The sequence below is a fragment of the Sorex fumeus genome, unplaced genomic scaffold (assembly GCF_029834395.1).
Source record: "Sorex fumeus unplaced genomic scaffold, SorFum_2.1 ptg000232l, whole genome shotgun sequence".
Taxonomy (NCBI): domain Eukaryota; kingdom Metazoa; phylum Chordata; class Mammalia; order Eulipotyphla; family Soricidae; genus Sorex; species Sorex fumeus.
Window position 1 is genome coordinate 1,008,339 of NW_026606289.1, and position 72,089 is coordinate 1,080,427.

Below are 72,089 nucleotides of genomic sequence, written 5' to 3' on the forward strand. Positions count from 1 at the left end.
GCTGGTTTGTGGGAGGGCATCTAACCTAGGTTTATCCGGGGCCCTAACCTAGTCCTGGGCCCTCACTCCGAGTCTTCTGAGCCCCGGGCCTTCACTGCGAGTTCAGGGCTCTCAGCCCCAGTCTCGCAAGTCTCTAACCCAAGTCCCCACCGCGAGTCTCGGGGGCACTCAGCCCCGGGTCTCGCGAGTCTCGGGGGCCCTCCGCCCCCAGTCTCGCGACTCTCTAACCCGAGTCTCCACCGTGAGTCTCGGGGCCCACCGCCCCGAGTCTCGCAAGTCTTTAACCCGAGTCCGCAAGTCTCGGGGCGGACCCCACCGCGAGTCTCGGGGCCCTCCGCCCCAGTCTCGCGAGTCTCTAACCCGAGTCCCCACCGCGAGTCTCGGGGCCCTCCGCCCCGAGTCTCGCGAGTCTCTAACCCGAGTCCGCAAGTCTCGGGGCGGACCCCACCGCGAGTCTCGGGGCCCTCTGCCCCAGTCTCGCGAGTCTCGGGGCCCTCCGCCCCGAGTCTCGCGAGTCTCTAACCCGAGTCCCCACCGCAAGTCTCGGGGCCCTCCGCCCCGAGTCTCGCGAGTCTCTAACCCGAGTCCGCAAGTCTCGGGGCGGACCCCACCGCGAGTCTCGGGGCCCTCTGCCCCAGTCTCGCAAGTCTCGGGGCCCTCCGCCCCGAGTCTCGCGAGTCTCTAACCCGAGTCCCCACCGCAAGTCTCGGGGCCCTCCGCCCCAGTCTCGCGAGTCTCTAACCTGAGTCCCCACCGCGAGTCTCGGGGCCCTCCGCCCCGAGTCTCGCGAGTCTCTAACCCGAGTCCGCAAGTCTCGGGGCAAGTCCGCAAGTCTCGGGGCAGACCCCACCGCGAGTCTCGGGGCCCTCCGCCCCAGTCTCGCGAGTCTCTAACCCGAGTCCCCACCGCGAGTCTCGGGGCCCTCAGCCCCAGTCTCGCGAGTCTCTAACCCGAGTCCCCACTGCCAGTCTCTTGAGCCCTAGTCTGTAGCTCCGGGCCGGGCCTTTACCCGATCTTGCGAGTCTCTAACCGCGAGTCCCCAACCGTGAGTCTCACAAGCCCAGGGCCCTCACCGGAGTCTCCTGAGTCTCTAACCATGAGTCCTGCGAGTCACCAACTGCGAGTTCCCTCAAGCACCGGGTCCCAACCCTAATCCCGCAAGTCCCTGAGTCCCGTGAGAGCCCTGGGCCCTAACCTGACTCTCGTGAGTCCTGGACCCTAACCCAACTCCCGTGAGTCCTGGACCCCAACCCAAGCCCTGCAAGTCTCAGGCCCTAACATGAGGAAGGGACCCGTCAGCTGGTTGTTATCTGCTTTGTGGGAGGGCATCTGCTTGCCAGTCCCAGACACTACTGTGAGGAAGGAGTCCCCAATATTCCAGACCATGCCTAGGCTACATCTGGGAATCCTGCGACTTTGTGGGGAAGGAATCTGCCTCCTATGATTGGATAAGGCTGATTGCGGGGCCCTTGTGCTGCCAGGTCATCCCACTCCCACTCCCAAATGGAACATCCTGTGTTCCATTCTGCCCCGGTAATCCCTGCAACTTGGGCCCTACTGGGCCGTTGGTCCTCAAGTCTAGTGCAGGGGGCTTCTGGTGTGGAGTCCCTGGGGAAGATATGGGGGTCCCCCAAGGAAATGAGCAGGTTTAGTGAGTCAGTGGCTTGCTGTGTGGTCGGCCCATCCCGATTCCTGGCAGAGCCTAACCCTGTTCTGTCATCTTTGGGCTGGGTACCATGTTTGTGTGGCAGGAGGTGGCTGAAAGTGCTGGACCTATGCAAAGATACCATTCAGGGAAGAAAGTGTCAGAGACAGCCCCAAGTAACCTGAGGAGAGCTCTTAAGACTAGGGCTCACTCACTTGGGGCTCTGCTGCTCCCACCTTGAGCCCAGACTTCCACATAACTGACTGTGGTGTCCCTGTGCATAGACTGTCATGTAGCATAGGTTGAATCTTGCTGACGTATATGGAAAGTGGGTGCCAGGCATGTCCAGGCTTATTTGGCCATATTACCTGCAGAGGAGAAAATGAAGCCACAGTCAGCCAAAGATTGCAGGAATGAAATTGGGCTGATCGCTTTTTTATTTTGTTTTGAGGCCACAGCTAGAGGCTGGTGCACAGAGATGACTCCTGGCAGGCTTGGGGTGGGCTCTGTGCAAGACAAGTGCCCTAGCTGTTGTGGTGTCTCTCGCCCAAGGCATGCCACCAAGCAGAACTACATTGACGGAAAGCTTCACCCAGCTTGGCCCAGACTGACCTCAGCAGCTCAGATTCTTGGTCATTTCCACCGGCTGCAGTGTTAAGGTTGCAGGGCCATTACAGCCACCTAATGACCTTGAGTCAACACATAACTATTCCCAGTGAGGTGATATTTTGAGGTTCACAGAGATAACGTGGCTTAGGAAGCCAAGGGGGAGGTTCATGTTGGAGATAAAGATTTGGGGACTCAGGAAGAAACGTAGCTCAAAGGCTGAGTTCATAAAGCCCAAGTCCCTATACCACGTGGTCTCAAAACACCACTGGAACCAATCCCCAAGCACTGCCATGTATGACTCCAATCCCATGCTGCCAACCCTGGTTTGATTTTCAACACTGCAAAAGGTTCCCTGAGCACCAACACAAGTTATTCCTGAGCTCAGAGCTAGGAGTAAGCTCTGCTGAGCCAGGTGTTGCCTCCAAACCAAGAAAATCCCCATAACAATGTTAAAGATTAAGTTTTTAGGATCCAGGGATGAGGGCTGTGTGGCCTATTGGATAGACACCTCCTTGCATACAGTGCTACAAGTTTGATGCCTTAAAACCTCATGTCACTGCCAGGTGCAGTCTCTAGCTCTGCTTGCGGTCCTTGATGCCACAGCAGTGCATACACTCCCCAGTTCGACACAACGGCAACAAAGGGAAGAGAAGGGCCCAAGAGATTGTTATTCTGACACCATATTAACGTTTGTAGGACAATAAACCCATTTTCATAAAATTTCAGTAATCCTTGGGGTCAACAGCAGTACTTCAGGTTGATACATGTTCACTAAAGGCCAACTAAAGGCCAAGTATTGCTACTTTTAAAAAAATGATAAGGGGGGTGGAGCGATAGCACAGCGGGTAGGGCATTTATCTTGCACGCGGCCAACCCGGGTTCGATTCCCAGCATCCCATATGGTCCCCCGACCACTGCCAGGAGTAATTCCTGAGTGCAAACCCAGGAGTAAGCCATGAGCATCGCTGGGTGTGACCCCAAAAGAAAAAAAAATGATAAGGTAAAGGTACACTGAATCTGTTCACTGACATCAGAATTTCTGAGAAAATTCTAGGGTATTAATCTATGAATTAACCAAGGCTACAGAATATGGATCAGTACACAAAAATTAATTGCATTTCTATATACTAGTCCCCCAAAATTCCAAAATAAAATTTACAAAAGAAACAATTCCATACAACATGTACAAATCTTTGTGAAGGGAATTTGACAGCACAACCAAATGTTAATATAGCATTGATCCTTCTACACAGAAACCCCACTTCCAGACATTTCTCTATTTATTTTGAATAATATGAATTTAGACATAAACTATTAATTGCATTTTTACTTTTAATGACAAAGACTGACCTCTCGGAAACTCCCTGTCTAAACCGGGGAGGGGGGGGTTGGGCCCCCCTATGGTGCATACACAGAATTGGGTGCTCTGCAGCCAGCCATCTAAAAGGAGGAAGAAGCATTTGGCGCCACTGCAGAGTTCTAAGAGATGCTGGAGGCCAAGTGCAGAGAGGATGCGTAATGTGTGTGCCTTCTGTGTACCAACAAGGGACAATAAGGAAATCCATACACTAACCATGGCAAAAAGCAGCACAGGAGCCATCACCCAAGGAGCAAGTGGGTGAGGGGGTTGGCTCAGAAACACTGCATGGGGGAAGTCGTTAGTGAAGTTTGACTTCGCAAAACATGTTTGTGTGTATGTTTGAAAATGAAATCAATAATAATGGAAAGCGGGGGAAGCCCCAAACGGAAAGCAGATAACCCAATTATATGGCAAACCATACCATCAACACAGAAAGAAAATGAATCGCTCATCTCAGTAACTCTGAAACGCTTAAAAAATTTCTTTTAGGAAGTAGAGACACACTACAAGGCTTAAAGCATTTACCTTGCATATGGCCACTTCGGCTTTCAACCCCAGTACCACAAATGGTCCTCTGAGTCCCTCCAAGAGCGATCCCTGAGTACAGAGCTAAGAGTAAGACATTGAGAGATGTCTGAGCACAGCAGAGTGTGTTCCCCCCTCCCCAATTATTTTCAAATTTCTCGGACCACCCTCAGTAATGGGTAAGGTTGCAGGGCAAAGGTGACTATCTGGAGACCCCATGCTCTTCTTAGGCTTGCCGTTGGCAGGGGTGGTGGTGAAGCAGTTTTGAAATGATTTTTTGAAGTGTTATAGGATTGAGCAAGTAAGTCAGTGTGTCATTGTTAAGAGCCTGTTCCCACTGTGGAAAAGGGGAGAGACAAATATGGAACGGAGAAGACAAGAAAGAGTCCTATTAGGAATGGGTATGTAATGAAAGGAGAGCAGTAAACTCAGGATTTCTAAAATATGAGAATGTATGCAGATGTGAACATGTCTATGAGTGTATATACATATGGACAGACAATCACATGAGTGTGCTTCTTAGCTCCTTCCTCTGGAACAGCTCGGTAGCAATAAGTGTAGCTAGCATTTAGATCTTAGTTCCCTAATGCCAGTCCTAATGAAAATAAACCAGGGCTCTTCAAAGAAAGGCTGATCTCGTAACTGGGATGGGCAGAAATCGCTCAAAAAAATTAAGGCATGTTCAAAGGACACCGGAACTAGTCTGAATGATTTTACATTGACCAAGTATGGGATAATTAGAGTATCAAATATGTAAGGACAGTGATGAATTGTGAACCATTGGAAAATGTGAGCTCAACCCAACAATAAATAGAAAAAAATGGCGAGGGGAGGAAAGGACAGGATTCCTGCTTTCAGGCAAGAGATTTTATTTGACTGATGGGGGCAAAATGTTAACAGGGTGAATATGATTAAAGTGTATATACAGGTGTTTGGTGTCTATTCTTGCTACTATTCTGTGAGTTAAAAGTCTTTTCATAGATTGCATTCATCTGGGGGACATAAAGTAACAAAATAGGAGATTAATACCCAAGAATAGCCAAGATCAGTACCAGGAGGATTACTCCATGGCTTAGAGGCCAGCCAGGCATTCTAGGGGAAAGGGCAGCTCAGATAGAGAAGGGAGCACCAAATAAGGGATGTTTGGAGGATCCTCCCAGGGTGGGAGATGCATGTTGAAAGTAGACTATGGACCAAACATGATTGCTACTCAATGCTTCTTTTGCACACCACAACACCCAAAAGGAGAGAGAACAAAAGGGAATGCCCTGCCACAGAGGCAGGGTGGGATGAGGGGGATGGGGGTGGGAGGGATACTGGGATCAATGGTGGTGGAAAATGGGCACTGGTGGAGGGATGGGTACTCGATCATTGTATAACTGAAACCCAAGCACAAAAAATTGTAAATCTACAACTGTACCTCATGGTGTTTGACTAATAAAAATTAAAAACAGTCTTTTCATGGATGAGGAATTTTTCTGGGGCCCAAATATCAAAATATTTCCAGGTTCCCAAAGTGCTGGGGGACATGCCTCACATGTGGAGGACCGTGGTTCTCTCCCCAGCACTGCAAGGTTTCTCCAGAACTGCTGGATCTAGCCCAAAGCACCACTGGGAGTGGCCCCGGGCCTTCCAAAATAAAAGTTTCGAGCTTTTATTTTATTGGAATTCCCCAAATAAAAGTATTTACAAATGAAAATTAGAGAACAGTTCATTCATAATAGCATCAAATAGCATTTTTTTTAAAACTTAACATAAAATATACAAGACATACAAATATTGATGAGAGAACTTAAAGACTTAAGTGAAGGGTTAATAAGAAAATTCAATATCATAAAGAGGGTAGTTTCATGAAATTGAGTCATAGAGTTATTGAAGTTCAATAAAAATTTCATTGGGCTTTTTGGTTTTTGGTGAAAGCTGACAAACTGACTATAAATCCTACACTGAAAAGCAAAGGATCGATAATATACAAATATTCCTTAGAAAGAAAAAAATTGGAAATCATAATACTTGATTTCAATAATTATTGTAAAACTTAAGTAGTTGAAACAGTATGATATTGGCACAAAAATAAACATATTCCTCAGTGGAATAGAATGGAATCCAGAAACACATTGGAGAGAGAGAGTGGAAGAGAGAGAGAAGGAGAGGGAGAGAGAGGGAGAGAGAAAGAGAGTACACTCAACTGAGTTTTGTGAAGGAACCAAGAAAACAGGATCAGACTTTTCAGCAAATGGTTATTGGATAACTGAGCAAATATATGGAGAGAACTCATTTTCATTAAGAGGGCAGTTTCATGACATTGATGTATAGAATCACTGCAGTCCACTGAAAACTCTCAGACCACACATAAGTTCCTTCAAGAGATATAGGATGAGTGCATTCCTCACATGTACAAGGCCCTATGCTCGATCCTGACACCAGATGTCCTCTGAAGCCCTATTGGCAGTCCTTATAAAAAGAAGGCTAGCTCCAGAAGGAAGTTAAGGCTATAAAGCATCAAGGGTCCTGGAATGTGGCTCAGTAGTAGAGCACTTGCCTTGGATATGTGAAGTCATTAGTTCAAGCCCCAGCAACACAATCCACAACAAAACTACAAATCATCTAGAAGAAAATATTTCTTATGGATGATATGAAAGCACTAAATATAAAATATTGATAAAGTAAAACATTTAATAAAACAAAAAATTATGTTCTCTGAAGGGAGGTAAATTTTATTTTATTATTTTTTTTGTTTTGGGGCCACACCTGGCGGTACTCAGGGTTTGCTCCTGGTTCTGAGCTCAGGGATCACTCCTGGTGGGGATCAGGGGATCATATGGGCTGCTAGGGATAGAACCTGGGTCAGCCACATGTAAGGCCAGTGAGTAAGGTCAGTGTCCTATCTGCTGTACTATCACGCATGTCCCAGAAGGGAGGTAAACTTTAAGTAGCTCATGGTCCCCCTGACCTCAGTCTTGAACTTAAGTTGTTAACTGGTATTAGAGACGCCACCAGACTGAGGGTCCGTTCATTGGATGGGAGCGGCCTGCTCCAGGTGGCGTGCTTCTCCATCAGGAGGGACATCACACAGCTATCTTTACTTTATTGTTGATAGCTGTTGATGCTCAAAGACTCACTGAGTCAATAATTGGTAGAATTTTGATGTTTTCAATTCCTTTTTTTTATTGATTAAGAGCAAGTTACCTTTTTGGTGGGAGAGATGCAACCTAGGCCCTCATGCATGCAAAGCATGCACTTTACCACTTGGCTTCATCCCTAGTCCCAACAGTGGTCTTTCAAAAAGGTCACTACCCTCATTTGGTCACCCAGTGGTTAAAGATGAATGTTTGATTCTTTCCCTTAATTGATTAGTCATTAACACAGCGGTAGGGTGTTTGCCTTGCACGCGGCCGACATGGCTGACCCGAGTTTGATTCCTCCGCCCCTCTCGGAGAGCCCGGCAAGCTACTGAGAGTATCTCGCCCACACAGCAGAGCCTGGCAAGCTCCCCATGACGTATTCGATATGCCAAACACAGTAACAACAAAGTCTCCAATGGAGACGTTACTGGGCCCGCTCGAGCAAATTGATGATCAACGGGAGGGCCTTTACCTTTACCTTACCTTTATTATGAATAGGTTTCCTACACCTCTGAAGGCAATAAATTAGCTTGAAAATATTGCAAGCTTATAGATTTAAGCTTATTTGATGGGTTTGAATTTATTGTAATAAGCTCATGAATGGGCTGGAGTGATGGCACAGCGGTAGGGCGTTTGCCTTGCATGCAGCCAACATGGCCGAGTCGAGTTCGATTCCTCCGCCCCTCTCGGATAGCCCGGCAAGCTACTGAGAGTATCTTGCCCGCATGGCAGAGCCTGGCAAGCTACCCATGATGTATTCAATATGCCAAACAAGTGTCACACTGGAGACGTTACTGGGCCCGCTTGAGCAAATTGATGAACAACGGGAGGACCGTGACCGTGATACTCATGAATGTCTAAATTGGTTCTTTTTGACATGACTCCAATGGTTTTGTTTATTGATTTCTGATACAATACAATGCCACTTGAAAGTTAGTTTGGCTAGATGAAAAAATCCTTAGTTAATATTTCCCCTTGATATTATGAATTAAATCATGTATTCCTAATTTCTATGTTAAAATCTTAACTTCCAAGCATTTCAAAATAAACGTTTAGAAATCGGGCCATGTCATAATGGGCAGGGTAGCCTTAGTATAATATAACAGGTACTCTTATAAATGGGTATTTGGAGAGAAAGAGACAGAGAGAGAATCAGAGAGAGAGAGAGAGAGAGAGACTGAGAACCTTGAGAAGATAGAGGCAGAGACTGAGACGATGATTCTATAAGTCAAGAAATAACAAATTGTTCTCAGAAAACAGAGACAGAGATTGAGATGATGAGTCTCCAAGCCAAGGAATAAACACTCCTCAGATTCACTTGCCATGGAAGACCACTTCCCTATTCTGGGATCCTTTGTTTTCAGGTCAACCAGTATCCTGTACTTTGTTTTCTTGTGATTTCTTCTGTCCATATGAGGGTACCATGCTGGGCCTGCAGTTGTTGATGGTTTGTGCTCCAGCTTTGGAGCTCCTTTTGAAATATCTTGCTACCAAGTGTAACATCTACAGGGTTTTTAGATTTTGTGATCATCTTCTCTGCTTTATGTGAGAATTTAGGACATATATTGTCACTCCACTCATAAATATGTACCTCTAAAAGAGTCTAATTAGGAACAAAACGACAACACCATTATGGCACTAAAATTAATAATTTTTAATATCATTGTAGCACTATCCTCCTGTTGTTCATTGATTTGCTCGAGCGGGCCCAGTAACATCTCCATTGTGAGACTTGTTGTTACTGTGTTTGGCATATCGAATATGTCACCGGTAGCTTGCCAGGCTTTGCCTTGCGGGTGAGATACTCTCAATAGCTTGCCGGGCTCTCCAAGAGGGGAATCAAACCTGGCTTGACTGGGCCAGCCGCACGCAAAGCAAACGCCCTACCACTGTGCTATCACTCCAGCCCGATATCATTGTATATCAAGTTAATGTCCACAGTTTCATTGTTATAATTTTTTCTTTCTAGTTAGAATCCAGAGTCCAGTGAGGGCTCATTCATTGTAAAATACTTTTATCAATCAATTTTTATTGGTTTCCTGTTGTATTACAATATTGTGTAATTTGTGGACTATAGTTTCACACCTTAAGAAGTGTAGGTGCTTTGGAGCTAGAGGGTTAGTACTTTGGATAGGGCATTTGCCTTGCACACGACTAACCTAGGTTCAGTATCCGGCACCCCATATGGTTTTCTTGCCCTAAGCCCTCCAGGAGTGATCCCTGAGTGCAGAGCCAGGAGTAAGCCCTGCTCACTGCTGGGTGTGACCCCAAAACAAACAAAAAACAGACAATATGATGTGTAGATGCTTCATCTATCCATCACCAAAATTCTAGTGCCATCTTGATGGCGTGATGAGATTCTTTTGGGGAGGCCACACTGGTGGTGCTCAGGGGTAACTCTCACACCTCTGTGCTTGTGAGTCGCTCCTGGCAGCACTCAGGTGGACCATGTGATGCTAGAGATTGAACCTGGGCCTCCTACATCCATTTAGTCCACTGAGCTATCTCTCCAGCCCCTGATGAAATGTTTGTGTCTTTTAATTTGTTTGAGGAAGTAGCTCATCCTCAAACTCTTTTTTTCCTTTGCATTTCTTTTCCAAAACGATATTGTTTGTACTGTTAAGTTCCCACAGTCTGAGTGTTCATTAAATCCCTGTGGGGCAATTTGATAGATTCTTAAGAATGCCATATTTCTTGTAAATTGATAGCTGGGTCAGGAACACTTTTTTTCCTTTCCTTTTTAAAATGTATTGATTGAGGTACAGTGGTTTACAATATTGTTAATGATGGTTTCCTGTGTACATAATTCCAACACCACACCATTACTAGTGTGCCCACCTCCCCTTCCCAAGGACGCCAATGTCCCTCCCTTCCAACCCCCACACCTCACTTTTGTGTTTTTTGTGGGTTGGTTTCCTCATCTTGTTGCCTTTAACCCTTTGTTGCTACCTTGTTGTAGAGCACTGGTCTTCAATCTCTGATCCATGGATCAGTACCAGTCCACCATAGGTTTATAAAGGTTGAAACTATTGGTCTGAAGGGTTGGACACAGGTTCAATTTTTCCAGCAATAGTAACTCATACATGGTAACTGGCAGATCAAGCTGATGTAGTACCAGCATGGCTACTGATTTGAACAATTGGCAGTTAGAGTAACGAACATGGATGGAACATGGATTAAAAAACCTGGCAGCTTTGTACCTAAAAGGGAGTACCTGAAGGATTTGAAAAAAACTGAAAGTAAAATTGTAAAATTTTCTCAAAGGATCAAGTGTATTCATCTCTGATCTCAGTGTAATTAAGCTAAAAATCCATGGGAAACAGATATAAAAGATACAAAGACATTTGCAAACTGTCCTAGTTAGGTCATAAACAATCTCAAAGATTACCAACCTCAGACAAGGTTACTGTGAGACCATGATAAAAAGAGATGAAGCAAGGACACCTTGTGATTTTTTAAAGCACAGATAAAACCAAGGTCAATCTGTAATGTACAAAATAGCAAACATCTCCTTCTTGCTTGGCCAGTAGGGGTGACTGATGCTGCTTTAGCCTTGCTGAAGTCTGCCTTCTCCATCAAGATTTACTGAGATCTTCAATGACAAAACTGTCTTTGCTTTCTGACAGGCCAGAGCTAACTATTACTTTCTTCAACTCTCTACCAAGTAAACCAACAAAAGTCTCAATTTTATAGGTTTCTTTCTAATCATTCCTTGGATCCCCATGGTATGACTCTCCCTCAATTTACCTATGGGTGTGATCCTGGGGTTGATTGGTAGGAAATAACTAGAAAAGACCTTAAATACCTGAGAGTGAAAAAACACACTCAAGTAACCCATAATTCAAAGAAAATAGTACAATAAAAATAGGAAATAGGAAATGTTTAATTAATGGTTTAAAAACGCTATTAAACGTGAATATGTCAGCAGCCTGACAGGAAACAGACGGCCCATATAAATGAATATATGAAATCTAATGGTTGGAGGGGCCTTTGGAATGTTTGACTTGACTGAGCTGCACTCCCCAGAATGCCCTTTCTGTAGGTTTCAGTTAGGTGGGCAGTGTGACAGATTCCAACAGGAGATTTGGAGAAATGAGGGAAAATATGTCAAACTGACAATGTTCCAATAACTTGAAAAAAGGATGGAGACTAAACGATAAGATAATGGCAGATAGCACAATGGAAAAATGGGTCAAATATTGAACTATTTTGGTTTGAGGGTCATACCTGGTGGTGCTCAAGGATTAGTTCAGGCTTTGTGTTCAGGAATCACTCCTTGAGGTTTTGGGGAACCATATGGGATACTGGGGATCACACTTGGGTCAGTCACATGCAAAGCAAGAACCTTCTTGCTCTACTATCTCTCTGGCCCATATATTGAACATTTTGACAATAGGATACAAAGGCTCCACAAAAAATTGAGAGGTCTACGACTTTATTTGTCATTATAAAGTGTTAAGAGTGGCCAAATGACTAGGGAGGGAAGCTTAGAGACTAAGACTGAAGTGATAGGCTGCAAGTCAAGGGACACCTCCTGCAGCGACCAGAAGCTGGAAAAGGCCAGGCAGAAGTTTTCTCTTCCAAGGAACTGCAGTTCTCATGACACTTAGATCTTGGACTTCAGGCCTCCAGAACATGAAGTGGCAGCACTCAAGAATTACTCCTGACTCTGTGCTGAGGGATCACTCCTAATGGGGCTCAGGGAACCACACAAGGTGCCAGGAATTGAACCCGGGTGAGCCATAAGCAAGACAAGTGCCTTAACCCCAGTTCTAGCTCCCTGGCCCCATTTCGCTAGAGTAGCCATAGGAAGACAGTACAATGGCTCATCCAGCATTAGGGTGCTGAAACAAACTAAATATCCAACTGGGATTGACGAATACATACACTAAAATCAAGTCATGCAGGAGAATACTGAAAAGAAAGGAACAAGCTATGAATATATTTACTACAGCATGATTTTTGTCTTTGCTTTTGGATGACACCCAGCTGTGCTCAGGGCTCACTTCTGGCTCTGTGCTCAAGAATCAGTCCTGGCAGGACCTGGGGATCATATGGGCTGCTGGGATCAAACCCAGGTAGAACACATGCAAGACAAGCACCCTAGATACAGTACTATCACTCCAGCCCCCTGCATGGATGAGTTGTGAGGACAAAGTTGAGTCCAAGAAACAACATACAGAGTATATTGTAATTTCATTTATATGAAGTTAAAAAAACAGGCCAGATGTTGATTTTGGTGGCTGATGAAAACCCAAGAAATGGTACCCACAGAAATTATGGAAGTGCTTCAGGTGAGATGATTGGGCCAGGAGTAGGGTTCTAATTCCTGATTTGGGGGTTGTTATAAGAGTATGTTTACTTTCTAGATAGTTATAAAATGTAGAAAATGCATGTCAAACATGCATTTTACTTGATTCTGTGTTTTTTTTTCCCTCCCGTTGATCGTCGATTTGCTCGAGCGGGCCCAGTAACGTCTCCATTGGAGACTTCGTTGTTACTGTGTCTGGCATATCGAATACTCTCGGTAGCTTGCCGGGCTCTCCGAGAGGGGCGGAGGAATCGAACTCGGGTTGGCCATGTTGGCCGCTTGTAAGGCGAACGCCCTACCCGCTGTGCTATCGCTCTATGCTTCACAATTGGAAAGGTTAAAATGTTAGAAAGCAGAATTTAAATGATGACTACTTCGGTCTATGGGGCGGAGGAATAGCACAGCGCGTAGGGCGTCTGTCTTGCACGTGGCTGACCTGGGTTAGATTCCTCCACCCCTCTTGGAGAGCCTGGCAAGCTACCGAGAATATCTCGCCTGCACAGCAAGCCTGGAAAGCTACCTGTGACATATTCAATATGCCAAAAACAGTAACAACAAGTTTCACAATTTGTTGTGAGACATTATTGGTGCCCGCTAGAACAAATCGATGAACAACAGGAGGACAGGGACAGTGACAGTGACTTGGGTCTGCAGAGATGGTCCAGGAGTTAAAGTGCACTGCAGCTGACTTCGTTTCAATCCCCGGCACGACATGGCTCCCTGGGACATCACGGGGCATACCCCAGAGGCCTCAGGTCCTTCTAGGGTTGATACTGGACTTCCTATTGTCCTTGCATTATTGCAGGTCCTACCACCGAATTGCTGGTCTGGTTGGCAGAAAATCACCTGGAGAGGCCCCCAGTAGGCTCCCTGGGAAGTGCTTGAGAAACTCTCTACTAGCTCTGTAGCACTGTCCTCCCGTTGTTCATTGATTTTGCTCGAGCGGACACCGTAACGTTTCCATTGTGAGACTTGTTACTGTTTTTGGCATATCGAATACACCACGGGGAGCTTGCCAGGCTCTGCTGTGCAGGAGGGATACTCTCGGTAGCTTACCAGGTTCTCCAAGAGGGACGGAGGAATCGAACCCGGGTCGGCCGCATGCAAGGCAAATGCCCTACCTGCTGTGCTATTGCTCCAATCTCTACTAAAGATAATTATTTGCTAATGACGTCAAAAATCATATGGGCTGGACATGTAATGCGATTTGGAGACGACCGCTGGACCAGAGCCGTTACCAACTGGATTCCATGGGACATCAAAAGATCGCGTGACTGCTCACCTACGATATGGTTAGACTTCTTTGTCAGGACCCTGAACGATCGGTTTGAGGCTCTTTGTGTTCCTGGAGTGAGCAGACGCCGTTGGGCTACACTAGCACGTGACAGGGACGAATGGAGACATTACTGGCGCCCACTCAAGCAAATCAATGAGTAATGGGATGACAAGTGATCAGGTATGTGTCTATATCTGGAAAGCCCAAGCAGAATGTTACAGAAATTAAGAATACAGTAAATTGGCTAGTTACAAAGTCATTTATATAAGCAAGTAAAGAAAGAAAAATCTAGCTGAGTTTCGGGTATACTGTTTTCTAGCACCAATCCCATCACCATTATCAGCTTCCACCAAAGTTCCCTGCTTTCCCTGCACTCTGCCCAAGCCTGCCTCCTTGACAGGCACATTTTTAAAAGTCTGGTTGTAGTTGGGGTCTTATGCTTTTGGTGTTGTTGGTTCTGTAGTTGAGATTTATACCACAACTCTACACTGCCACCATATCCAAGGTCCCTGCCTGCCTCCTATCTGTAGCTCTCATCCACCTCATCTTATTTCCCTATCCATTTCTTTCCTTCCCTGGGTTCTCAGCTCTGTAATCTAGGGGGCCAGGGTAATCTAGTTATCTCCCCCTTTGTTCCATTGCATTTCTTTGTCCTATTATTATGTGTACTATAGATGAGTGAGAACATCCAGTATTAGTCTTTCTTATGTTAGCTTATTTTGATTAACATGGTATTCTCCGGTTCCATTCAAGTTGCATTGAATTGCAAGTTTTCATCCTTCCTTGAGGTTGCATAGTATTTCATTGTGTAGTTATACCTCAATAAAATTTTAAAAAATAAAATAAGATTTGGTAAATTAAAATATATATATAGAGAGAGAAGGAAAGAAAAATCTAACCAAAAGACAAACTATTTAGAGATTAGTTCAGGGGCTGGAGAGATAGTAGAGGAGTTAAGGAATTTGTCTTGTATGTGGCTAGTTTGGGTCTACTGAGCCCTGCCAGGAGTGATCCCTGAGTGCAGAGTCAACTCTGAGCATCTCTGAGTGTGGCCCAAAAACCAAAAAGAGAGAGATTATTTCAATAAAAAAATCTAATTGTACAATGTTGGTCTGGTATACTAAATAACTTTCCTTATTGAATGCAAAGCCTATTATATTCTCGTATAGGAACATTTAACTTCATAAAGATGAAAAATATCTCTACACCTACCTACAAATTTAATACTATCCCCCAAAATGACATCAGAAATTTTGGAACTTATCAAGGTGATTCTAATATTAATATTGAAAACAACGGGAGTGAAAATAGGCAAAATATTCTTAAAGGAAGACTGAGAGAAGCACTAGGCCCATCAGAGAGTAAAAGTACAGGGAAATTAATTTATTGCTGTTAAAATAATTCTTCTTTGTGTTGTCAGGTATACAAACCGGGCAAGGCAATCTGACACATACAAGTTAAGTGCTCTACTCTGGAGCTACATCCCCGGTCCAAAAGTCTGATACATTTAAAACACAGTGAATAGAATGGCACGTGAATAGAATGACAGAAGAATAGGGAAAAGAGCTCTAGAACATAACTTGATAGAAGAATTCAGGGGACGCAGAAATAGTCCAGGAGTTAAAGCACTTGCATTGCATGCTCCTAATCTCTCTTTGGTCCCCAGTACCGCATATGGTCCCTTGAGCATCATCAGTAGTGACCACTAAGTACAGAACCAGTAGTAGCTCCTGAGTACTACCAAGTGTGACCCAACTTTCTCTCAAAGAAATAAAACAAGAATTCAGTATATGATTAAAATTTCCATTCCTATGGGGAAAATGGATACTCAAAAAGGGCACCAAGGCACCTAAAAAATGACCATGTGGGGGAAATAAAAAGTTGCATCCCTACATGACAACACAACCAAGTAAATCTCAGGGATTAAAAACACAGCAGGGCTGGAGAGATAGTAAAGTGTGTAGGGCACTTGCTTTATACGTGGCTGACCCAGGTTCAGATTCCACGTGCCATATGGTCCCCTGAGCCCTCCAGAAGCCAGAGTTAAGACCCAGCATAGCTGGGTTTTATCCCCAAACCAAAACCCATAAAAATACTATAAAATTCTATGATTTATTTGTAATTGGAAGAGGGGAGTTTTTTTTTTTAGATTTAATACACGGTCCCCCTGTTGTTCATGAATTTGCTCGAGCGGGCCCAGTAATGTCTCCATGATGAGACTTGTTGTTACTGTGTTTGGCATATCGAATACGTCACGGGGAGCTTGCCAGGCTCTGCCGCGGGGCAAGATACTCTCAGTAGCTTGCCGGGCTCTCCGAGAGGGGGGAGGAATCGAACTCTAGTCGGCCATGTTGGCTGCATGCAAGGCAACCGCCCTACTTTTTTAGATTTAAAAATTGTTTTTGGTTTGTCTTTGGGCCACACCTGGAGATGCACAGGGGTAACTCAGGAATTCTGCCTGAAAGTGCTGGGGGGATGCCAGATGGGATGCCGGGGATTATAACTGGGTTGGCTGGATGCAAGGCAAGCTCCCTACCCCCTGTACTAACTCTCCAGCCCTGAGGCAAGAACTTTTTAAGCACAACAGTCTTCAGAAGCCAAAATAGAAAAAAAAGCTTCATTCATTCTACACATAACGAAAAGTTTCTTTAACACACAAATTACTGTTAGCAAAGTCCAAAGCCGATGATAAATGGATGAATTGTGGGGGAGATCTGTAACTCAGAGACAAGGCAGTTCATTTTCCTATTAGATAAATAGCTCCAACAAAACAGTAGAAAAATGCCAACCCCTCAGGAAATATTGTAAAGCTATAAATACAGGAAAGAAATAAAAACGACTTCTAAGTCAGGTAAATACAAATTGAAATGAGAGCAAGATACCCTTTTTGGATTTTAAAACTGGCCCAAATAGGAAAATTGGCTGCCACCCAGCATTGCAAGGGTGAGGGCAAACAACACCTGCTTGTACTGCTGATGGGAGTGGGAAGCCGTAGAAATGCCATGGAGGGACTTTGGGAACATATAGAAAAATTGCACATGCATCTGCCTTTTGCCCCAGCTATGACAGATCAAGGAAATACATTTCATAGATGCATTTGCATATTTGTGAAATGACAGAGGTAGGCAGAAAAGGAATAAAAATGCACATTAAGATAAAAAGAACTGATGCAGTGCTACTCATCATCAGCACACACACATTTTAAGAAAGGAAGGCTCAATGTGACCTATGCATATGGCATGTGAACATGTGTGTGTGTCTGTACATGCGGTGAACGTTAATGGATAGTAGCTGAATCTGAGTGGTAAGTATGAGGAGGTTAATTTGAATTACGGTATTTGCTGGTTGTTTAAAAAATATATCTGAGATTTTTCATAATGGAAACTGAGTTTGGGGTGAGGGGTGCATGTCTGAGTTCGATTCCTGGAACCACATGCTCCCCCTCCCCCCAACTCAGAGTACTACTGGTCCTGGTCCTGGTGACCTCCTGCATCTGAACAATGTCACATTCTTGGGTCTAAGCATTGAACTATCCAGCCCAGACCAATTGGCTGAGTGCTGCCAAGAGTGTCCCTGAGTCTTCCTGAGCACTCTTGGGAGGTTCTCTCTCTGTGTGTCTCTCCCCTCCCTCCCTCCCTCCCTCCCTCCCTCCCTCCCTCCCTCTCTTCCTTTCTTCCTCCCTCCCTCCCTCTCTCCCTCTCTCCCTCTCTCTCACACTCACACATGCCTTATCTTGATGAGGGAATGAGGGAACAAACCCCAATGCATGCAGTTTCTGCTTTGTGTAGTTGCTCAAGGATGTCAAAGTCAAGTCGTCATGATTCTCTTGGCAATGTCGTGCTGAAATGGTGCCCACTGAATATTTATTGGACGTGTATTCCAGGCTGGGAGAAAGAGAAAGGGGAAGTAAAAGACTAAAGGGAGCAGTTCCCATGAGTCCAGACCATTATAAAAGACTTTCCAGAGGCCCCCTCACCCTCTTCATCTCCACTCTCACTTTATTGGCCACACAGATCTGCGAGGGGGTAGGAAACCTAGGTTTTAAAGTTGGCACAGGGATTCCCGGAACAAACTCAAGGTCTTGTTGCAAAAAAGATCTGAAGAGAGGCATAAATAAATGGATGAAAGTTATGTGCTAGTAAAATATTAATAGAAAGCAGGTAGCTATGATAATGTCATGTAAAATGACAAACTCAAAGCAAACAGCTTCGAGTGACAAATATGAATATTCTCAAATATAAATGAGACACAATTCCATAGAAGCTATGAAAGGCATCAAACTTTGTGTACAACATAGCTTCTTAATAGTGAAATAAAAAACTAAGAGGAGATATCATCTTGTGTTTGTCTTTCTTCTGGCTTACTTCATTTAACACGATGTCTTCCAGTTTCACCCATATTGCAGCAAACTGCATGATTTCATCACAGATAACCCTTGGCTCCAGAGTTTAGGGAGGATAAAGAAAGAAACAGAGTGAAGGGGAGAAGAGATAGATGAGAAGCAACAGGGGCAGGGGTCAAGGGACTCAGATACATGGGTGGTATAAGGAAGATAGAGCTAGATACTCAAACCACAGAGTCAACAACACTGAAATTTTGAGACCCAAATTTTAGTACCAGATATAAAAGGTGCCTGTCATAATGGCAGACTGGGGGTGGAGGGGTAGGAGAGGGAATCTGGAAGCTCTTGTGGGGGGAAGTTGACACTGGTGGTGGAATTGGTAATGGAAGAATATATGTCAAAAACCCAATTATGAATAATTTGTTAATTCATGGTGCTTTATCAAAATGAAATCTTGGAAAGGAAAAACACCCCAAAACCAACAGAAGCTCAAAAGGAAATGGACAAGTCCATAATCAGAGTGAAGGAGATTTACTTTACTTCTGTAAGGAATTAACACCAAGAGGACAATAGACACAAATTAAGAACCCGGAGCCAATGCTGAAGCTAACACAAGCTATGGGCTCAACATAACAGATGCACAGTGTAATGATGACTGTGCCCAACCCCCAGGCAGAACAAACTCCCATTTGTATGGAACAGTATCCAAAGCTATACACCTGATCCCAAAGAAAATCCCAAGTACCAAATCAGAAATCCTACTCATTTAATGCGTAACATTAAACTTAGAGATTGGAAGTCAAAATAAAGAGTGCAAAGTTCTAGGCAATTTTGCTTGGAAGAAGGTGAAGAAATGCATAAAAAAACAAACGGAATGCAGGGATAACTTCAGAGGTACACTTTTTTAAAAATTGCTATAAAATACTTTATACAGCTTTATATGTTTATATTGGAAAGTAGATAGAAATAGATGATTTTCTAAGAAAATGTAAGCTACAATAATTGGTCAAGAAGCAGGAACTCAAGGGTCAAAGAGTTACTTCAGGGCTTAAATTGCTCACCTTGTGTGCAGCTGGCCCTGGTTCAATCCCTAGCAACACATAGTCCCATGGGTGTCATCTCCAGATACAACCCTGGAAGTCCCCAAACATCGTTCTGGAAGTCAGTGAGCACTGTTGGGTAATCCGTGAGCACTGTGGCTTGGTAATCCCTGCCACAGCAGGGCCCAAGCGGCATCACATCCACAGGTCCTCAAACCGAACTCTCAGTATGGTTGGCCAAGAACCATGGGGAACGACACGTGGGCCTCTCGAGCACTGCCTGGGAGACGCCCCCCCCCAACTGGCAGAAAATCATAAGGATCAATAATACTCATAAACGAAATGAAATGCAAAGAGAGTTCATGACCTAGTATCCAAAACTTTTCCAGGTCCACCCACATGGTTTTATGGCTCAATTTTTGGAATCTTGAAAAGACATAGGTAATTCTCATATTCTGTACACTCCTCTTTCCTGCATTGGATAATATGGAAACCTTGCCTTATTTTCTCCAAACCCATATAATCTGAGGCTATTATAATTCTGACTCCAAAATTCGATGCAGAGAGTGAAGTGAAAGCTCTTAAGAACACAATCATGCTTATGAACACAAACAAGAAGGTACTACATCATGTCCTTTATCATGGCTAAATAAGGTTTTCTAAGAATGCTAAGATGACTATCAACAAGTTATTAGTATAAGTAATTTCATTGCTGTTGAAAAGGAAACAAAAATATATCCTCCCAAATGACGTTGGAAAAGCATTTGATGAACGTGAACAGGTCCTCGCGTCATCCTTGCCTCTCTTCTGCAGTGACTCATCCTGATCAATGTAGCTGAAGAAAGAAATGGAGAAAGATGGAAACTATTTCACGATGCTACGCGTATTGGTCTAAAAGAAATGCATGGCGAATCATTAGAGGTCAGATGAGCTTTCTAATTCTGACTTTCCTGCAATTAGCTATTGACAAATATAATCTTTAAAAAACCCCGATCCCTATTCAAGAGAAGCATAATCTATATGCTGTGGACTATAATGTCTAAAACCATATAGGACTGACAGAAAACAGAACAAACCATAGAAACCCTCACAATTGGACATAAAAGCAAATTTGAATAAATGAGATATATCATGTTTCTGGAGATGACTCAACACTCATGAGAGATGCACCATCCCTGATATATGATGCCAATGCAGTCCCAATAAAAATCCCAAGAGGATTGTCATGGACACTAATTGTTAAATTCATTTGAAAAACAAATGCACAAGATTGTAAAACCTGAAAGATGTTAAGATAGGCTTAAAAGAACCAATTAGATAGCAAAAAATATAATCAGTGTATTAATTGAGGGAATAGCACATATTCTAGAAACCCCATAAAAATAAGGCAAAGTAGTATTCATCCCTCCTTCCTTCCCCCCAGTTCTCCCTCCACTCTTCCTTTCTTGACTACGATTGTGTTTGCTGATTCAGATAGCATTTTAGGGGTGAATAAAAAGTCTGTTCTCATGGAGCTTATGCTATAGGTGACGAATTTGGTTATTGAAACTAATGAGGGAAAGGATGGTGTTGAGAGACACTTGGCTAGTCATATGAAAAAAGGAATTACTTTTTTCCTATTTTTATTGAGGGGCCACACCCAGAGGTGTTCAGAGATTATTCTTGGATCTGTGCTCAGGGAAGACTCCTGGCAGGGCTTGGGGGACCACATAGGATGTTGGAGATAGACTCCAGATAGGCTGTGTGCAAGGCAAGTGCTATTTCTCCAGCCATGAAAACAAAAAATTCTAACCAGATACTAGAGAGTCATAGAGATCCCCAAATAACTTAAAATCCAAGCACAAAAAACCCTGAATGCTAAAAGTAAATTTCCAATAAACAAAACTAGAGGAATGTGTCTTTTATTTTTATTTTAATATTAATCAGTATATATTTTCTTTGGTTTGGGGTCACATCTTGTGGTGCCATATGGTGCCAGAAATTGAGTTCAGGGCCTCACACATGCAAGGTAGGTGCTCTGCCACTGTGTCACATCCCTGGACCCGAGGAATTTATCTTTTTATTCCTTGTGTAAAGAAGAATTTATTAAGAAATGCACAAAATGCAAAATTAGATACACCTGACAGCCTAAAAATGAAAGATATAACTTCTGCACGGCAATGAATGCAGAGGGACTAAATGGAGATCAAGAATATGAAATAAAGTCTATGCAGCATGAGTACCAGATGAAGAACATAAACACAGAAGAGGCATATGAAGACACTGAAAATCACTCAGATGACAAGGAAATGAAGAAGCAGTTCACTGGATACAAATAGCCAAGAAACATTTGAAAAGAAGCTCTACCTGACTGTATCAGGAATCAGGAAAACAGCAGTAATAATGAGAAGCATCTTGATGGGAGAAAGTGGGAACCCTGATGCACGCTTGCCAGGAACTTCGGGAGGACATTTGATGGTAGTATCCATTTCCCTTCTCTTCCCTTTGTTGCTGTTGTTGCGATGATTTGGACGAATTTATGCACACCTGTGTGCCAGAGATTTCACAGTTTCAGCGACATGTTCCCACACAGAAGTTGTTGGGACCTTGCTCAACTTAGGTGAGTGGCACTGGGGCTCGAACTCATGACCTCATGCTTGCCAGGTAGCTGCTTTTGGCCACCGAGCCGTCCCCTGTGTCTTTATCACATGTTTTATGATGTTGTTTTGTGGTCAGTAGTGCTCAGGGGCTACTCTTGGAAGGTCATAAAGTCCCGGGCCTGCATTTGTCCCGTTTGAACCATGCTTACAGACCCTCACCGGACCATTCAAGGTTTGCATTTTCATTTTTTTTTGGGAGAGTGCACCCAGCAGTGTTCGAGAACTATTTCTGGCTCTGTGCTCATGGGTTGTTCCTGGCGGCTTAGGAGGACCATGTAGTGTTGGGGATCAAACCCAGTGCTCCACATGCAAGGTCTGCTTTGCATGCCCCTCAGTTCCTTGAGCCACATCTCAGGCTCACTGCTAGGCATTCTATTTTTTACTTTGTGTTTTTGGGGTGCTACACTTGGTGGGGCTCCAGGGCTCCTCCTGGGTCTGTGCTCAGAAGATCAATCCTAAAGGTGCTTGGGGGACCAGATGGTGCTTGAGCTCAAACCTGGGCCTCCCTCACAGGAGGTGTGTTTTGCGTGCTTCCGGCCTGTTGAGCTATCTCTCTGGCTCTCTATAGCATCTATTTTAAAAGTGCCTTTAGCTTCGAGCCTGGGAAATGTGCTTCTGGATATCTGTGGCAGACACAGTTCGTTGTGCCCCCCAACCAAAGCCTGGACATCTATCTCCTGTCCTGCTGCCTACCTCTGGAAGAGAGTGGAGAGATGGGTCACCGGCTTCCAGACCAGTTGGATGTGCTTCCCGGCCTCCGGCCTGCCTTTGTCATCTGTTGGCGGTCCTGATGAGGCTTGGAGCACCAGCAGAGGAGCCATGTGGAGTCACTCTAGGAACTCTGCATCCTAGGCAAGTTGTGATGAGAATCTTGGTCCATGCTGATTCACTGGGTTTTCACCAGGGATGTTTTCGAGAAGAAAGGAGAGAGAAAAAGAGGCAAGGAGCAGGGGTCCTTGAGTGAGAGTGTTGAGCAGAGCCACTCCAACAACCCAATTGCTTGGCTGGGCGCCCCTTCAGGGAGCTGCCATCTTCACGCTTCTCCCTGCCTCTGCCCGGTTGCCACGGCTCCTGTGGAAGCCATTTTCATTTCTTCCTGCCTGGTGTGAGCTGCCGAGGGTGCCCAGGTTACAGCATCTCGAGCAGAAATCTGCATCACATCCCTGTGTGCAGAAAGCAAATGGCAGAGCCAACATGGGATGAGCCAGAGGAGCTGTATGTAGGAAGTGCAGAATAAGCTGCGGAGGCTCCTCTGGGAGAAAGTTCTAGAGCGAAAGCACAGCCCGGCCCCTCTGACTCCTGTGAAGTGCTCAGGGCTGTCTACACTGTCTGGAAGCAGGCGAAGCTGAAGTCAGACCCATCTCTCCGCTTGATCCCTATTCAATGTTTTATTTATCTTGACTTTCTTGTATTTTGTTTCTTGTTTAATATTTGAAAAAAAGATGAGATTCATGTTCTGCTTGTGTAATCAAAAACAAATTTCAAGGAACACAAACTAGACAATTGTTAGATGAGTTTAATAAGAAAGATCCTAATCTCTCTTATTTGCACTTGGGCACTGGTGAAGGAACTTGTAGAATGGAACTTAGTATTTATCTGTCAGATTTCATTTGCGGCCCCAGGTGTTTTCAGTAAAAAAACTCATGCAGGGACTCCTTTGGCAAGGGTGAAAGAGGCCCAAGCTTCAGGAGGAAACGTGCACAGTCGCACAGCACTGTGCCTTTCAGAAATTGACTCAGAAAGAACACAATATGAACATGGGCAGGAAAGAATGAAATTTGAAAGGAAAATGAAGTTCTCAAAACTGTTTCCAACCAGCTCTGACAAACTGCTTCAGGAAAACTTGTGGAGCCTTTTAAGAGAAATCTCCCAAGGAAGGCGGAAGATGCCAAAGGGTTTCTGAGACTGGACGACACGGTTAAGCCAAGGTCCAAAATTCTACCTGGGAAACAACTCCTGAAATCCAGGCACTGCAAATAACTGTTGCAGGCGGAGCCTGAACCTTGGGCGGACGGGGGCATCTGTAGGCTCTGACAACCATGAGGACTGTTCCCTTCGGGGATGCATTTCAGGAGCACTATGAAATGGCAGCAGCTCCTCTGAAGGTGAGATTTGGGGTTCAGCCTCTGCCTTTAGTATTGGCCAGTTGCTTCCTGTGCAGGAAGTTCCTGCCATAAGGCCTTTAAAAATATTTATTTATATAATGTTGTTCATGATTTATTACATTCAATATTCAACACCAATCCCACCACCAATGCACCTCCCCACCACCATTACTTCCAATTCCCAGCAAGCCCTGAACTATTTATTTTACATTGCTTGTTATAATTCACGGGGCTGGAGCAATAACACAGCGGGTAGGGTGTTTGCCTTGCACGCAGCCAACATGGCCGACCCGAGTTCGATTCCTCCACCCCTCTCCAAGAGCCCGGCAAGCTACCAAGAGTATCTCGCCCGCATGGCAGAGCCTGGCAAGCTCCCCATGATGTATTCGATATGCCAAACACAATAACAAGTCTTACGAAGGAGACGTTACTGGGCCCGCTCGAGCAAATCGATGAACAATGGGAGGACTGTGACCATGACTGACCGTTATAATTCGCTAAAAATGATAAAAAAAATATTTCCTTAGAAGGTGTGTGAATATTGTTGTATCTCAGCATGGAGCCCTTATAGAAGAGATTACTAACATGTTGTTTCAGGTTAAGCTTTGTGTGTTTATAATTGTTTTAATCGAGATTGGTTGCCTTCTACTTTACATCCCGTCCAATGTGGTGTGCTACTCCTGGTTTATCGGTGGTGTAGAGTTTGAGATGTCACACTCCAGGAATTAAAACATTTTGAATGGGGTAATAGAGCTGGAGTTAAATTCTTACCTGGATGGTGACTTTGGGTGCCCCAGACAACTCAGCCTGGTGCGGGGATCCAGAAGCATCTCTGCAACTTGATGATCTTTTTTGAGATTTAATTTTGAATCTCTGGATCATGGCTGTTAATAAGCTTATTTGGCTCAGAGACAGTTCATGGGCGTGACTGGAAGGCTTCTGGAAGAACAGGAAGATGGCGGAGGTAGCCCATCCCCACCCCATGAAAGTTTGGAGATTTTAGACACAAAACCCCCACACATGAGTTTTTCAACAGATCAATTTCTGGATGAGGTTTGTCCAGAGCTGTGGAGTCTGGCTCTGAGCATGGCAGCGATTGTGGAGTATGGAGGATTTTGGCTGCTGGGGCTCTGTTTGCATGGGTGATAGCTCACCCACCCCCCTTCCTGGGTGTCCCGGACAACTGCATGAGGCTGATACTTCACCCCACCCTCCAGTCCTGTCACCCACACCTCCAACCAGAACTGGGCACCACCACTGCCCGGGCTGTCCTGCACGTCCAGAAGCTGGAAGGATTTGCACCAGTGGCTCTTCTGCCCCCTCTGTCTAGCCCTCAGTCCCAGGGTCTCTCTCCCATTGCGGGGAGGTGCAGGACTGGGTACCCCTTAGCCACCTGTCCCCACTGTAACAGAGGTCAAAAGGCTCAGCATAGGGTTGGGGGCAGGGGCGGGCAGAGGAGGGGTGGCGGGGGAGGGGTGGGGGCTGGCCCTGCGGGTGCCTGGAGCGGGGTCCACCTCGTGCCCCCACTTGGACGTGCCGCAGGAATCTAGCAGCACACCAGTCCCCCGGCTCCACATACTGGTCTGCCAGCGACTCATCTGCCTCCCCGAGCTGCATCACCAGCCAGAACACCATCATGGGCACAGCCATGGACTCTGTGGCTGGAAGCTGGGACCAGCCCAGGCCTGCTGGGTCCTCCCGCACCCTGTGTATAATCTGTACTGGCGGGTGGGTCCCAAGGGAACAGAGCAACCTTGGGGGATGGAGGAACCTCTCCCAGACAGGCAGCTGCATGGAAGACTCTGGCTCGTGAAACCAGGGACTGGAGCCTGGAGGGAGGAAGTGGCCTGTAGCAGTGTGTGAGTTCCCTCTACCCCTGTCCACTAAAGGGTTAAGCTGGGCCCTCACGTTGGGGCCTTCTGGCTCCTTGAATCTTGCTTGAGGGCACTGTCCTTGAGGACAAAGACAATTCCATGTCTTTTGGGTGTTGCGCATAGCCGCTGCTCAGTACATATGCGCTGAAGGAGTCAGCACAGAGTGCTGGATGGGAACAGGCCTGGGACAGTTATGGAAGCGTCTTAGAAGACATATTGTTGAGGAGGGCAAGCTGCAATACTGTTAACCCTGTATGTATCCCACTAGAGCACAAGCCCTGGCTGGGAGATGGTACTGAAGTTTCAACCCGACCCCACATGGTCCCCTTGAGCACTGCAAGGGAGCACTCCTGAGCAGAGTGAGGACCAGCCATTCCACAGAGCTGGGTGTGGCCATTCCTCAATAAAGCTGAATCCCCGATTCCTAGTGATGTGTTGGGGACAGAAGCTTTGGGCCTGGCCAGTCCCCGACACTCTAACCCTCTTAGGATGGTGTGAGGATAGAAGTCAGAGCGAGGTCTTGGGAGTGGGGAGTGTGTTCTGAGGCCTTGGAAGCCAACGAAGTAGCTGGAGTCTCTAAGAGGGCCCACTCTGGACACCCCACTGTGGGCATGCTGATCTTGGACTTGCAGTGCTCAGAACTGGGAGAAAGTCACCCTGCCTGTGAGCCTCCAACCACGAGGGGTGTGCTGAGGCCACTGCGGGGGCGCAGACCAGTGGTCTGCTCAGGTGGGCTAGGACAATGTGGAGTGGGGGGACCTGGGCAAAAGGCCTCGGGGGACTGGAGAGCTAGTACAGCAGTTCAGGTTTGATGGCTGGCAATCTGCACGCTCCCCCAAGCACCACCAGGAGTGATTCCTGAGTGCTGAGCCACGAATGACCCGAGTGTCACTGGGTTATGTCCTTACCCCAAATAAATAAAAAAATAGGCTTCAGATACTTCAGAGGAGGGGAGTGTTGGAGAAGCGCCCTGGGTGTGAAGGGCACCAGGAACATTTGCAGCCCCTACTCCCAGGCAAATGGCCCAGGCTGTGCCCTCCCCTCGGGAACCAAGAATTGGCTTTCCAGACTTCTGGCCTTGACTGGGCACAACGAACCTTACCAGAAGAGTTTGCACATGCTTGGAGGAAAATCTGGGAGGAATTTTTAGAATTCGGGTGTTGGGAAAGCCCCGAAGGAACGGTTCTTGCCAAAGAAATGGCAACGGAGCAGAGCTATGACAAAACCGTCCGACATCCAATGTGGCAGGAGGTGGAGCTGCTGAGGGACAGGCCAGAGCTGACCTCCCCCATGTGGGGACACAGCAGAGCAGGAGACGAGGCCCTGGTCACCAAGAGGGGAGAAGTCATCCTGCTCACGCAGCCACGGAAGGCTGGCAGACCCCCAAGTCCTAGAAGTTCCTTCTGCCACCCCATTTCTCCGTTCCCTCGGGGTGCTGCTCGGGGTCCAGCCTGGAATGGACTCAGGGGAGAGGCCTGAGCAGGACAGGGATGTCGGGTGATGGGTCCCCGTGGCCGAGGCAGAGTTTCAGTTCAGGGCACGGCATCCGGGGGGCCACAGGGTCCGGTGGGGGCAAGCAGCAAAGGAGGAGAAAGAAGGCCAAAGAGCCCAAGGTGTTCATCCAACATTGATTTATTCAAAACTACATGGTGCAAGGCACTGTGCTAGCTCTGCTAGGGAGCAGGACACGAAGGACCATCCCGTCTCTAAGAGCTCACAACTGGACGGGCGGGGAAAAGCTCTAGTGCAAGGCTGAGTATAGGAAGTGCCATAGAACAAACAGGTTAGGCCAGGAGGAAGGAGGGCTGGCAACCGAAACATGAGCTGGGTGGGGTGTGGGCACTGGAACTGAGCGCTGGTTCTCAGGTCTGCATACAGTATTGGGGGTCACAATGAAATAGACCACTTCCACACCCGAAAGCAAACACCTGAACAGATACAGCGAGAACCACAGAACAGAAGCAGACTAGTACCAAAAGGCCCCAGTTCCATGGATCGGCTGCAAGGAGCAAGGCCCATCCAGAATCAGAAACAGGAAGAGTGGCGGGTTCACTCATTTCCTGGGGCAAAGGCAGGCTCAGTACAGGAACAACACCCCAACACAAAGGCATTGGGCCAGCTCTCTTGAGACTCGAAGGCAGAGCTTTCGGCCATCCCAGCAAACACACACAGGAATGTTTTGAGACAGGTGTTTACAACAGCCAGGTGGGGCGTGGGCCAGATCAGGGCAGGAGGCAAACCAGACACAGTTCTCGGAAAGCAGCCGAAGGGAAGCAGCGATTGGCTTGCAGAGGACCGTGGCAGGCGGCAACCCTCTCAAATTGCCTCGAAGTCAGGGGAGTCTGGCGGCTGTGCCAGGCTCCACTCATGGTGCTGGATAGAGGCAGTTCAGGGGCCTATAGTTCTTCAAGCTGGTGCCCGCAGGGATAGCCCCTCTAAGTCCTGGCTGGCTTGTTCTTTCTTCCAACACCAACTATCAACGGGTTTCTGGGTTTCCAGGCAGCTCTGATGGCTGGTTGATGCCCTGGAGTCTGGGCTTCGGTTCCGGTCGGACCTGGGTGGTCTGGAAAGGGGGTGGGGATCACATGGCACACAATAGGGCCAAAGCCCAGGGAACGTGGACTGCAGCACCACGCAAGAAAGATGCCCACTGCCACCACAGGGTGGGCTAATTCTGGAAATGGGACACAAACAATCAACAGTTAATCTTATAAGCAGCAAAAAGGGTAAACAATTTCTCTCGAAATTTTCGGCAAGTATTCAAAACTCTACTGAAAGCAATAGGAGGGGTCCTCCAGAACAGAGGACAAGGACGCATTTCAAACGGGCAGAGGCAGCAGACCTCGGCCCCCCTCTGCTCCCTGCGCCCCTTGCCACAGGACCATATGAGACTGGGAAGGAGAACAAAATGAGGTAGATACACGAATGCATAGACAAGCACACACAACAGGAAGCTTTATCCCATTTGGCATCTGACATATCCCCAGGGACCAAGAGGCCAACACAGAAGTGGGTGGAGCTATAGGGAACACGTTGAAGCCACACACTGCTTGTGTTTGGAGAGAGCACAGACTTCACACACCAACACAGTGATGGGAGAGACGTAGTATTTAGTGTTAACTCCAGAAGAGAGTTGGAGAGAACATTCTAGAACCAAGAATGGAGAGCAGTAGAGGAGTGCAGAGTGATAGACCAAGACAGCACTGTCTTGGCTGGGGAGGAATGAAGCAGTGACACTGCTCAAGAGCAGAGCTAACACTGCATCCGGATCCTTCAGAAAACATGACCGAGCACTCACAAATGGGCAAGTGCTGGCAGAGCACTTCTGGGTAAAGGTGCCAGCCTTGCCCCTGGGGATGTCAACAATCTTTACCAACTGACAGTTTTAGCAAACACAGTGTAACAGCTTGAGTGAGAGGGAGAGAACTGATGAGAGGAAAGACGTGACTTCAGACACGATCCACAACCACTGCAAGACTGAAGCCACGGAATGACAGGATGGCTATGTAACAAGTGTTGTGGCTTCTCTCTAGCCCGAGGCTAGGGACTGAGTTGCCTCAGGGACCCACTGCAGTGACCAAGGGCCACTTGCGAGTCCCTTTTGATTAGTGTCAAAGGGATCACCGCGGGACCCCATTTTCCCGGAATGGGAGGCCTGCTGGCCTCAACCGCATTTAGGCCCATGGGAGGGGCCCACTCGTTCATGCCTTCTGGTCCCCCCCAGGCATTGCTGGGAGGACACCCAACCCAGCTGGCCTCCACCGCAGGCTCCACTGGCCACTGGGCGGGGCCAGGCTCCTGGACAAGCCTTGTTGCTTCTCCCTCCAAGGGAGATGTGTGCGAGCATCAGCCTGAGCCCAGGAAGCCCAGCTTTGACTTCTGTGCCATATGGGGCCATCAGAAGGGTCAAAGTGCCTTCTGGGCCCTCGTCTTGTGCCCCTCTTGAGCATGGTTGCTGCAAGTCGCAGCTCAGGCCTGTTGTAGTTTGCCTCTGTTAACCAGGATTTGAGCTGCCAGAGGGACAGTTTCTGTCAAGCCTCTGCTCTGTTGCCATCTCAGACACGGCTGTGCAGGAAGTGATGTCACAACACGTGGGTGAATTTCCCCCTGGGTGCCCAAAAACGAGAGCAACTGAATCATTCGCTTTCTGCTTCCAGAGTCGCTCTTTAGGAGGTGGCTATGACCCATGTGAGGGCATCAAGTCAGGTGAGTGAGTCTTCATGTGTTGGTGATGTCTCCAGGGTGAAGCTGCTTCTTAGGCACAGAACCCCGCTCCAGGGGTGCCCAAGGCTCCCTCCTAGGAGACTGAAGGCTGGCAGGCTGGCTGCTGCCAAGACCAAGTTTGGGCTACCCCATTGATCTTGGTGAGGGCCTGCCCTGTGGCTGAAGGCTGTGGCTCCACTAACAAACGGTCCAAGCGTCTGGGCCAATCTGTGATGGGAGTTTCTCTTCTGTACCTGAGCGGCCAGCTGACTGTAGTACTGCCCTGCATATGCAGAGTCTGCAACTGGGGTGCAGAGTGGGCCTGCTTGTCTGACCATCACTGGCCGCCACCATCTGCTGGGTCACGACTGTCCGTGACTCGGCATTTATCAAATTCTGGAGGAAAGTATCATCATACCCAATGACTGAAACCATGAAACTTACTAATTCTTGAACAACAGTGAAGGCTTCAATAGGGAAAAACTGAAGTTGGGCAAAACAAAAATGTCCCCAAACTGCTCAAAAGAGCAAAGGAAGAAAATTGAAGAGACTTTCACAATCAATACAGAAAGGACTGCTCAAGTTAACACAGCCAAAGGTAACTGGGCCAAGGAGATGAGTGGACAACTTGCATTCAAGAAGAGATATGGATAAAGTCATCACAGGAGAGGAGGATGATGAGCTTGGGACCAACACTGCTAAGGACGGGGATGACAGCAAGGGCTCCCGCTGAGGTTCCTCCCTGCTGATGTGAAACCTTAGTCGTCTCAACAACCTTAGAAGTAGGTCCTGCGGTCACCCGTTTACTGAGCTGAAATAAGAAAGGCGGAGAAGTACCATCGAGGACCTTATCAGGAGCAGCTATGGTTCCCCAAAAGGAAGTCTCATTTCACACTCGAGCCGCTCCCCATTTTCAGGGGGCTGCTCGCTCAACAAATTTACTTTGAACAACTAGTGTTGCTAGAGGTTAAGCCTCAGTAGCCTGTAACCAATCCCAATTGATGCTAGTTTGGGATCCTTCGGCAAGTCCTTAATTGCGTCCTTAATTGGACGCAATTAAGAAAAAAGGATAAAGAGGGAATTCTATCCTGATTTGGTAGTTATCCCTCAGATTGTGACCTCGCTGGGACAAGGTTTTAAATGACAGAAAAACTTTCAAAAACCCAATCCAAAAATAAAAACCCACAAAAAACCCTTCAAAGTGTCTATGCTGTCAAGTTAAGAGGACGAGTAAAAGAAAATATTACTGGGACCCCACAGTGGTGGGGGGGGCAATTTCTAGTTAGTGTTATGCGGGGATTGTCAGCGCGACAGGGCACAGAGCTCAGAGGGAGGCAAATCCCTAGATGTGCTTTGGAAGTGAGGGCTCCAAAGGGTCTTGGGGAACGTAAGGACAACGGGTCAGAAACACCATGAGGAGTTAGACCAAACTGATCTGGGGCAAGGAGTGGGGGAGGGGCACTTTCTAAGTTAATATATTATTCTATGTGATATACAGTGTCTCTGCATAACTAAAGCAATAAATTAAATATAAGACATCTGTGTACTCTATGTACATCCCTATTGATTGAGAAATTCAAGTAGGCCAAAAACCTTTGGGGTGATCTTTTCAGGAAAGTCGGGACCGCATTACACTGAGCTGAGGTCAGGTTCCCAGGGTGGGGGATGGAGAGTGGAGAGGCCCCATCCGCTTCTCCCTCCTGCATCCTCAGTGAACCCAAGGCCAGACCCATCCAGAAATGGCGAGGCGACTCTCCCGGGGCACAACACGGACACTTTAGAAATTGCTGGTGGCAGTAGTAGATATTGGTTCCACCCTTTCTGCAGTGAACTCAGAAGCGTTCACTGCGCTGTTCGTCTCCCTTGACTCTGCCACCCCCCTGCCTGGGGAGCGGCCCGGGGGGCCGCTGCCCCCCTACTCCTGGTGGCTGGGCTGGCGCTTGGAGACGCGGCTGCACTGGTTGCCCTCACAGCGCCGGGCTCCACTGTGGGTCCTGCGGTGGCGGCTGAGGCCAGAGCTGCGGCAGAAGGCCTTGCCGCACTGGCCACACTCATATGGCTTGAGGCCGCTGTGGATGCGCCGGTGCTTGATGAGGTCGGAGGGCCCGCGGAAAGCCTTGCCGCAGTCGCCGCACGCGTAGGGCCGTTCGCCCGTGTGGATGCGCTGGTGTTCCAGCAGGCTGGAGCTCTGGCGGAAGGCCTTGCCACACTGAGTGCACGTGTAGGGCCTCTCGCCGGTGTGGATGCGCCGGTGTTTGGTGAGCTCGGAGCTGCGGCGAAAAAGCTTGCCGCAGTGGCCACACACGTAGGGCTTGGCGCCGCTGTGGATGCGCTGGTGCTCGGCCAGGCCGCCCACGGCACGGAACGACTTGCCGCAGTCGTCGCAGTCGAAGGGCGGGTGGGCGCCGGGCACATGCGAGTGCTTGAGCAGCTCGGGCGGCTCCAGGAAGCCGCGGCTACACGAGCTGCAGGCGAGGGGCCGCTCGGCCTCGTGCTGCTTCTGGTGACGAAAGAGATGGCTACCCACCTTGAATGCGCGGCCGCACTCCTCGCAGGCCCACGGCTTCTCGCGGCTGTGAACGCGCAGGTGCTGGCTCAGGCCTGCGTTCTTCTTGAACCGTTTGCCGCACTCCTCGCACTTGAAGGCCTTGGTCTCCCTCTCGGGGCGCTCACGCTTGCGGGCCTCAGCGCGGGGGGCCGGGCGGGGCTCCGGGCGCGGTGCTGGGCGCGGGGCTGCGGGCCGCGGGCCCGGGCGCGGTGCGGTGGGCCGTGGGGCCGGGCCTGCAGCCTGGCTTGGGCCGGGGCGTGGGGCCCGTGGAGGCGGCGGGGGCATGTGGCTCTTGCGGTGCTCGTTGAAGTCGCCCACCTTGCGGAAGATCTTGCCGCAATCGTGGCACTTCCAGCCCTTCTGCTCACTGTGAATGCGCTGGTGCTGCACCAGGAGAGCCTTGAGCCGGAAAGCATCCCCACACTCTTTGCAGGAGAAGAAATGCTCGATGAGCAGATTCTGGGCGGCCCCGCCCTTGCCCTCCGCATCCCCTTTCTGCTTGGCCTCGGGCCCAGGCGGCTGACTGCCCCGCAGGGAACTAGTGCTCGCCATCTCCTGTGGCAGGCCGTCACCCATGGGTGCTTTCTGAAACGAGAGGGGAGACAATGAGCAGGAGGGGGCCGGCGGGGCTCCAAGGTGCAGAACTGAGGCCTCCTTCCCTGGGACTGACCACCAGAACCCCCATGTGCAGCCACAGTTTCCAGCCCCACTCTGGCTCCCCCAGCTCAGCGGCCTCCCTGCGCCCAACTTCCTCACAGTCTGCAGACTTATACCCGGCAGTGCTCAGGGGGCACTCCTGGTAGTGTGGGTGTCCCCTACACAGTGCCGGGGATGGAAATCTGTGTCGGCTGCAGGCAAGGTAAGTGCCTTCACCCCTGTACTGAAGCTCCCCTGCCCCTCCTCGGGCTTCTTTCTTACTCACCAGAAAGCCAAGCTGGATCTAAGTGGAAGGCTCTCTGGAAACGGGTAGACACCCCAACAGTTACTCCTGCCTGTGGACAAGCAAACGGGTTATGATGTCAACCACACACAGGGATCGGTATTGCCTGGGTAAGTCCTCCAACCCATTCAAACATTTTCCTAGCTTCCGGGGCTGCACCATCAGAGAGCTCCTCTCAGAGAGCTAATCCTTCTCTCTGTCTCTTCCAGATTCTGGACTTCAAGCCTGCCACAACCCCCAAAGCTGACCCTACCATTTGCGAGCAGGTCCTGATGGTGCACACAAGCTGGCATGTCAGTCCTGAAAGGGAGTCAGAGGGCAGTGGCCAGTCTTGAGTTTCTCTCCCAGTAAGAGACGTTTGAGTCTTTCTGAGCTGGGCCATTAGGAGCCAGGGCTTGGCAGACCCACCCGACTGCTAGCAGTAGGACGGAGGCAGGTGACCAAGCTGGTGGTAGGGGAAAGTGGGGAGTGGAAGGGGTGTCCTTACCCACGCGTTTGTGGCCTGGGTGTGCCGGAGTCCTCTGCTGGGGGTGCAGCTGCAATCACTCCTTGCCTGTGAGTCACCGAGGCACTGTGGAAAGAATTCCCAGGGACAATCAGTCCTTGAATCCAGGAGGGAAAGAGGCAGGGTTGGGAGCTGGGGAGAGGGTCTGGAATGGGCATGTGTGGAATAAGTTCTCAGAGGGCTTAAGTGTCCAAAACCCCAAAATAATACCAGTAGAAATGACCGGAAGCAGGAGATTCTTTCTGGTTTTGCAGGAAACAAAGACATGGATCAGACACTGAAGAAGAAAGAGGCAAGACACACAGCATGGGGCCAGGCTTCCAGGGCAGGGCAAAGCGTTGTATGGCCACGCCCTGGTCCATGGCAAAGGCTCTGGGTGATGAGGAGAAAGCGGGTGTGAGAGAACATTCCTTCAGTATTGTGGGGTGGGCAAAATGAACAGTTGAACCGAAGCAGTCTCAAAGACTGCTCTTCCAACACAGAGCCGCTAAATAAAAGGTCTGAGTAATATGTACACGTTACCTTTTCTTTTCAGGCTGCGAAAGTGTGAAGTGTAAGGTAACAGTACGGCAGAGGCCGCCTGCTCCAGCGGGTTCAAAGAAATAGAACAAAGGGGCTGTTCTGGTGTCAGGGCTACTCCACTCACTTGGTAATTGACCGAAAAAGCAGCCCTTTCCCACTAGGTAAAGAGAGACAAAACCAAGACAATCAAGACTAGCGATCCAACTTGAGGCTCTGCGAACAGCAACGGGCAGAGACTTCTGCTCTGGCCAGGGTGGAGTCATGAGGAACCGAATGTCCTGCTATAAATGAAGAAAGAGCAAACTGGCCAGTCTGCAAGCCGTGGCAGTTTTGACTCCTGAGCTGGCAGGTAATGCAGAATCCAGATGCTCAGCAAGAGAGCACAAGAGAGGAGCCAGCACAAGGTCCACCTGACGGCCAGGTTTCAGGTGACGTTACAGACTAAAGGGCCCCAAGCCAAGCTTGGGTGTGTCCTGAAATCGAGGAAACACAGACTATTACTTGGGTTGGCCACCAGAAGGTACTGAGCAGAGTTCCAGAAAGGAGGGAAGCCATGCAGAAAAAGAACTTCTAGAAATCTGCACATGGCTGCCCAGGAGCTCTTCCTAAACACTAAGTCAGGCATGCGGAAAGGGAATCCAAAAGAATGTGCCTGCCCTCCTGCCCCCCCCCCCCAACAGTAGTGTTCCTGGAGTGACCTAGGTGCTTAGAAGAGGCCGCCAGGTGATGCCTTAGTACGTTGATCTATTCCTGGGGCAAAGCACCCCTAGACCTAAGGGATGAGACCAGTCCACAAATAAGCACTCCAACTCTCATGTTCAAAACAGTCAACCACATAATCTCCACCATGTCCGCATTTGACCCACATGGTCAAAGTGCCAAGAAGTAGAAAACTGGGCTCTGCAGCAAAGAAAACTGAACAGAAACACCCAGACAGGACAGCTGAGGGACATCACAAAAGTGCGGCAGCTAGCTGGAGTGGGGACGAGCACTGAAAACCAGAACAAGAGAAATGGAGGCAATAAGCCTGAACCAAGTGGGACTCCCGGAAGCGGACACTTTCATTGGATGTGAACAACAGATCAAATACCACCAAGAGAAAAAAAGACAGGAGGCCTAAGACACAACCAAATACAAGTCAGGAAGAAAAAACTCGGGAAACTATGCTCTGTGATGCAGGGGTGAACAACAGCGGCCTGGCATGGAGCCCCCCCGCAACGGAAGGCGGGAGCATGAAGGAAGGGGCAGGGAGCCCAAGAACCACTATAAGCTGACGCATGAAACCAGTAACAGGGCAGAGTGCTGTGGTGGGAAATCAGGGAGAAGGAGAAAAAACCCTAAAGCAGCCAGAGGAGGAAAGACGTTCTTCACAGACGGAGAGAGATAAGGGCCATCACTGACTCCTTAGAAAATGTGCCAGCCAGCAAAGTGACGAACACAAACAACTGCTGAGCGGAAAACTGTCCTCCCAGAACTATCCGTTCAGGGCAAATACCCTTTCTGAGATAAAGAGAGGCGTATCAAAAACCCTTTCATGGCCGGGCCAAAGCTGAGAAGACACTGAGCCACTGGCCCTGCAGGACAGGACGCTAGTTCAGAAAAAGGCCCAAGGAAAGTAAGACCGCAGAAAAAGGTGGTCACGCATCGAGGAAGGAAGGATACCAAGAATGCAAAGGTGCAGGGCTGCAGCACACACTTCAGCTCGAAACACTGACCATTCTGAGCACCGAGTAATGAGGCAGCAGGGGCTTGCTAACATATGCAGAAGACAAAATGCGACTGCTGGCCTCAGAAAGGCCCCATGCTAATATAAGCCACAAGCAGTTCTAAAAGATAATCCCGAAAGAAAGTGAAAGGAAAAGGGAACAAGAACAGATGGGGCAAATAGATGGCCACATAACGCGGGGTTCACCATATTGGCAATTAAGTTAGCTAGAAATGCCCCAACCCCCAACTCAAAAGGCAGATAATCAGATGGTGTCCAGAACAGGATGGGTAGGGGCTACCAGAGAGCACAGCGGGGTGTGGAGGAATACCCTTCCCTGGGCTGCTGCCGAGCCAAGTGTGCCGAGTTGCCATCTCCTGTTTTGAACACCACCTGATGTGTGTACGAGGATGCTGTGTCATTTGCATACCGGTGACATTACCGGACAATGCAGTTCTCCAAATATGAAGGGCTATGGCTGCAGGTGTTCTCTGCTAGAAACCTGCCATGGAAAGACCTTCATGAGATGACCCAGATGGGTGAAAAGTGAAAGGAGGGAAAGCAGCACACTCCCACTGGCAGCAAGCACATGACTTGTGCCAACACCATGGAATGAAGGTGAGCAGGCTCCAGGCTTCGGTGACACTGCCGTGGAGCCTGGGGCTGGGGATAGCCAGAAAACGGAAGCCTCGGCATATAAACGCAACAGGTGGGTAGGAAACCAGAAAACACACACACCGAACAAGAGAGGAAAACAAAAATAAACTCAACAGGGAGTCAACAGAGCAGATTACAAAAAACGCACGTTTCCCATAGAAAATGTGGAGGCTGTTGATTACAAATCCAAAGCGGGCAGGGGAAAGGGAGAGGATGGCGAAGTGCCCATTTGTATCTTAGGGGGAAAGGGAGTACAGAGGGTGACTCACAGCTCCAGGAAGCATAGCGCTACGGAGACGCTGGTCTCACAAGCGCGTTCGGAGACCGAAAATGCTACATGGCTCTGCGAGTCAGCAAATCCCCAAGTCTTGGAGGTCTGGGGTACAGCCTGGTCAGAGAGATGCTCACCCAGGAGAGTAACACAGTGTCCTTGGAGGCAGTCCTTTGTGGCTGCCAGGCTGATGCCCCCTGCCCCCCCCCCCGCCCCGGAAGCCCACTGCCATCCATCTTGTCTGTTTTTAGTCCAAACCTGGCAGTGCTTAGTGCTTACTACTGGTTCTGTGCTCAAGGGGCCATACAGAGTGTCAGGGATTGAACCCTGGCCAGCCTTACACTGCACTATGGCTCCTTTAACTGACACCCCTGCAAGGGGGCTTCGCACTGTGTGAGCTTGGCGGCAGCATCTGCTAACCAGTGAGGCCACAGTTAACGGAGAGGGGTGCCCCTTCCTTCAGGGGCTCCCACATCTCCAGCACCCCGTTTCTCTCCTCACTAGCTTCATCTACTCCTGGCCACTTATCCCCCACACGACCCTCCCTTCACAGAAGGCAGGCCTGGAGGGGGGCACTTGCCTAGGATCCAATTCCCAAGATATATGGGACCCCACGAGAGTCTTAAGAAGAAGGTGTGTGCATGCGAGGAGAAGGGGGTCCTCAGGCCACCCCAGGGAGGTGGGCCTGGGAGTCTTCCTCCATATTTCACTGGCAATCCTTCTCGCAGTGTTCCATTTACTTGAGTGGATCCGGGCATGATTAACTGTTGAAATGCTGAGGCCACAGCCCCCATGTGAATTCTAATTATCCCTTCCTGTCCCGGGCTCACCCAAGGGACAGATGCATGTTGCACATTGTCACCCACTGTTAACAGTCTCTGAGAACACAGGGAGTTCGTTCAGGAGGTGCTCAGAACAATGGCAGAGAGAGCAAGCCATTTCCCACAAAGGGCCGAGAACCCGCACAATCAACTGGGGGTACAGTGGGCACGTCAGAAGCAAAGGAGGGCAGGAAGAACGGGCAGAACTGCAGCTACGGACTCAGTTCTCTCAATACTAGAGGCCAGTGATCTCAGGATGCACACCCGCACAACTGCTCTACTGGAAAATGGTGGCATGAATCTGGAAACGAAGCCGGATGCTATGACAAAATGCAGGTGTCCGAAGTGGACTTGCAGAGTCAAGGTCAAATCAAGCCCAGGAGAAACACGAAGAACATTGTTAACTGTAAATGACAGAGGATGCCACAGACCTGGGACATCGATCCCTCCCGCTGGATGGGGGCAGTAGTGTACTCCCCCTCACCCCCACGGAAAAGAAAAGAAAACCTAACAGAAATCTCACCCATGATCCCCCTTCTTCAACCGGGACCTGCTGCTTGATCCCACAACCCCCCAATCAGGTGTGACGCTGGCTTTCACTTGGTCTGCACCGCAGGCCATTGTCACTGCCATTGTGCTGTCCCCCAGTGCACCCCCCACCCAAAGTCCGCCACTAGTCTGAAAAACTGCGGAGTGCTTGTGTGAAGAAACGTTCTGCAGGTAGGTTTTAGATGACAAGGTCAAAGGTATCAATTTATTAAGAGTGGAATTTGCTGCACAGAATCAGTACCACTGAGAGACCAGATAAATACCCACCCGCTTGAATCTGCAAGAGCAGTCCAAGGGTCTCTAAGGCAAAGCCAGCCAGCTGCCACAAACCCTTGGCCTCCTGTCAGCAAAACGTGCGAGCTTCGGCTGTGGAGGACAACAGGTGGCTCAGGGAGCCACTCTGGTTGGGACCTGGAGCAACATCACCCTGTGAGGTTGCTTCAGTCCACGTAACTCTGCAATCACCTAATGCCATGTGATGCCTTCAGTTCCCGACACCATTCTCCTTCCTGAATTCCCAGTATCCTGATTCTAGCCCCTGGGACCTGCAGGTCTGTGTCCACTCCATGGGAGCCTGACATACGTGGAAACAGACGTGCTTCTGAAGCAGAAATGCTATTTCGCGCCATCTTGCCTCCCTTGCCAGGGGGACCTTCCAAGAGCCCAGCCAGCCTGAAGGCCAGCCAGCGTGGGACAGCTGCACTTACACCCAAAGGACACCGGGTCTCCAAGCAATTCAATGCAGACTGCTGAGCGTGGCAGGGAAGGGGCTCCCCCATTAGAGGTGGGCCAGGGGCATGGGTGGGAGCAGACGTGGGTGCACCTTCTGGGAATAGCCTGTTTGTGCCAGTGCTTGAGCCAAGGACAGGCCGAGACAGTGCCAGCTTCCCAGTCACCCTGTCCCCTCTCTCAGCCAGGCCAGGAGCCGCTTGGTATCCCCTGGATGGTGCAAGTAAAGTGGCAGAATCCTGAAAGGGCCCACAGAGAGCGAGCTTCACCAGGGAAGCTGATTTCCCGTGGGATATGTGTATCTGTGTGTCTTTTTCAGGGCGTGTGGGTGGTTAGGCATCTGTGCCCTAAGTCTTCCCCAGTTTCCCTCTCACTGGGCTGGGCACCTGGCCCTTTCTGTTTAGGTTTCCCTGTTCTTTCCCATCTATAAAAAGCCAGAAGGTAAAGCAGAAGGGGAGTTTGTAGTGTTTGTTGTACTCAGTTGTGTTCCCAGTTCCCTGAAAATACACAGGGCATCCATCAAAAACTCAGAGGGAATTTTAAGTCTAAATTCTAAGTCAAGCTTCCCCGAGGCGGCACTGCCCAGGAGAGGAAAGGACTCAGTGGCTCAGCGATGACTGGCCCTGGGGTACCCAGGCGCCTTGGGGCAGGGCTGGAGGAGAGGGTCAGAACCCTTTCATGCTGGGTAAAATCTCAGAGTGAGAGTGGAGAGGGGCTGTGGGGAGAGGGGTTTCGAGCAGCTTCCAGGGGCTGTGAGGCAGAGGCACCTCCTGCTGTGACCGCAGTCCCTGGCGGACCCCCGCCCCGGGCGAGACTTGAATCTGCATTCACATTCTCTGCAGACCCTCACCCAAGGGTTCACTGCTTCACAGGGTTGTTTGGTGTTCAGCCGGACCCTTTTGGGACACAGACGTGATTGCGGCCCGCGCCGTGCAGGGCGCCTCCACTCCCCGGCCCACTGGGGGCGGGGTTGAAACGACATTAGTACCCAGAGGGGGTGCTATTCTGGCAAGCCTATTAGCAATCCCTGGGTGAAGGAAAGGAAAAATGTCGGGTCCGAGATTGAGGAGAAAAAACCGGGCGCTGACCAAGAAGCAGGAGAGGCCGAACCGGCGCTGTCTGGAGGGCGCCGGTTGGAACAGGGTGGGAACCTCTGGGAAAAGCGCCAAGACGGCGGGGGGTGCTCGAAAGGGACCATGGGGGCCCCGCGCGAGCGTGGGGGCTGCGGGTGACAAGAGGCGTATCGTCGCGGAAATCCAGACTGGACCGCTAAAGAGTTTGAGGGGGCAGGGGTGCAGGGGATGGGCCCCCTTCCCGAAGGCCATTCCGGGCTGCCCCCCGCCGTTCCTCGGCTGTTAGGGTACTCCGCTCGCTGCCACCCCCACCCCCACCCTCCTCGCCAAACTGCGGCCCGACCGCTACCCCAATGGAAAGCCGGGACCCCCCAGCCGCAGCGTCGGCCCCAGCTCGCCCACCAGACGCCCCGGACTGCGGCTCGCCCCTCCGCAGTCCGGGGGGTGGAGAGAAAAGGCCACCCGCTCCCCGCCGCCCCCTCCCCCAACATCCCCCCAAACCCGCGTAAGCCTCCGCGCGTCCGAGATTCCCGCCCCTGAACTCCGCCCCCCGCGGGAAGGCCTTCGGGCCTCCTCGTACCCGCCAGCCCGGACGCTTCCATCCCTCCGGGGCCGAACGGCCTCCCGCGGGCCCGGACCCGCACGCCCCGCCGCCCACCCCCCGCCCCCCCGCGCACACGCTCGCCCCGGCCGGCCGGCCCCCCGCACGCTCGGCCGCCGCCGCCGCCGCCGCCGCCGGCGCGGGCACTGCGGCGAGGCACCTTCGGGCGCGCCGCACACGCTTCCAGGCCGCCCGCACATCTTCCCGCGGGCCGGACGCCCCGCGCGCCGCGCCGCACCTGGCCCGTCGGCGGGCGCGCTCACCTCGGCGCGGCACCTCGACCCGCGACGACTCCGCGGCTGGCCGACGACGACGCTCCGGCTCCGCGACGACGCCCCGGCTCGGCGGCGGCCGAGGCGCGGCTCTCGGCGGAGCGGCGCGGCCGCTGGAGCGGGCGCTGCCGCGGCCCAGGCAGGCCCGGCGTGGCAGGAAGCGCCCGGAGCTCCTCGCGCCTGGCAGGGCTCGGCGGCTCTGCAGCGCGTTTCCGGAGCTCCGGGCTCCGCCGCCGCCGGCTATTAAAAGGAGCGAGGCCCCGCCCCGGCCCCGGCCCCGCCCTGATCGCCGCTCCCGATAGGTCTGAAACGCGGCAGGGCGGGGAGGAGGCGGGGTTGGGGAGGGGGCGGCTCGGACCAGGCAGTCCAGGGGGGCGCGCTAATGAATGAACGGGCCGCCGGCCCGGGAAACCGGGAGGAAGGAAGGGATGCGGAGGACCCCCCCTCCGCACGAAGCGCAGTCTGGACCGGAGTGAGGTCCGTGCGTGAAGCACAGCGAATCCAACCCTCACTGCGGGATTCAACCTGATGATTGAGTCACCGAGGGTGTTTGCAGCCCTCGCGGTGCAGGTCATCGAAAATCCTGCTGTGAGCAAAACCAGCCTGCATCCCTACCTGCTCCTCGGAAGCAAAAAAGCTCGGGGGTGTGCGCGCGCGTGTGTACGCGCGCACACGTGCACGCACACCCATGTGGGAATCAAACGAATTCGACTTAATTTCCAAACAGCAGGTCGTACTATGCTGCAAGCAGTGCCAGCCAGATTCAGATGAAGTTGTTGCCAGTCAACAAAAATCTAGGAAACTGCTGCTTCCTTTCAGTGTGCTAAGCCTGTGGATGCTTTCTGGAAGATTCCTGCTTCAAACCGAAGATGATAACAAACAAGGATAAACACAGAACACACACGAATGATTAGAACTGTGAAGAACATCAATACGGTTGATGCTTGGAGGGGAGCCAGTGAGGCTGCTGTTGAGCTGAGCGGAGGTTTTAAGAAAGATCAGTCATAGGAGAGTTGCTAAGACGGAAAGGGGGGCATCAGCAAACAGAAGGAGCAGCTGGTGCCTGGATTGGGGACAAATTGGGAGCAAATCCTAGGATCGAAAGAAAAGTCAGTTGGAGAGCAGAGGTCCAGTCACAGAGAGCATGAAAACCGAGTCTCTGAGATGAGGTTGAACTATTTTCTTCATTTTTTAAGTTAATAAGTATTTCAGACTTTATTAGTGACAATGATAATAATAACCAACTTCCTAGACGTTTGTGTGACACCTTTATTCATTAAATGCTAGCAACCTTCCCCATGTTTCCCCTCCACGTATTCTGAAAAGCGTGCGGTTGACATGTCAATGGAAATATTTGTACCCACGTGCCAACCGTCAATATTCTGCAATTACCTTCATGCTATTCTTGCTTCACTGCTCGCTCACCCTTCCTTTACCAATGCTTTGTCAAGTTGCAGAAACCAGTACACTTCGCTCCTAAACAGTTCGGCACTAGCTAGTGATCGGCGCCTGCTTATTGTTCATTTAGGGTTTGGGAAGTCAAATTTACATAGAGTAAATGGCATAAGTACACCCTATGACGACTTTTGAAAAATGCACACTTCAAGCCCCTGCACTGAAAGAGAACGCTATCAACATCCCAAAATTTCCTTTGGGGTTCATACTTCAGTGCCACACAATGGCAAACAATGCTTGAGCTCCCCATCACCACCACCTTTTTGCCTCTTTGAGAACTGTGAATGAATGAACTATACAGAATCATGTACTAGTTTGTGTCAGAATTATTTTCTTCAGTGTGATGATCTTGGGATTTATTTGTGTCATTGAGTTGGTGCTTTCTTTCTACTTTGGAGTTGTAATCTGTTATGTGGGTATGGCCAAGTTGATTTATTCATTCACCAATTTTGACCTGGGCTGTTTCCAACTCAGATTCTTCTAAATAATGCTGCTATGAACACTCATGTACAAGTTTCTGTGAAAATGCACCTTGCTCTTACTTCGGTAATTACCTAGAGGGGAAATTGCCTTGTTATAGGATCATTTTATTAAAAGTACCTGAATATTATCTGAAGTGGCTGTACAATTTCTGTCCCCACCAGAAATTTATGAGTTTCTTTTCTTTCTCATTCTCCTCAACCTTTGGGATTGTCAGCCTTTATTTTTAGACATTTAAGTGGGCGTGAAGAGGTATCTCATTGTGATTTTAATTATCATCTCCCTGATGACTAATCATGTTGAATATGATGTTTTTATGCACTTACCGGCCATTTCTTTATCTTCTTTTTAAAAGTGTTCAAATAACTTGTCTACTTTTGTGAAATTGTTAGTCGTTTTAATTTTTACTTGATGTCCTTTTTAAAAACAAAACCCAACAGATCTTTTGGGCCAGAAAGAAGTACAGTGGCTCAGGCACTTAACTAGGTCTGAAGCCCTGAGTACCAAACTCTCAGGTCCACGCTGTGAGACTAAAGCAACTATAGAAGTGGGCCCTGGGCCTTCAAGCACCGCTGGGGCACCCCCTTAGCATTTTAGGGGGAGATTTTAAATGGTTTTAGGCTTTATATTTATTTTTTTTGGATCCATTTTGAGTGATCTTTGTAGTGTGAGGTAGGGCTGAACTTTATTATCTTACACCAGTTTTCCAATTATTCTTACACTGTTTTTGAAAAGTTTATTTCCTCACTGAATTGCTTTGTGTTTTGGTCAATGAGATTTCTTCATCAATTGTGGATTCAGGATTCTCCATACTATTTCACTGATGTGCTTTCTCTATCTCCTGTGCCCCCCCCCATGCAGGGATTAAATCCAGGACCTCACACATGCAAGACAGGAGCTCAGATGTTGAGTTACCTGCCAACACTGTGCTTTCTATCTTTATGTAGGCAATTTTGATGATTAAGACATCTCAGAAATGTAAGTGACCTGGCCAGCATGTAGGTGAACACTGCAACTGAAAGCTGTGAGCCTCGGAGAATACTGTAATCCAGACTGTGCAAGCACTGTCACTGGTGTGCAACTCCCAGTTAGCAAAAGGCTGTGGAAATCCCCTAATCAGTACACCAACAGCAGCAGCTGAAAGGGAGAGGTGAAAGAGCGTTTTTATAAGTGGTCTGCAGCTTGGATTTTGACCGAGGGATATTTTTAGGTAATATTTCTTCAATCTCCATTAGTCATAAAATGCTATGGGAATCTTTATTTGGGTCAGAGACAAAGTTATATACATGCAGTAAGGTTTTTAAAGCATTCATAATTGAAGAAAATACTAAATATTAATTTAGTAAGAAATAAAAGATGCATCCTCAGCCAACTCCTCAGCTTCACACAATCGCTGCAAAACAAAAGAGCAAAAAACTAAAGAGCACCAGGCGGAGATCTCTCAGACCTAGGTCCTTCTGCTGAGTCCCAGTGTTCCTCGCTCCCTGCATATATTCTGATATTCGTGAAGCTCCACTAAACCACTGTGAGGACTTACTTGTGTAAGTTCCTGACCCTTCCCAGGTAGATCTCCCACCCTGGTGTCCGTACACACCCCAGAACTACCCCAGTAATAGTCACTGATATTTTTTGCAGCGGCGAGAAAGAGGCAGTCTCCTCTATATATACCAGCGGAGTGGTGCACATATGAGATGATCTGATTGGCCTTTACGTGAGGCCTTGGATATTCTTTGTAACAAATCAGATTCGCAGGATTTTGCGCCCTTGCTAATATCAAGCACAGCCAATCAGACAACAGGGCCTGGACCCGGGACACTATATAAGCACAGGTCTGGCGGAGTTTGGCCTTGCCGTCCTAGGAGGGAAAGAAATTTCTTCGAGAACGTGCTGCTGGAGAGACACCGTGGCTGCGCCTGAGCAAAAGAAGCCGCTGAAGGAAGCTCCTGAAGCAGCTGATGCGGTCCCCGGGACTTCTCGCAATGCTGCTGCAGAAAAGGCTGTTGCTACCGCCGAGAGAGCTGCTGCCACTGTCGAGAGAACGGCCACCGCTGCTGAGAGAACTGCAGCCGCCAATGAGAGAGCTGCTGCGGCCACCGAGAAAGTTGCCGCCGCCACTGAGCGAGCCGCCGCCGCCACTGAGCGAGCCGCCGCCGCATCTGAGCGAGCCGCCGCCGCCACTGAGAGAGCTGCTGCCGCCTCTGAAAGAGCTGCCGCTGCCAATGAGAGAACCGCCGCCGCCGTCGAGAGAGCCGCCGCCGCCGTCGAGAGAGCTGCCGCTGCTGCCGAAAGAGCTGGCGACATCCACCATAACCTGCGGCTGTGAATAAAAAGCTATGCTATAGGCATAGGCAATAAGTGATCGGTGTTTTAGTCTAGTTCCCTGGGTTTTGCGCCGACCCTCCTTTCCCTAGGTTTTTCGCCGTTCCCCCCGTTCTTCTAGTTCCCTGGGTTTTGCACCGACCACTCTGTTAGTCTATTCCTTGGGTTTTGCGTCGACCCTCAACACCCCCCCAAACACACCTTTATTCCAGTTCCTTGGGTTTTTCGCTGCTTCCTCCGTTATTCTAATGCCCTGGGTTTTGCACCGAACCCCCCATTATTCTATTCCTTGGGTTTTGTGCCGCCTCCCCCTGGCCCCCTTTATCCTAGTTCTCTGGGCTTTGCACCAACCTACCCCGTTATTCTATTCCTTGGGTTTTGTGCAGACCCGCCTAGTTCCCTGAATTTTGTTCACCCTCCCTCCCCCCCCCCCAGTTTTCTAGTTCTCAGGGTTTTGCGCGCCCTCAGCGTGCTCAGAGCTTGCTCCTGGTAAGGGTTAGTGGCATACACAGCAAGTGCCTTACCGGCCTTATGATGAGAACCGGGAGCATTGTTACCATGTCTCTAAATTTTTAGGACTTAAAATAATGTGCGACACAGGCACACAGTATATGCTTTGTTGAAACAGTGAATATATGAATAATTGAACAAAAAACGTTGCACTAACCCTCTTTGACACATAGGCTGTTGTGTTTATTACGATCTGCGTGTAATGTGTAAATGTGTAATGTAAATGTGTAATGTAAACAAATATAAAGAAGAAAATGTAAAAACCATGTTTCCAAGAATAGTAATTTTATAAAACAGGGCATTTTATCAGGGAAAAACAAGCTGAAAGTGACCATGATTTCTAGAACTGAAAAGTCACTATAGATAAAGGGAAAAATTTCCCGGGTGGTTTTAATAAAAAATTGCAGAGGACAATAAAATCCCGAGTTTTGAAGATGATAGCTGAACAGAAATGATGCATCCCAGGGACTGGGAAAATAGTACAGGGACTATGGTACTTGCCTTGCATGTGCCCTAGCACTGCATACAGCCCCTGAATCTCACCAGGAATGATCCCTGAGCATAACAGGAGTAAACCCTGAGCATCCCAGTGTAGTCCAAACTCCCCTCCCAAAAGATACATTCGAATGCATCAAGAGGTGCAAAAACTAGAAATAGAACAAGGCCATGACCCAGAAGTAGACCACTTGTCTCTTTTTTGCAGGGGGAGGAGATTCGGGCCTCAGTGAGGCCAGTTCCCAGCATGACCCTGGACATCCAGAACCTATAGAACCTACCTTCTGCATCCTCTGAGGTAATATTACAAAGCACAACACAGAAGAATTTAGAATCCTGGGAAGGGCAAAGAGAACAGGGAAGGGGAACTAGCGGCAAAAATAATGACTGAAGATATCTAAATTGGGGAAAGACATCAAATTCAATAAACTCCAAGGAGGCTAAATGCAAAGTGCAAGCAGATAAGATCAAGGATATGCAATGTTTAGGAAATGATTATTATTTCCTAATTATAAATACAATATGAGGAGGCATAGGCAAAACATACAAACCAGGAATGTAGATGTCAATAGAGTCATTGCCTTGTGTGAGAGAGACCCTGAGTTTAATCCCAAGCACTCAAAACTTAGTTTTATGTATGTGTACATATGACATAAAATTAAGCTCCAAAATTATTTTATTAAGCAGAACAGGTAAGGAAAGAAAAAGAACCAAAGCCGTGAGTGAAGTGTAGATCTATATCTAAGCAGGTCAAAAATTAGTCACGGGGATGAGGATAGTTCCAAGAGGAGGATCCTATGTGAGATGCCCCTAATTTGATCTCTGGCACTGAAAGGCTGCCTGAGCACCACCAAGCATATCCCTAGTGGCTCATGAGTACCACTGGGCCCAGAACCACTGCATCACCAGGCTTAGTATTGCTGTGAGTGAGTGGCACCCAGGCTTCCATACACTGCTGGAGAGGACCCCCAGAAATCATTCAATGAAAGTAGACTAAACATTTCAATCAAAAGGCAGAATTTGCAGACCTGCATAAGGCTGAACAGACTGGGCTAAATTGGAGGGGGGCAGGTCAGCCTGGTGCTCACCAAAGAAGAGCCTCTGGCAGCTGCTTGCTTCCACAATCCAAAGTTGGATTGCGACTGACTCGGCCTGACTTCACCAACTCAGGATGGATCTCACCGAGACATAATCTGCTGAAAATTCTGGTATGCGGGTTTTGTGACTGAAATCTCCAGGCTTTCTTGGCATCAGGATAGGCTACCTAGATCCACCTCTCTGTACTTCTGGAAGCCTCAGCAATCACATCCACACCCCAAAGCTGCCACCCAATTGAAAAGATACTCCAGCCTTACTATCCTGATAAAAATACTGAATGCCCTGAACAGACAACATGACCTCTTAGCACCTGTATTGCCAAGCATAATGCACAAAAGGAAAGGAGAGAGAGCAAGGAGGAAAGAGCCTCCCACAGAGGGAGACTGGGGGTGGAGGCAGGGTGTTGGGGGATGGTGGTAGGGAAACAGGGGACATCGATGGTGGGAAATGTACATTGGTGGAGGGATGAGTGCTGGATCATTGTATGACTGAAACCCAATTACGAACAACTTTGTAATGGTCTCTCTCAAGGATATTCAATTAAAAAAATTTTAAAAGTAATGTGGAGTTCATACCCAATTCAATCAGCTTAATCAATGACTGAACAGCAGTAATAATACATTTTATAAATGGCAGTGTCTTACTAAATTAGCAATGATGTTTTGTTCATAAGAGTTGCAACTGAAATATAAAGACACTAATGAGTTAATAGCAAGAGGGTTGAAAATCAGTGTTTGATCCAGCACCCCGTATGCCCCCTGAGACCCACCAGGAATTATTTCTGAGTGCAAAGCCAGGAGTAAGTCCTGAGAACAGTTGGGGGTGTACGGCCAAGAAGCATCAAAGCACAAACAAAAATAAAAACTCCCAAAGAATAAAGAGAATGGGCACCTAAGTAAACCAAGTAGAGTTAAAATCAGCTGCAGAAAAATGGCAATGATGTAAGGGACTCAGAATTCACAAACCATTTTTCATCCCAAAACAGAGCTTTTAAATAGACAAAAATTATAGGATAAAGAAAAAATATTTCTCCACTTACAGTCGGACGTTTTAGCTGTCTTCTCAGTCATCCAGTTATTCAACAACACCTGGTAAATACAGAGATGTGCGCGAATGTCTTCACTTCACTGATGTTTACAGAAATCAGCACCCAACAAAGTAACAAAATAGATTCTTCATGGAGCACATCGTGCTGCACCAACTGCTTGAGTGTGTAGGTCCCGCTGCCACCCATCAAGACTGCAAGGACGCCTCTGCCTCTGCTCTCCCAACCCAGTCTCTAGGGATCACCGTCCTCCCTCACCTACTCGGGCCTTTCGGAGGACGGCACAGTGCACTGGGCCCCATAGCCTAGGCCAGATCTTCCTACAGGTCGCCTGGGCCATGAGCTTCCCAGGGGCTGGAGAGTGGGTTCGACGCAGGGGACAGAGTTGGAGCCCGAGGAAGCTGGCAGGCCACCACGGGCTGAGCAGGGGTCAGTGGGGGTCGGGTGGGAGCAAGGCAGCTGCAGGCTGCAGGGGGCAAACATTGAGCCCCGGGGGGTGCGCTCAGCATGGGGCCATCCCAGGTGGCCAAGGAAAGAGGCTCTTTGCTGGTGGGGAGTGGAGTGTCTCAGAGGAGGTCCTGCCTCAGGGGCTTCCTGGGAGGTCCCCGCTGGGGGTTGGGCGGGAGAGGGTGTCTCAGCGGAGCTCCAGGCTGCATGAGGTCAAGGCTGAAGGTGTCTGGGCTGGGGGCTGGGTGAGCCGGTTCGCCCGGGGTGGTCGGAGGGGCTCGAGTGGCCGTTGCCCACCTGGGGGCCTCCACTAAGGCCAGAGGGATTCTCCTTGAGATCGATGTGGGGTGAGGGGTGCAATGGGGCCTTGGAGAGCTCTAGCTGCGGGTGTTGGGGGATCCAGCCCACTCACTGCTGTGGGGGCAGCGGGTGGGCTGTGGGGCCCTAACGGCTCTTGGCCCCTGCAGCAGAGCGCCAATGTGAGCGCCCCCTGCAGGCGATTCGGCCTCTGTGCCCCGCTCCCTGCTCTTCGCTCCCCCCCCCCTCCCCCACGCGACAGAGGGCCTGAGCTCCTGCCAGAAGCATTGTGGGTCCTGGGCTGGTCCCCAGGGTTGGCGGTTTCACAAAGCAACTGGGACCAGGGTCTATCGCATCACAGACAGTTCAAAGAGATTTGATTCCCAGTGTGTCGCAGGCCACAGGGTCTGTGTGAACCCATCTTCCTGCCGGGTCCTGAGCCACTTTCCACGAGGCCCCAGAGGCAAGCAGTGACCGGGGCTGGTGAGACAGGGGCCGCAGGTGGAGGGGCCAAGAAGGGGCAGAGGCCTGCAGGGAGAAGGGGACCTGCTACAGAGAGGGGTCTGTGCCTGTCATTGGTCAGCCGCTGTCATTTGTGACTCAATTTCCTCAACTGGGATCAGTGGCCCCTGCTCTGGTAGCATCAGGTAACTCTAGCATTTGGGGAGTGTCAGTGTCTTGGCACGGGCTTACGTGGGGCCTTTGTGTGTGGAGGCTAGGAGCCAGTGGGACACCTGTTAGGGATCCAAGAGAGGTCGCCCTTTCGAATCTTCTACTGCCCCTTTGAAGTTTCTGGGCTGTCATTCCGCTTGTCAAGGAAGATTCAGGTTTTTCTTTCAGGCCTCGGTCAGCCCCAAGCTCAGGGCAGTGCAGCCTTGAGGTTCGTAGCTCCTGGAATAGAGATATGGCGTGGCTGTGTGGAAGGCAAGGAGTACCCAAAGGCTCATGAGCCTGGGTTCAACTGGGGGTGGCACCTCTGAATACCTCCTCCACTGCTGAGATCCTGTGGGGGCTCGGCTGGCTGCTCCAGGACTCCCCTTTACTCATACCCATGAAGCTCCTCTCTGTAGAATCCTGCAGTCCTGCCGGGCCCTTGGGGACTGCTCTGGGTCTGGAGCCCCGTGGGCCCAGGTGTGACACTTCTGGTACACTGCCCATTCTTTGCATGCTCCTGTACCAGGGCCTGAGACGTATGCTCCATGCAGGGCCTAAGTGCCCATCGGGTTGCACTCAGGAGTGCCAGGAACATGGGGCAGTTTCTCAGGGGCAGACCCTGCTGAGGGCTGCAGAGGAGGAAGACGAGCCCAGGGGCACTATCCAGGCAGCTGTAAGTCCAGCAAGGCGGGTCTGCTCCTTGCCCAAGACCACCCAGGTTCCCCTTTCTTCAGTGCGTGATCTGGGGCTGACAGGGGTCCAGGTCCAGAGCACGGATCCAGAGGGCAAGGAGAGCACCGACACCCCATAAACACACACAAACACACAGAGAAGTAGACAACGCACTAGAGAACATCGATTTAACCCTAAAGAGCTCCGCAAAAGGACAGTCAGCACAGGGCTAGAACGGCAGGCCGCAGTCCTCGGCTTCACAGGACAACATGAAATAGAAATGGATTAAAGATGAAAGCTGCTTAGCGCCTTTGTTCTTGCAAATGCAAACTCGAGCCCCAGCCACGAGGTGTTTCCACTCACAGGGGGGTGAGGACGGGGAGGGGGGTGGTGGGCAGGGCAGTGGCAGGAGCCCTAGGACCCTGCCACAGAGCCTGTGCAGCTGCCACGGCAAACAGTGTAAGCTCCTTGGAAGTGATTTCCAGAGTTGCCATTGCCACAGCCCATCCACCTACGAGAAATGAAGCTCGAAAACCCCGCGAACCTTACACAGAAACGCTCCTAGCAGCGCTCCTCAGGCTAGCCTGCAGGGAAGGGCCCCCCAAGGCTCAGCCATGTAAACAGGATGGATGCGACGTTGTACTGCACTGTGGACAGCCATTCAGTGCTGAGAATGGCTGGAATGCTGACGCATTGCCAATCTGTGTGGAAACAGTATGAAAATGAGATGCTAAATGCAAGAAGCCCAAAGAAAATGCAGCCTGTTTGATTGTGCTCGATTGAAATATCCAGAAGGGCCAACTACAGAGGCTGACAGCTACACAGCAGTGCTTGACAGGTCCTGTTGGAGAGGGAGGTGGGACTTGTGGGATCTTCGGGTGACGAGAATGTTCTGAAACTTGCTAGGGGGGCTTCTTTTAAGTTGATCATACCAGATGCCACTGATTGGTTCCCAGTAAGAAACCCAAGTGTTTGGCCAGAGAGATCAAACAGCTGGTAGACTTGCCTTGTATGGGGCCCACTTGGGTTTGACCCCCTGCATCCCACAGGGTCCCCTAAGCCCCACCAGGAATGAGTGTTGAGTGCAGTGTCAGGAATGAGCTCTCCCTCAGTTCGGCTGGGCATGGCCCCAAGCCCCCCCCCCCCCCGCCCGGCATCGCCCCCTCCTCCCCCCCCCGTAAGAAAAAAAATGGATGGCATGTGGGTTCTTTTTCAGCTTCAACCCACATGCTGGGCATGCAGCAACCCGCACAGCAGAGACAATTGTCCTCCATGAGCGCATCGTCAATTGCATCTTTCTGGCTTGGGGACAGACCCCCAGAGCACAGGGCTGAACTGCCTGGAGACCCCAGCTCCCACACCGAGGCCGGTCATGCCATGTGGAGTCCGCCCTGGACTGTGACCTTCGTCAGCATCGCCTGTTGCCAAAGGGCAGTTGGAGCCAGCTCCTAGGAGACCCCTCAAGCTGCGATGAGTTCAGCACTCCCACAGTTTTGTTTCCCTGAGAACACTGGGCAAACGCACCAGTACTTTACTCATGGGCTCACTAATATGCAACCACATCCAGAAATGTGGGGAGCTACTGATGGTGGGGGAGCAACCTCTGGGTTGGGCTGCGGGGAAGAGGGGTCCCTCCAGCTCTGGCAGTGGTGGGCAGGGGCACGCAGACTTTCTTTTGTGCCCCCACACCCCGCATTTGGCTCCATGGATCCTCAGGTGGGGATCTCATTAGGAGCTGGTGGGGCCTTCTGCTCCAAATGCAAAGCAGGGCCCCTAGGAGGGTGCCCCCAGGTCCAGCCCCCAAGCCCAGTGCCCTCAACATCAGCTGTAGGTACTGGTAGAGGAACAGCCTGGCCACCTGGAATCGAGCACCTGGAAGAGTGGGAGGGTGCAACACCCCCCAAGAACGGAACGTGGAGCCAGGGAGACTGCCCAAGGGCCACCGGGCCACCTGGGAGATACCAGGCTGGGAGTGAGTTTGGGAAGATTGGGCCATACCAGGTAGGGGCAGAGAACCCCTGTCCTCCGGGGACCTTGGGCCCCAACTCTGGGAAAGTCACTGCTGCTGCGGGTCCTTCAGAGACCCCAAGGACGGGGTACAGGAGCACAGGGGCTCTGCGCAAGGGTGGGGAGGAAGGGAGGAAGGTGAGAGGTTCCGTCAGCTGGCGGCTGTCAGGGAGGAAAGCTCTTCCTGGGGAGCTGGTGCCTGCTCCAGAGTCTCCCGGGCCTTTGCTGACATCAGGGTCACACCCAGGGCCGGGTGGGCATTGGAGGAGCACATTGGGAGACACAGCACTGTTACGCGGACACCCTCCTTGGTTCTTTCCTCGGAGGGTCCTTGCACTACCTGTGGGGTCTACTTTGCTAAGCAATGGCAGCTATCACCAGGGGCTGTGTGCATGCTGGGTATGCAATGGGAGTGGGGGCGACCTTGAAGATCAGGAATTCAATCTGGGGCAATCCACAGGGGCTTCCTGGAGGAGGTGGTGCAGCCGGTGCTGGTGGTCTGAGACCTGGCAGGCAAAGTATCATCAGAGGGGCAAGACGCGTGTCTGCAGCAGGAAGGGGTGGGCTGCAGGCCTGAGACCAACAAGTCTGCATATTTGTATCCAGCAGATTTTGTTTTTTTTCCCCCAACAGGTAGAGCGTTTTCTTAAAATCAGCTCGGGTAGAGCTTTCTGTGGAAAAATACACTGGGGTGGTCTGCACCAGGAAGGAGGTGACCGGCTTTCTTGTTGCTAAGGGAACCGCTACAATTACTAGGCGAGAGTGGCGAGAAAGCACTCTGAAAGGAGGGAGAGATTTCGAGTGAGGACACAAAGAACCCTTGGATGAGTGAAAAATAATCTCCAATGGTAGAGGTGCCAGGCTCGCCCTCAGGGAGGGCAGCCTTAGGCGCCATGGCCTGCGCCTCCTCGCCTTGTTCTGAATGTGCCACAGAGCAGGGTGGAGGTAATTGAAGTTATTAGCCGCTCGCCTCAGTTCTCCCGTGGCCACGGCAGAGCACTCGCCTCACTTGCCTCTCGGAGGGCAGGAGAAAGTCAAGAGTTCCCAAGCTCCTTTGCAGATGGCATGACAACAAAATATGCGCATACCCTCTCAGAACAGGGAGTGGCCTTGATCACACACAGCAGGCTCTTCAGACTTACAGCAGCATCGATGTTTTGTGCTTGCAGAGGTGCTCATCACGTACATAGCTTTTCCCCTCCCAACACCACCCAAGTGCCCAGCACTCCCCACCACTGTCCTGGTGTCATGTCTAGTGTGATTCTTCGTCCCCTCTCTGCTTCCACCCCAAGCTCGGTAACCTTAGTTCCGTATTCAAAGTCCAAGGGATTGCGGGTACAGAAAGACACCAGGGGATGAAGACTCATTCTGCTAGCCGCCCAGTGAGCCTGGAAGGACTCTGCCCAGAAACTTCATCTAACACACCGACTTAGGGGCTTTCCATTTGCAGCCTTCGGAGCTCAGCCTTGCTAGAACTCCGGAACCAGCGCAATTGTGCATAACAATGGGCATTAAATGGACCTTCTGGATCCGTAGCAATTGATTTCTAGATGCTGCATGACACGGAAGGCATGGCATTTCCCTTGTAACTCCTTCCGGGAGCTCCTTGTGCCGGATGTGACTTGGGAGCCTAGGATAGGTGGGTTGCTGGCAGCCTTGACCTTGGTCTGCTTCTGTCCCTCGGCTCTCTGCCCAGCCTCTGTTTGCTCTCCCTGCTCAACTCACCGTTATTGTTGCTGCAAGAAGTTTAGCAGTTTGCTGCCCCATCTCCCCCGTCCCCTAAATTTACTCCCCAAACTCATTTTCTTCCTGGGGATGTTTCTCATCCCTTTGTGCTGCATCTTCAGTGGCCAACAGGAACTGTTTAGAAGGTGTGCAGCCCGTGGACGAATTCACTTTCCTTTTTCTTGCTCCCTTTTCTTTGGTATCCTCCTCTTGGGCGTTTCCTGGGCAAGGGTATTGGAGTTAATGCTAAAATCGCAGGTCTGGGTCCTCATTACCTGTTAAATAAGCAGGACTGACTTCAGCAGATGCTTCCTGAGCTCTCTGAGCCCCAACAAAGAAGGTAAGAGCAGATGACCCACGTCACCCGGAAACATTTCCCTGCATGTGCTGGCCAAAATCAGGACCACGAGATTTTAACCTGGATGTGTCCTTGAGGACATTTATTACCATGGGCCAATGTAAGGGCTCAACTTCTTTATCTAAATCCCTCGATCTCAACCTATATCTGTTCCTTTTTTCATCTCTCTAACCTATGTCATTGTTCATTGGTTTGATTTGGGCTGACTTGTGTCCTCCCCCAAGGGATATGTCGATTTTCCACCTGCCGGTGTTTCAGGAGGTGATTGTCTTTGGGAAAGGGTCTGTATGAAAATGGTCAGGCTAAAATAAGATCATTCGGGTGGGCTCTAATCCACCAATGACAGAGTTCTTAGGCATCAGCCAAGGAAGTTCTATGTAGAACATTTTCCTCCCTGACACCTGCACCTTGGACTTCTGGTCTCCGGACTGGGAGACAGTAAATGTTTGTTACGTAAGCCACTCAGTTCATGGTACTTTGTTCCAGATGCCCCAGGAATTTACTACAGCCCATTGCCTTAACTCTGGGATTGTTCAAAGTGAACTCTTAATTCCTTGTTTATATTTGTTCATATGCCTTTCCAATATGAAAACAAAGGAAGAGCATTAAAATTTAAGACATAGAAATCACTATTGGAAAAAATCTGGTGTTTTCTGTGGATCACACACTTTTTCAAAGCTGTCCTATGAAACTTTCATTCTGTGACACCTGCATTGTCATAGAGAAAAATATATAAAATTATCTTTAAAGGGGTAAAGACACCTCCAGTAACCTAATGTCCCATCAGAGATGTTTTCTCTGATGTACTGGTGTACTCTGGAGCACCAAATCAAACTGCCTGCCTTTCAGGACTTCAAGAACAGTAAATTTCAAAATTTTTCATCTGAAGATGTCTTTACCCTCTTAAAATTTGTTGAGGACCACAAAGAAATCCTGTATCTGTGGGTTGTATGCATGAATTTTTACAGTATTAAAATTTTAAACGAGAAAATTAAAAGCATATGTTAATTCAAGATAAAAGTAACAAAATATTATAGGCCAACAAGAACATTTCATTAAAAATCTGTGCAAACGAGCTTAGCTCAAACAGTGGCATTGTTTTACGTTTTTGGAGCTCTATAGCTAAGAAAGTTGGATAAGCCGATGCATTTCTGACTTTGATCTTTCACAGTATTGTAGGTAGGTGACCCTCTGGAAAAGTTTACTCTGCCATTGGGAAAAGACAGGGAAAAAAGCAAAATCATCGTAACGGGATTATGAAAAGAGATTTCATCTTGTGTCCTTTTGCTTGAAAGGATCTTCAGGATCATCAGAGGTTCCCCAACTCTCCTTTGAGAACTGTTGCACTTATTTTGCACTGACCATGCCCACTGTAAGCATTTGTCTCACATTTGACATTTGTGGTTTCTTTTTCCTCCACCCCTTTTATTTCATGCTATTACTGCATGTAGAGCGACCCAGAGCAGTGTGACTGAGTCAGTGGAATGGCAAAGGATTAGAATGAAATGGTGATTAGGTCTGGACTATGGAGGGGCCTGAAAGGTAGGCAGGATGGTGTCCTACCTCCATCAAGTTTTTCTGTAAGCCTTTACTTTCTGCTAACATAAATAGGACAAGGTCAATTCCCTTGGAAAAGTAAGAACCAGCATGGGGGAACAGATAAGACCAAACGAAATACCATGAATGAGATCATTGTCGAAGCAATAGCAACAGAATGTCCGGGTGGATTGTTACAGAGGAGGAAGGCAAAGAAATACATCTCTTGTAGGCAGATATGGGGGATTTTCCTGTCGTTATCTGGGAAGGGGCCATTCTAGATGGAGCAAAGGACATGCCCCCAAGCACATGGCAGGAACTTATGTTTAGCACTGAGGGCCAGCGTGGGGGAGAGGTGTGATATGAGATGGAGTTCGGGGTGGGGCGGGCACAGTAAAAGCACTCCCTGGGAACATTCAGAAATGCTGAACATTCCGACCCTCCAAGGTCCAACTCTGCTCCGGATACATTGGGAGCAGAGCCCTCATTTTAACAAGCACTCTGTGTTTCTGACAGGGAAGAAAAGTTCTAGAATCACTGAAGGTCTACATTGGGTTAAGAAGGTTTTTTTTTTCAAAAATTTTTGTTAGTGAGACACCATGAGGTACAGTTGTAGACTTAGAATTTTTTGTGCTTGGGTTTCAATTATACAATGATCAAATACCCATCCCTCCACCAGTGCCCATTTCCCACCACCACTGATCCCAGTATCCCTCCCACCCCCCATCCCCCTCATCCCACCCTGTCTCTGTAGCAGGGCATACCCTTTTGTTCTCTCTCTCCTTTTGGGTGTTGTGGTTTGCAAAAGAGGCATTGAGTGGCAATTATGTTTGGTCTATAGTCTACTTTCAGCATGCTAGGTTAAGAAGGTTTTGTGTGACTGAATCTTAGCTCTGCACCACCACTCAGCAACCTTAAAACCTGAAGAAAAATACTTGTCCTCTTTGACCTTCACTTGCCTCAGCCACAAGGTAATCGTGATAACGATACCTCCCAGATGGGCCTTTAGAGGGTGGTGAGTGTGATGATATGTATGTATTATACTGTTCTGATGGGTTTATTTGTTTGTGAGCCACACCTGGAGATGCTGAGGGGTTACTCCTTGCTTATAATCAGGAGTTATTCCTGGTGGTTCTTGGGGGACCATATAGGATGCCAAGGTTCGAACCCGAGTCAACCGATTTCAAGGCAAGAGCTCTACCTGCTGTACTGTCTCTCTGGCCCCAGATGGGGCTTTATCTGTTCTGATATAGTGGTCCTAGAGAAGGATGGATATATTTTAGAACTACTTAGGAGGTGGATTTCAAGGACTTGGTGAGGATTGGATCGGGGATGTCAGGGAAAAGAAAGAGTCAAGGACATTAATAACCACCGTCTGATGGCCCTTGGTTGTTGACCAATTATTTAAAGTCTTTCTAGGCATCCTCAGGTCTTCACTATTAGTCCTGTTGTGAACACACGGAAATGGGCGAACCGTGCTCAAACTGTGGAACCTGATTTCAGCAGCTCCAGGAGAGTCTGGAGGTTCCCATCACCTGCCAGCAAGCACTCAGGAAACAGGGTGAGCTTGTGAAATGATGAGGTCAATTTCAGACACGTTTACTTTCCAGCGGATATCCCAAAGGAAATACCTTCTAGGCAACTGGAAACGTAAGACTAGAAGTCAGATGAGAATCAGAGACTGAGGTTGACTTGGGAATCGCTAGCAAATTGGCCATGGTTGAAGTTACAGTGTGAGAACAGATGAGAGTCGTTTTCCTTTGAGCCTGGCAGTGGGGAGGAAGGGATACGGGCTGAAATAAATGGTCTTGTAAGAAGCTGGGCTCTGAAGAGGAAAGGAGGTGGGGCAGTTGTTAAATGGAGATAGGGTGGGAGGAAGGATCATTCTGTGGTGTTTGCTCATTTATTTTATTTTAAATCACGGGAAGCCTGGGGTGCGTTATGCGCTGAAGGGAGGCAGAAACTTGAGAAGCTGTGTTCTCTGTGTCTTTCATTTGATTAATTTCCTCCCTTTATAACTGAATTAATAATCATTTGAGGAGGCTTGGAAGGAGGACAGTCATCTACCTGCCTGGGTACCTTGGTTCTTTGGCTCTCACATGGCTCTTTCTCGGGAGAGTGAAGGACTTCATAATGCATCAATAATTAAGTCCCTTGGTTGTAACACAACAGCTTTAAAAAAGCAGGAGGCCAGCATCCCTGGAGACAGATTGCTTTCAAAGCAGCATGGAGCTGCTATCCAGGGATTTTTCTCATCCTATTCACAATGCTACGAATGTGTGGCTTCCATTACCAGTATCCTTCTCACAGAGAGCTCCGAGTACAACACAGGGATTTCCCAGGTGTCTCTGTCTTATGGGAGAACCACGGACTCGAGTGCCTTTTAGTTGCAAGGAGCCTTGGGCACCCTCTCCATGCGCTTCACTTTTTTGGTGAGGAAACTGAGCTCTAAAGAGAATTGTTCACTATCTGAGGCCCCATGCTTCGGTGAAAAACAAAGTTTTCCTATTTTGCTAGTAGGCAAACATCTTCTAGCTCCTTTATCACCTTCCTAGCTTTGTAAATTTGTCATATTTAGAAGCGATGATTTTTAAAACGCGTTCTTAAAATTTATTACAGTGGAGTTAATATGTGGCAGTGGTGTTGTACCCAATTTCTTCACCTCACCACACCAAAGTCCCCCCTCCCATGCCTCTGAGTCACATCCAGTCCATCTATTCCCATCTCTGCTAATCTGGAGTGCTCCATTTGTATTTGTCATCAATTAATATTATTTATTTCTTTGTTTCATTTTCCTATACACCATGCATAAGTGCCTTTCTTTGTCCCTCTGGCTAATTGCACTCAAATCAGCTAGAAGTGATGGTATTTTAAGCCCGCTTGAACTCCGTTCTGGCCAATTTTTTTTCAGAAGTTGATTTTTGTATTCTATTTCTGAGGTGGATTCCAGAAGAGAAAGGAGATGATAATCTCAATATCAGCTGTGAAAAGTAGTCTCTGATGCCCCGTAACGTGCCAAACCCACCCATCACTCAATGTTCTGAAAGGTATCTTCATCCCAGATATCTAGAATTGGTCGAGCCAATATTTATCCACCTTACCTCTTCCTATGCATAGGATAATAGCAAACTCGATCCTTCTTCTCTACTACTAGCTAATCTTCCATAAGAAAAGGGCAGAGCGCCAGCTTCCTTTCTATCTTTTGTGCCTACACTATATGAGAAAAGATGTGCTGTCGTCAGTCACACAATTTCTCACAATTTTTCATGTTGGATTGAATTGTGTCCCACCAATTCATACGCTGAACTTCTGCTTCTCAGTACCTCGGAATGTAAACTGACACACAAACAGGTTCTTTGACGAGTTAATACAGGGTTCTTCCAGGAGCCCTAATCAGACGACTGGGATTGATCCTTATAAAAAGGAGAAATTTGGCATATCCACATAAGGGGAAGATGGCGCGAAGATGTGCAGGGAGAAGATTGGACTGATTGATGTATGTGCAGTGGGGAAGGCCAAGGACTGCTGGCAACACCTGAATCTTGAAGAAGCATGAAGTGGCCTCCCTTCAAGTCCCCAGAGGGATGACAGCCTTAGCCACACATGGTTTTGTATGTTCAGCCTCCAGAACTAGGAGGGAGTCCAGCTCTGTGGTTTAAACCTCCCAGCCAATACTTCATTCCAGCAGCACCAGGAAACTCATACACTTGTTCTTCCTGTTCCCTCCTAGATGATGTAGAGAACAGATAATTTTCTAAATCAGAGATCTGTAACCTTTTGAGTGCACAGCACTCTCAGATAGCAGATATATATTTATATAAATACATATATTTCTATAATATATCTTGGTTTGAGGGCCAAACTTGGTGGTGTTCAGGGCTTTCTTCTGTCTCTGGGGCATTATCTGGGGTGAGGAGGATTTGACCTGGGTTGGCCATGTGCAAGGCAAGTACCCTACCGGCCTCCGTAGCAGATATTTGGATGGGGGATATGAGAGGATTTTCTCTGTCATAGTATTCTTCCCCCACATCCCCTTTGAAGGAGAATCTGTTTGTGTCCTGTCGGGTCAACATAGGCAGAGCCAGCCCTTGTACCAGAAAGCACCTGCTTTCCTTTGGTGTGACTTCACATTCTGCATCATCTGGTTTCTCTTCCTGTGAGCTGTTGTGTTATCCCAACCCACCTGCTCAGGGTTCAGTTTGACAGCTGATACTGTGCCAGTTCATGTTGTCCTCAAGAGTAAACGAATTCTACAAATTAGGCCAACAATTGATGGACAACATAAGAAGGGGCTGAGAGTAGCCCTATGCGAAATAACCAGAGTCCCTTCCTTCAGGCACCGTGGAAACTTTATAACTTATTTGGGTCTATAAAAGCCTATCTGACATTCCCCAGTGAGTGGAGAAAAGGAGCACAGAAGACTGATTCTCCCTTTTGCACTCCCTTCCCTTCTCTGTATGAAGTAGGCGTGCCTTGGGTACCAGTTCATCTTCATTTTCAAAGGAGATGAATTGATCCTCACAATGAGACAGGGCACACACTGCTATAAAACACTGAAATCACCCCGGTATTTTATAAGACATGAAAAGTGCAATCATTCAAACCAGGAGTTGCCAGGCTTATCCTTACATGTCCAGATAATACATATTTCTCTCACAATAACTCAACTCTGACACCAACAATATACCAGGTTTCCAGAAGAGTCTACAATGAGAAAAATAAAACAAGAATTGCTGAGCTGAACAATATGCTCAGAATGAGGAAATATTTCCCATCCCACTTGGGGAAGCTACAGGTTTACAGAGGCTAGCCAGGAATGCCTACATTTGGACTCCTGAGGCACTTGGGGGGAAGCCAAGTGTTCCCATGATTAAATGCAATCTCTCAGTTTCTCTTTTTGGATTACAGAACTAAAAGTAAATAGCTTAAAATATTCTTAAGCTATGATTCTGCCAGGAATTCTAGCCCTACCACTCCTGTACTCCTGTCCACCCACTAAGTGCTCCTGGCAGTGGACTCAGAGCCAACCTCTCTCCTTAGCTACTCCCAGAGGACATGTTTTTGTTCACGAGAATCTTAATGAGACTCCACTACTTAAGAACACAGGATGTCAGAATTTTATCATTTCCCCAGTTCTAGTTGCAGGAATTCCTCCTCCTAGTTGGGAAAGAGAGGAGGGTAGCTCTGGTTTCCTTCACAAGGCACAGCAGCATTTCCCAGTCCTAAGTGCCTAGAGCTAAGTGTCCATAAGGCGGGCGTACTATCCATCCCAGCAACCTTACCTGTAAGTCACTTGCAAGGTGGTGGTCTAGTAGCACTGGTCTTGTTGGCACCAAGAGACTCCATGCAGGAGCACACCATTTTTCTTTAATCACTGATTCAATCTTACGACTGCCAATTTATTCACTATTCTGTCACATGTGGGCTGGAGCGATAGCACAGCGGGTAGGGCGTCTGCCTTGCACGCAGCCAACATGGCCGACCCGAGTTCGATTCCCCCGCCCCTCTCGGAGAGCCCAGCAAGCTACCGAGAGAATCTCGCCCACATGGCAGAGCCTGGCAAGCTCCCCGTGACGTATTCGATATGCCAGACACAGTAACAACAAAGTCTCCAATGGAGACGTTACTGGGCCCGCTCGAGCAAATCTGTCACATGTGTCTTTAACTCTGGTGCCTTTAATGTGGAGAACTTTTCTGACTTCCTTCTTTCATTGCAGCATTAATTTTACTATAAAATATCAAAGTCACCTAAGCAACCAACAATAGATTGCCATTTAAATAAGTATGGTATATCCATTTGATGAAATGTTGCACAACCGTTAATAGATATGCAAGCAATACTTTATTTTGTGATAAAGTGGAAATAAGATGTAAGATCAAATAGATTGTGAGATTTTCCATCCTTGAACAGGAAGGAAGCAGCAGTTAAGAATGTGAGGGACATTGGGTAAGGTAAAGGTAAAGGTAAAGGCCCTCCCGTTGATCGTCGATTTGCTCGAGCGGGCCCAGTAACGTCTCCATTGGAGACTTTGTTGTTACTGTGTGTGGCATATCGAATACTCTCGGTAGCTTGCCGGGCTGTCCGAGAGGGGCGGAGGAATCGAACTCGGGTCGGCCATGTTGGCCGCTTGTAAGGCGAACGCCCTACCCACTGTGCTATCGCTCCAGCCCCCAGGTGTTATATTACCCTGGGGATCTGGGGTGGGGTTGGAAACACAGAACTAGAACTTGTTTTCTATGTTTTCCTCAGTACCATGTTCTACATTGCCACTTGTCCTCATGACTCAAGTGAGATAGCCATTTCTCTGCCATCTTCCATCTTCCTGAGAGAAAACTGCTGTGGGCCTTCTCTTTAGTAAGGATCGGATCAATAGCTCTCCAACTGAAAGGGATGCCATGCATTCCAGTGCCTTTGAGTTAGCTTCAGAGGTGCCTGACCTGCAGAGAGGGGAAGCAGATATAGAAATTGGAGCTCCTCAATCATCACCTCTGCTGGAAGCGAGGCTGGAGGTGACCTGGGATTGAACAGGGGCTGCTACCCATATTTTGTTCTTACTCTCATTTGTTCTGATCTCTTCTGTTGCCATATCACTAGTTTTTCCACACCTGGCTGTCTCTGCTATTTTGAGGGAGGGTGTGTTGGAACAAAGTTCTAGGGAGCAGGAGTGTCCCATCTGGAGTCTTTACTCCTTGTGTTCACTCTCCAATGTTGAGTTTATTCACTGCAGTTAGCGAGGCTCAGCCAACAGAGAGGCAGATAGGGATGAAAAGTGCCAGCAAGCGAGTAAAGCTTTGGTCCTGCAATTGACAGCTGCTTTCCAGCTGTGTGAGCCCTCTGGCACAATTCTTCCCCCTGTTGGGCCCAGTTTCCCCTTCACGAATAGAAGTGATGACTGTTCTCTCCAGAGACACTCATGCATGGGGAGCAGGAAGCACTGCCTGGCATGAATAATCTGCAGGAAGCTTGCCATGGTGGCTGGGGTGTAAGCAAGATCCATGCACAACCACCAGATATGCAGTAAAAGCATCGCAATTCTTTTTTTTATTAGTGAGACACCATGAGGTACAGTTGTAGACTTACAAATTTTGTGCTTGGGTTTCAATTATACAATGATCAAATACCCATCCCTCCACCAGTGCCCATTTCCCACTACCACGGATCCCAGTATCCCTCCCAACCCCCATCTCCCCCATCCCACCTTGCCTCTGTGGCAGGGCATTCCCCTCTCTTCTCTCTCTCCTTTTGGGTGTTGTGGTTTGCAAAAGAAGCATTGACTGGCAATCATATTTGATCTATAATCTACTTTCAGCAAAGCATCGTAATTCTTGACTGTTGTGCTCATCATGGAAGACACCAGTGTCACCTGTATTCTCATACTTATTAGCATTATTAGCATTTATCTCCTTTCAGTCTTTTATTTTGTTTTGTTTTGGGGTCACATCCAGGGGTGTTCAGTATTATTCCTGGTTCTGTGCTCAGGGATCACTCCTGGAAGGCCTCAGGGAATCATATGGGTGCCAAAGATTGAACTCGGTGGCCACATGGAAGGCAATCACCCTGCCCGCTGAACTATCTCTCTGGCCCTCTTCAGTCATTTTTATCTGAGAAGTGTATGCATATCTTGAAACATGTTTAGTATTACTCTATATTTGGTTTTGCTTTTGTTGCTATTTTCTTAGTAAGAAGAAAAATTAAGATCTCAGAATAAGCTTTCTCTCTTTTTCTTGTTTACTTTCTCTTTCTTTCTCTCTTTTTCTTCCCCTCCCTCCCTCCCTCCCTCCCTCCCTCCCTCCCTCCCTCCCTTCCTCTTTCTTTCTTTCTTTCTTTCTTTCTTTCTTTCTTTCTTTCTATCTTTCTTTCTTTTTCTTTCTCTCTTTTTTCTCTTTATCTCTTTTTTCTCTCTTTCTCTCTTCTTTCTTTCTCATTCTCTTTCTCCTTCTTTCCTTCCTTCCTTCCTTCCTTCCTTCCTTCTTTCTTTCCTTCTTTCTTTCGTTCTTTCTTTCCTTGTTTCTTTTTGTTTTTTGAACCATACCCAGAGGTGCTCAGGAGTTACTCCTGGCTCTGTGTTTAGGAACCTGGTGGGATCGGGGAACCATATGGGGTGCTGGGGATCAAACTTGGGTTGGTCATGTATAAGGTAAAAATACCCTATTGCTATACTATTGCTCTAGCCTCAATTTTTCATACATTAAGAGTAACCATTGATATTGTATTGTAGTTGTCTGATTTCTTGAGCAGTCACCTCTGTTGATAATTTTGATTTTTTCTGCTATTATCAGTAATACTCTAGTGAGTGTGCTTGGATTTTGCTTATTTGTTTTGGATTCTGACTTGAAATCTTGGGATAGGTCCCAAATGCTGCACTATTAGCTCACAGATTGATGCGCTTTGAGGCTCCCGCTCCACATCACTAGATTGCTTAGAAACCTTGCACACATTTCAGCCGGACAGGTGGTCTCTGAGTGGGACCGCCTTATGTACATGCTCTGCCCAACAGTCCATGCCTGGCTTTTGGCCACTCTTTGCTAATTCAAGAGTTGCAAAACTCACCACTTTAATATGAATATGTGTTTGATTACTGAAAAATCTGGACATTGTTTCATCTGCTAATGTGTAGGTTGCTCTTCTGTGAATTATACTTTCTCACATTCTACCAATTTTCCTTGTGCGATTACTGTGTCTGGTATTGGTGCTTATGGGTTCTGTGTTCAGGACCAATAGCCTTGCTAGAAATGCAGGCTTTGGATGGTGGCCTCTAAGTACTGCACAAGTGCTAGCATTTTATTTTATTTTTTAAATTTTTATTTTTTATTTTTTTGCTTTTTGGGTCACACCCAGCAATGCTCAGGGATTACTCCTGGTTTTGCACTCAGAAATTACTCGTGGCGGTGCTTGGGGGACCATATGGAATCCCGGGAATCGAACCTGGATTGGCCGCATGCAAGGTAAATGCCCTACCCGCTGTGCTATCGCTCCGGCCCCACAAATGCTAGCATTTTAATGAGTTCCTCTGGTAATGGTCGTACACATTCCAGTGGGAGGAACAGGAGATATCTGGGCAGGCCTTTGGAACTGTGCCAGCACTAGATGCCATTCTGGGACCATTTCAAAGGAATCTCTGATTTTTTCTAAGGTGTCTGAAAGTTTCGAATGCTCCCAGGTGGATTTGGTCCCAGTTTCCCAAGGAGATGGTCTCTGGGTTGCACTTAAACAAATAGTATATGTGAATCACCCCAGGATTCTATAGGAACAGAATCAAATTTACAGCACACTCTGAGAAACCCTGGGGCAGTGGAGGCAAACTACAGTTAGGAAATATTTCATAATAATTGGTCTCATGGGTCACTTACTCAGACTCTGCCTGAGTTTGTCCTACGCCTAATGGACAATGGTGCCTAACCCATAAGAAGGTTAACATGAGGGTAGGGGCTTTTACGTGGAGTCCTCGCAGGTGATACTAGGGTCCCTCCTGGTGATTCTTAGCCAACTGTGCTGGTGATTCAGTGCCAGGGCCTGAGGATGAGGTGCTGCTCAGGCCTTGTGGTGCCAGGAATAACTTGTGCCATCTTGTGGGGCTCAGGGAAGGGCAGAGGCTTAACGTAATGCAGTATACTACAAATTCTAAGATATTAAGGAACAGTAATGTTGATATTTACTACTCGCTGGCAGCTGGAAACTATAGATATGAGGGCCTACTTCTGTGCCTTAGGTATCTGTGTGTTTATTTCTGAAATATGTCTTGAACTGTCTAAATTTTATATAATTCTAAGTGCATTGGTCTTCTCTGGTCTCATACAGCCATTTTCCTGCATGGACAGCAGTGCATGCATACTTCAGAATTCACAAACAATGCAACGCAGTTTAGAGATCTGTCACTGTGTAGCACCTCGCCTCTCCCAGATGTTCAGATCATCTGTGCAAGCAAGAAGTCTGATGGACACGTGAAAGTTTGTGCAGTCTGAGTTGTCACATGTTTGGCGTAGTTCATATCTAGCTTGCTTGATTTTAAAGATCGGAACTGAGGACCTCAGGGAGTTCTTACTAAGGAGCTGCTTTATGACTTCCTGGGGGCCCTCCAGTTACAGACAGGTCATGCAACAAAGCCTCTAGGCTGGGCATCAGAGGCTAACCCTGGAAAGCAGAGTCACTGGCAGGGCTTGCAACTAACTTAGTTTTTGCTTTGTTTTGTTTGGGGGGGCTCACACCCAACAGTGCTCGAGGTTCATTCCTGGCTCTTTGCTCAAGGATCACTCCTAGTGGTGCTCCGAGGACCATATAGGGTGCCTGGTATTGAACCTGTGTCGGCTATGTCCAAGGCAAATACCCTCCCGACAGTACTATTGTTCCGGCCCTTTGAAGCTAACTTTTGTGCAAACTGGGGGCAAGTGTTGAGCTGACTGGTGGGCCCCAAATATATGTTCTAACACTGGCCCTGCAAATGTGAGTGACTTTGGCAAAAGGATTTTTGTAAATAAAATTAAATTGAGGACCTAGAGGGGCCCAAGTGATAGTACAGCGGGGAGGGCATTTGCCTTGCTTGCAGCTAACCCAGGTTTGGTCCCCAGGATCTCATACGGTCCCCCGAGGCCACCAGGAGTGATCCCTGACTGCAGTTCCAGGAGTGGTCCCCCCAAAAATTAAAATTAAAAAATAAGTGAATTGATGATTGAGAGACAAGATCATCCTGGTTTACCAGGGAGAGCCTTGCATCCAGTGACAGCTGTCCTTGGAAGAGGCCGAAGAGGGTAGACACAGACAGAAGAGAAACTACTTGAAGATAGAGGCCCAGATGGGAGGGACATGGCTATTCTAAGAGCACCACGAGCCCCCAGAAGCTGGAAGAGGCAGGAACACACGCTCCTTGAGCCCCAGAGGGGAAAACATTACCGTCTTGCTTTTCTCTTTCTGGGCTTCAGAGCTGGGAGAGGAGAAATGTCTGCCTGTTGTTTTAAATCACACAGCTGTAGCCCTTTGTCTCTAAAATAGACCTGGGCACATCTCTTAATAGATGCTCTGAGCTCCTTGAAGGTTCTGCTGCTTTGCTGACCTTTATCGTGCTATCACGCTCTGCAGACATATAGACGTTGCTTGGTAACTAGGTAACTAGGTAACTAGGTGTCCATTTACTGATGTTTGAAGGTAAAGCATACAGTTTTCTATCTTTCTTTGTATTATAAACAAAGAGACAATCTGTTGTTCCTTATTATTCCTTAGCTTCTCTCCCCGTCCTTGCTCTAAGCCTGAGCTTAGTAATGATAATCTCTTGTGCACTTAAATGATGGTCACTCATTTTTTTTTACACAGTGGGGAACACCCTCACCTCATCAAATATCAAATGTCTGCCACAAAGCATCCTCCTCGGCATGGTCCAAAATTCCTTCAGGAAATCCCAGCAGTAGCACAAGGGCCTGAACGTCCTTCTCCCACAGGACTACTCTAAGACACAGTCTTTGCTCCTCCCCCCAACACCCTCCATTGCTTGGCAGAGTCACTGGCACTCTATAGACTCTCTTGGTATTCCAAGAGAAGCCATTGACATTGTTCTCATGCATATGAGTTTATCTATTTATACAGACAATTTAGTGACTCCTTGTAATATAGTATGTATACGAGACCCCGCGCCAGGCTGTTTTCACTCGGAGCTCCCCAGAGTGGGGCGAGTGAGAGCCCTCCCCGCCCCAAGGGACCCAGTCTGGGCAGCCGTCCTCCACAATCCAACTGCCGCCATGCTCCTGGCTGCTTTCTGGACGCTTGGGCCGAGCCTCACACATGAATAAAGTCCTATGGAACCCAGGTAATGAGGGACTTTGTGACCTTAGACTCTGAACTCAACAGGATCCCGGAGCAGAGATTCTCTGCCTGCATCCCCCAGTCTCCGGTGACCTGGGGGTCACATCCATAAGCCACTCCCTGCCGGTGCCAGATAGTCTCCTCATCAGCCACCCTCCAGAACTCATTGGCTGCTTCTCCCGGAAGGGAGATAAAATGAGGCTCCCAAAACCATGCCATCGGATTCCATGCCAGGCTGTTTTCACTCAGGGTACCCCAGAGTGGGGCGGGTGAGAGCCCTCCCCACCCCAAGGGACTCAGTCCTGGCAGCCGACTTCCACTACCCAATCTCCGCCATGCTCCCGGCCACTTTCTGGACTGTGTGGCCACGTGGCCGTGCGACACTTCCTACCCATTTTCCATAATTACCAACACCATATTTGATGGGGTTCAGACATTATGCAACTATATATATATATATATATATATATATATATATATGCCGGAGAGCCTGGCAAGCTACAAGAGTATCCCGCCCGCACAGGCAGAGCCTGGCAAGCTCCCCATGGCATATTTGATATGCCAAAAACAGTAATGATAATAGGTCTCATTTCCCTGACCCTGAAAGAGCCTCCAATCATTGGGAAAGATGAGTAAGGAGAGGCTGCTAAAATCTCAGGGCTGGGAGAAATAGAGACACTACTGGTGCCCGCTCGAGTAAATTGACGAACAATGGGATGAAAGTGATACAGTGATACCTATACAAAATATACACAAAATTCAATATTTAACAATGATGGAAGAGTCATTGAAAATGTACGCTACTATCTTCTTCTGCTCCTAACCCACCTGTGGTCCAAAATATAGTTTCATAAAACTTACATTGGGAGTTGGATATAGACCAAGTGGCATTTGGAGTTAGGAGGGTGTGTTGAGAGAAGTAGGTCCTTAAAGGTAGTGAGCCGGACATGTAATCCATCCATCTGTACATTTATTAACACAGTCTCAATATTAAGCCTGAATATGGGCCTCTTAGACGAATTCCAGAGCTCCAGTTCTGTCTGCTGGGCCACTGTTAACAATGATTTAGATTTATCCCACCTTATTAACTCTCAGGTGAAATACATTTTTGAGTATTTATTCCATGTATGGATGACAGTAGATGCTAAGGATACACATATGACTGAAACATAGTTCCTGTCTGTGGAGGAAGTCTTGAAGTAAGCAGTTACTGAGCTGTCAATCAGACAGAGGTGCAGTACTCAGCTCCACAGGGAACTGTAGCATGTACCATTAACTCCACAGCCCTCCTTGCCCCACCCCTGGCCCCTTCCCCACAAAGGAACTCATTACTTTTCCTACATCCCAAGAAATGAAGGAAATAAATTTAAACATTTCCTTTTTCAGTCCCCACTATGATTACTGACTTGTACATAATGATCTACTGGGCAAGCCCGAGCTCCTTGACTGTTCCTCACCATGATCTCCTGTTCTCATGCTTGCTGATTCATCGCTAAGCTTTATGCATGTTCCTTTACCCAGCTGCTCTCTCTGGGTCCAGCTGGGTCCCTTTCCAGTCCATCCACAGCCCAGTAGCCAGAATGAGTTTTCAAGCCCAGACATCATGTCATTCCATTATATTTCTGATCAAGGCCATTTTTCAAAAGGAGATTGAGAAAGTTTCTTCAGCTGCAGAAAGGCCCCAACCAAATCACATTTTGAGAATGCGCCATCAGTAAGACTAAAGGACAGATGACAAACTAGGAAAAAAATTTCAATTCGCAGCACAGCATACAGTGAACTCCTATTGAGAAAAAGATGAGCCACCCATGAGGAACAATGGGGTAAGGACGTAAACAGGCCCTTCATGAGAAAGGAAGGAGCTCTTGAACAGGAAAGAGGCAGATATCCAGAAATGCACATCGGAAAGCACATTGAGTACATTTTTCTTTGGTGTAATTAGAAATTTTTCCCCACACAAGGTAGGTGAGGCTGTGGGAGGAGAGACAGCCCTATTTGTTGTGGTAGGAGAAGAAACTGGTATAATTCCTCTGGAAGGCAAGGTGGCAAAACCATTAACCATTCAAATACATATAACCTTTGATCAAATCTTTGGGCTATTAGGACTATTTCTCCTACACACAAACCCTCTCCTGGGCTGGAGTGATAGTGTAGCAGGTAAAACGTTAGCCTTGCATATAGCTGAACTGGGTTCAGCCCATCCTATATGGTCCTGAGCACCTCCAAAAGAGTGATTCCTGAGTGCAGAGCCAGAAGTAGTCCCTGAGCATTGCTGGGTGTGACCCAGAAACAAACAAACCAACTCCCAACAAAACAGACAAACCTTATACTGATAAAGGAAGCCTGCACATGATCTTCACCATAGCATAGTTGGTAAGATAAGTAGATTGGAGAAAATGTCCATCATTGGCTGCTGAGTTAGTTTTGTAGACATCCATAAAATAATGTAAACCCCAAATTTTGAAGGTCTTTGTATTTGTGTGGAGAGGGTTACAGACTGTGCTAACTTGTGAAAGAATATGCATTGTATGTGGCATTTTATTTTAAACAGAGGAATATAGCTTTATTAAAATTCTAGGAAGTCAAATAATAGCAGCTCTCAGATACCTATGGGGATTTTTAATTTGGAAAATGAGGGTAGGGAATGAGAAGGAAACTTCAGTTTATACCTCTCACACTTTTTGATGCTTGAACCATATATTGATATTGCCTGTTTGGAAACATAAGATTAAAACAAAACTAAAAGTAAAGAGCTGCTTTCGCACAGCATTTTATGTTTTGGGTGACTATGTGTATCTATTTTTGAAAAATGTCTTTCCAGGAATTTATCCCACTTTTTGTGCAGCAAAGAACTAATTCTTGTTTTCTTTCTATTTATATTACATCACCATGAGCCTCATGTTCAACAGGTCCCTGTCTAACAGTCTGACCTGCTGGAGCCACTTTCATCACCTTAGAACAGAGGTCGGCGAGATCCTACCCATTGCCTGTTTGTGTGAGAATTAAGTGAGCTAAGAAAACAGTTTCCACATTTTCAGATGGTTGAAGAAAGATCAAAGGAAGATTATCTCATGACATGAAAATGAAATGAAATTGAAGTGCTAATGTCCATAATTAACCTACATTGGCATGGAGCCATACCCACTCACTTCTGGCAGCTCTGGGCCCCAGAGCTATCCCCAGCTTCCACTCACTGCTCCTTTTTGCTGGTGCTCTCCCTGCTGTGGACTTCTGCCTCTGGGCCCTGAGAAACTCCTATGCATTGTGGCTTTCTTGGCTTTCCCACTGGTATCTTCCCTCTGTGCTGAGTAAGGGGAGGTGCCCTTCCTGTCACCTGCCTTTCAGGTGCCCTGACTCCCTGGAGGCTGAGATCTCCTCTGGTTGCCCAGCGCAGTATCTTCTGGGATGTTCCCTATTCTTTTCACCCAGCCCAGTCTGTGGCATGGTAAGGTTCTCCAATATGCTCGCTGATTAAATGAATGAGTCTCTGTGCTAAAGTAGGTCTTTGGTGAGAGAGCACCAGAACTCCACTTCATCTGGAATAACTCGATTTATATTGCTGCCACTTCAGAGACTGGAAAAGAAACTACAGTGCTTCTACTTGTCTGAATCCCGATTTGTTTTATAATCCAGAAGGAACCAATGCAATGGACACAACTGGTTTGGACTTCATGTGTATGTCTATAGTTTTCTTCAGCTCAGAATCCTTCCAGCCAAAGACAGGGGAGGCTATGTCCTCCCACATCGAGGTGGGAGGCTAGGACGGAAGTGTGAGCCAGGTTACTGGGGAGCCAGTTCCAGAAGGTAACCAGTCCCCACACTAGGTCATTCTGGCCACACCAGGTCATCCTGATGACTCTAAGTAGCCTAAGAAAGGCCCTTTCTTTACGTGGTTGCCATGTTAGTGATAAGCCTTAGTCAAGCTATTTTTTGAGTCTCACTCCCCTGTGGTG

General features: G+C 48.5%; 1 protein-coding gene across 1 annotated transcript; it reads right to left on the reverse strand.

Annotated features, from left to right (window-relative positions):
* Positions 1-31,236: 31,236 nt before the first annotated feature.
* ZNF275 (zinc finger protein 275) lies at positions 31,237-33,178 on the reverse strand. The gene has a single exon (XM_056108739.1). It carries the CDS (start codon positions 33,176-33,178, stop codon positions 31,970-31,972), a length of 1,209 nt encoding a protein of 402 aa, XP_055964714.1. The 3' UTR covers positions 31,237-31,969.
* Positions 33,179-72,089: the final 38,911 nt, after the last annotated feature.

Coding starts and splice junctions, on each gene's coding strand:
- ZNF275 (XM_056108739.1), bottom strand. CDS start 33,178: ATGGGTGACGGCCTGCCACAGGAGATGGCGAGCACTAGTTCCCTGCGG.